The 63024-nt window shown below is 34.7% G+C and overlaps 1 protein-coding gene across 8 annotated transcripts; it reads left to right on the top strand.

Annotated features, from left to right (window-relative positions):
- Positions 2426-31192, top strand: LOC109840263. 8 transcript variants are annotated; one of them, XR_002246839.1, is made up of 4 exons: positions 2427-2771; positions 2849-2927; positions 26603-26738; positions 31031-31192. XR_002246839.1 is itself a non-coding variant. In XM_020408839.1 (3 exons), the coding sequence occupies exons 1-3, from the start codon at positions 2736-2738 to the stop codon at positions 30301-30303; spliced, it is 306 nt and encodes a 101-aa protein (XP_020264428.1). In that variant the 5' UTR covers positions 2426-2735; the 3' UTR covers positions 30304-30385. The 8 variants fall into 8 exon arrangements, 1 of the variants encoding a protein (XP_020264428.1); XR_002246841.1 differs by having other exon boundaries at positions 31109-31173; XR_002246838.1 differs by having other exon boundaries at positions 31044-31167.

Here is a 63024-nt window from a genome sequence, read left to right as displayed (position 1 = left end):
TCCAGCAGGCCACATGAGAGCATTTCTCCTATAAATAGGAGAGGTAGTGAGGTAGAAAATGAGTGGGTTGTGTGGAGCTTTTGAGAGAAAAGAAAGAGTGAGTTGAGAGAGAACTTGTAATAGTTTGGTATTCTCCTCATAGTAAAAACCCCCTCCTGTAGACGTAGGTAAGTTTGCCGAACCACGCAAATCTCGTGTCTGTATTGTCTTAACTGTGAGTTGTCATTGCTTGTAGGTTTCCTCGACATTTCAGTCCTAGAACTGATGAGAGGAAGAGTGTATATTTCACTTTGTTGAAATATTTCACTTTCGATTCTTGTTTCCTTTGAGAAATAAGAATTTTACTATCTATTCTAATTTCCTTTGAGAAACAAGAATATAGAGGTTGACTTGTGCTTTTGTGATAACAAAAGCCAGGGCTATCTCTCAGGTGATATCGCTTCCGCGGCGGTGGACGTGACTCTGCGCCCAACAGATAGTTGGAATGAGAGACATGAAACATTCTTCAAATATTCATAAGACAACAATGGATACCGGGTCATTTCACAATGTTGATGATGATTTCCTCCTTGACAGTTTCAATCTAGATCCATTCCATGTGCCAGCTACTCTTAAAAATAGAATATCAAATGCAGTTGAGAAAGATAAAATCTTCCCTTCTGCTAATGTTTCTGACAGCTAGCGATGACCAGTATAGGATAGCTCAAGGTAAGTCTATGGAGCATGTCCTAAGACGACGAGATACTCTCAGCCAAGCCAAACTACGGCACTCAAGGGCTACATGCTGCGAGGGGCCTTGGTCGAACAAGAGTTGTTTGCTCGGTCATGAAGGGGTCAATCAGTAAGAAGTCATCTTAAATCAGCAAGCTTCAGGAAGAACTCAGTCATCTCGAGCACAAGCTTTGTGAGCGGGATGACGCGATAAGGTACCTAAAGGAAGAGACCGAGGTCAAGAGGTGGGAGAGCATTGATTCTTTTGAAACGGGCTCAACTAGCTCGTCAAAACGCTGAGGCCTTACAGAACTGACTAAAGAAGGAGAAGGTTGCACATGAGAGGTTAAGGAAGGAGATAACCCCAATTGAGAGACAATGAGAGTCATCTCTCGCCGAGATACAACATGAGAGGTTAAGGAAGGAGATAACCCCAATTGAGAGACAATGAGAGTCATCTCTCGCCGAGATACAGGTGCTGTAGAGTCGCCTCAACCACTTTAGAGTCCAAGGCCTCCCAATTGAGGTTGTTGAAAATTACCGTAACGACACTCTCTGGAAGACCGAGGTAGCCCTGTCCTACAAGGCTGGCTTCGACTACCTCATGATACAGCTGCCGGCCGAGCTTAAGATCGATCCTGGATAGTTCTATTATTCCTCACGAGTCGCCAATTGCTTTGAAGCTTTGCGGGAGATAGAGAAGAGAAGAGGATGGCTGGTCCTAGATGTCAATAATGGAGACAAGGAAGGTGAGGAATAGGCCCAAGGAACAAGTGAGGGCTCCGCCCAAGATAGTTGGGCTAGCTGTCCTGAAGAGGAGGACGATAAAGAGGTCAGGTCCGAGCCTCGGTCGTCTCCTCTGCTGACTTCTACTGCTGCTGCTTCTCTAGCCGCCTTCTTGTGGGCTCCTGCGTCTTCCACATCCATGTGCCCTCCAAACTTTCCAATTTCCTTTAGCATTAGCAAGATACAGATTTATGTATTAGCATTAGCACAATTTGTAAGTTACAAACGATAAGGGTGTGCATTGGCATAACAAGCAAAAGATTTCCTTAATTTGTCACGTTATTATGCATATTTCAATATGGAGTCATGAATGATTCATGCGAATGTATATAAATACTTTTCTTGTTAGAATTATATGGAATTACGGAAGCATTGTTGGATTAACTTTCTATTATCGCTTTCAATTGTTTACATTTTAAAAAAATTTTACTGTATATAGAAATTTTTTTTTGAAAAACTTTTTCTCAATTTTTAAAAAAACTGATTGTAGTGGAGAACAAGGAGATAACATATATTTGAAAAGTAGAAATTCTCATTAATTTTTGATTACTTAAGTAATGGACTTTTTGATATGCATTCCAGAAAGAGCAGCTATTTTAGTTTTACTCTGATTCATAACTCTTAATTTCTACCATTTTCTTGCATGTCTATCACATAAATATATAAGATGCCAGTCAAGTGCACTTTACTATTGCAAATACTATTGCAAATACTCTTAATCTCAATAGCTTTGATTATAATAGTGCGCTTTCCTATTGCAAATACGTGGGCCCACGTATCAGTGGGCATAAACTTTGACAGCCGGCAATCACGTCCAAATATAGTTAGGTTTAACTTAAGACTTAATCGAGAAGAAAATTACCCTAATTATGACCGTTACTTAGCTTAATCTTGACGCCGACTTAAACCGGCTTAAATGGATTAGCGGGGCCTTCGTATCTCTCGTCTTCCCCCAAAACCGAAACCCTAAGCGAGCCTCTCCTCTCCCTTTTCTTCTTCCAAATTCTTCCCAAGAAAAAAAAAACTCTAGCTTTTCGGTGCCCCTATCTTCTCAATTCTCGCGGAGATCCAGGGTTTTCTGCCCTAAATCGTTAAAGATTCGACGATCCAAGGCGGAAGAGGAGCCTATCTCAAGCAGAGGGTTTTCTGCCCTAAATCGTCAAAGATTCGACGATCCATGGCGGAAGAGGAGCCTATCGAGGGTTTTCTGCCCTAAATCGTCAAAGATTCGACGATCCATGGTGAGAGAGGAGCTGATCTCAAGCGATTTCAAGGTAACGATCTTATTTTTTTACTATTTATGTGTACATTGGAAATTTCTGCGGCTTACATCCTTGATCGATCAATGCAGGTAAATTCTCCCATCCTCAAGTTCCCATCGCTGGATCCATGGTGGGGAAGTACTTCGAAGAAAATCAAAGTTGGGAAAGGTAACATCTTGACCCTTTAATTGAAGATAACTTTTTTATTTTTGTTCAGTTCTGTTGAAATCATGTTCTGATGTTGATAGCTAGAAACATACTGTCATCAAATTTCTTGAACTTGTCATCTTTAGATGTAAAAACCTTCCTTGGCAATGTATTTAATTAACTCGCTTATTCTTTCTGATGCAAACTTGTTAATTGTTTGTTGGTTTTCTTAGCAAGCGTAATTAGTGCAACTTAAGTAAAATCTTGGATGGTTGTTTTGCTTGAGATTAAAAAACTTTGGTTAGCCATCACATTGTGCTGCTTCTGTGAGCACGTCATTGTGGCCTTATGGGTTATGTATTTTAATTTAATAACCTATTCTTTATGATGCAAAGTTGATAACTGCTTGTTGGCTTTTTTAGCACACATAATTAGTGCAGCTATAGTAAAATCTTAGGGTAGCTGTTTTGCTTAAGATTAAAATATTTTTTTACAAATTTGTAAACTACATTTTTTTCAAAATGCAAAATTTTGACTTTTCAAACCTTTTAAAAAGTTTTTTCAAACGATTCGCCTTAATGACATTTTAGCGTTGGTGACATCTTACCTTTTTATGTTTTTACTTTTCATTTTTTTTCAAAGTTTTCAATAGTTTTAAGAATTAAACTAACTTTTTAGCAATTTCCAATACCATTTTACGTACTTACATTTTTTTTTTCAAATTTCCAATTTCTTAAACTCTTTACACTTTCACATATTTTCAATTTGTTCATGCTTTCTAATTTCAAACTATTTTCAAGTTTTCATATTTCGTAGAGAAAGTTTTAATCTTCTAAAGTTTTCAACGATTTAAATGTTATAAAAAGTAGGTTTGATAGATATTTACATTCCAAACTTTCCAATTTCTCAAACTATTTCCATTTTTACATATATTCAAAAAATTTAAACTATCCTATTTTCAAACTTTTTCAAGTTTACTTTAAAAGTTTTCTCAAACTTTGTTTTTTAAATTTCCAAACATCAAATTTCTCAGAACTCTTTTGACATTTGACTATAATTTTCAAACTTTTTAATTTCTTAAACAATTTTCATGTTTTCATGTTTTTTTGAAAAGTCTTAATCTTTTCTAAGTTTTCAATGGGGTTTCAATAATTAAACTAACTTTCCGTATTTTTAAATGCCATTTTTACATATTTACATTTTTGCGAACTTTCCAATTTCTCAAACTCTTTCCATTTTCAAACTTTCAAATTTGTCAAAGTCTTTCCATTTTCACTTTCTTCAAACTTTATGATTCTTCACTTTTTTTTCAAGATTTTACTTTAATTTTTAACTTTCCAATTTCTCAAACTCTTTCCATTTTCAAACTTTCAAATTTGTCAAAGTCTTTCCATTTTCACTTTCTTCAAACTTTATGATTCTTCACTTTTTTTTCAAGATTTTACTTTAATTTTTAACTTTCCAATTTCTTCAACTTTTTTCAAGTTTTCATAAATTTTTTTTTCACTTTAACATAGTTGACTTGTTTTGCATTTCATTTAGCTTTCAATTGTTCCAATTTCTCATACTTTTCAAACATTCCAAGTTCTTATGATTTAGCTTTAAACTTTCCAAAATTTCAAACTATTTTCAAATTTTGTATTTTATAGAAAAAGTATTAATCTTGAAAAAGTTTTCATCATTTTAAACTATAAAATAGGCTTTTCTGCATTTTCAAATGTCATTTTTAGATATTTATATTTCAAACCTTCCAATTTCTCTAACTCTTTCCACTTTTACATATTTTCAAAATTTTTAACTTTTCTATTTCGCAATTTCTTTTCCATTTTTATATAATTAGATTTTTTGAGCTTTCCATAATTGAAACTTCTTGATTTTTTTTATTTTTTGAATATTCAAACTTTTTCAAGTTTTCATGACTTTACATGTTGCTATAAACTTTTTTTTAAACTTTCCAATCTTCCATTTTCTCAAGCTCCTTTGTCATTTCGCTATAATTTCCTAACTTCCAATTCGTGAAACACTTTTCATGTTTCATATTTCTTAATGAAGTCTTAAATCTTTTCCATGTTTTCGATGGTTAAAATAAATAAATTAACCTTTCCATATTTTCAAATACCATTTTACTTATTTACATTTTCTTTCACATTTTATAACTTCTCAAACTATTTTCAAAATTTCACAATATCTTTTGAAAAAGTCTTAATCTTTCCTAAGTTTTTAAACTTTCCAACTTGTCAAACTTTGTTCATTTTCACATATTTTAACTTTGTTCACATTTTTCTGATGTTTCGACCTTTTTTTGACATTTCACTTTTCAATTTCATAATTTTTTAAGTTTTCAAAACTTTATAAGGTTTTCAAATACCTTTTTTCCACTTTAACATAATTCACTTGTTTTGCATTTCACATAGCTTTCAAACGTTCCAGTTTCTATACTTGTCAAACGTTCCAGTTCTCAATAGTTCAATTTTGAAACTTTCCAAATTTTCAAATTGCTTTTAATTTTTCTTAGTTTATTGAGAAAAGTTTTAATCTTTTTCAATGGTTTAAATTATAAAACTAGGTTTTCCACGTTTTTAGACGCCCTTTTTAGATATTTGCATTTTAAACTTTCCAATTTCTCAAACTCTTTCCATCTTTACATATTTTCAAATTTTTTTAACTTTCCAAAATTCCAATTTCTACAAACTCTGTTGACATTTCGCAATAATTTTCAAACATTCCAATTTTTCAAAACACTTCTCATGTTTTAATTTTTTAAAAATAAAAGTGTTAACCCTTTCTATGTTTCCAATTCCATATTTTCAAATACTATTTTTGCATATTTACATTTTTTTGTTCAAATGTTCCAATTTCTCAAACTCTTTCCATTTTTCAAAGTCTCCAATTTGTAAAATCTTTCTGGTTTGTTTTTTACATTTTGCTTGCTCTCAAATGTACAATTTCTCATACTTTTGAAAGCATTCCAATTTCTTATACTTTAACTTTCCAAATTTTCAAACCATTTTCAAGTTTTCATATTTTTATAGAAAAATTTTTAATCTTTGATGGGTTTAAATTATGAAAATAGGGGTTTTCACATTTTCAAATTCCATTTTTATGTATTTACATTTTTTTGAACTTCTCAATTTCTAAAACTTTTTGACATTTAATTTTTTTTAACTTTCAAACTTTTTCAAGTTTCATAACTTTACAAGTTTGTCTTTTCTAACTTTTTCTAGTTTTCATATATTTTTTTGAAGTCTTAAGTCTTTTCTAACTTTTTAATTGTTTCTTAATCTTTTCTAACTTTTACATATTTCAAATACCACTTTTACTTACTTACATTTTCAGATGTCATTTTTAGTTATTTGATGCTTTTAGAGTGTTTTCTAGAAGTGCGTAAGAATAATCATGTAGATTGTTATGTGTAGAAGGAGGAGGTTATGGAAGCACCTCATGGTGTCTGTAAATACCCCATGAGGAAGTGCTTGTAATGAAGTTGTACGGGATTGAAGTAGTAGAGAAATTAAGTTGAGTAAAACCAAGCTATAGAGAATCAAATTGTAGAAACAACTTCTCTTGGATACAAAAGGGCTTTTCTTTATACTACTTTCACTACTACTACATAATTTTGTCCTCTTTACAAAATACTTAGTCCAACCTAATATAGCCTCTTTGAAAATTTCAAACACCATCTTCACATATTTTTAGTTTCTTCAAACTTTATGATTTCTCAACTTTTTTTCTGCATCTTACTTTAATTTTCAAAATTTCCAATTTCTTTAACATTTATAGTTTTCATAACTTTATAAGGTTTCTTTAGCATAATTGACTTGGTTTGCATTTCACTTAGCTTTCAAATGTTCAAATTTCTCATACTTTTTAAATGTACCGATTTCTTATACTTTAGTTATCAAACTTTACAAATTTTCATACTGTTTACAAGTGCATATTTTATAGAAAATGAATTAATCTTCAAAGGTATTCATCAGTTTAAACTATAAAAATAGGTTCCCCACATTTTCAAATGACATTTTTAGATAGTTCATTTCAAGCATTTCAATTTCTTAACTCTTTCTATTTTTACGTACTTCAAAATATTTCAAACTTACAAATATCATAAACTCTTTTTTTAATATATTTACATTAACTTTCCGAATATCTAGAACTTTTTAACATTTTTAGCTTTTTAAAATTTTTAATTTTCAAACTTTTCAAGTCTTCATAACTTTACAAGTTGTCTCAAACTTTCTTTAAACTTTCATAACTTTCAATTTCTTTCAATGTTTTCAATGGTTTAAAATAAATAAACTAGCTATTCTATATTATTAAATACCGTTTTACTTGTTTACATTTTCTTTACGATTTTCTTACTTCTCAAACTATTTTCAAGTTTTCGTAATAATTTTTGAAAGTCATAATACTTTCTAAGTTTTCGAACTTTCCAATTTAACAAACTCTTTCCATTTTCACATATGTTGACTTTTTTCAAACTTTCTAATTTCTCAACTTTGTTCCACACTTCATCCAATATCTTTTTTTATTGGCAAAGTTTTCAGAACCTTGTAAGGTTTTCAAATACCTTGCTTTTTCACTTTAACATAGTTGCCTTTTTTTGCATTTCACTTAGCTTTCAAATATTCCAATTTCTCATGCATTTCAAACTTTCCAATTTCTCATAGTTAATTTTCAAGCTTTCCAAATTTTCAAACTAGTTTTAAGTTTTCATATTTTATAGAAAAAAGTTTTAATCTTCAAAAGATTTCAAAGGATTAAATTATATAAGTAGGTTCCCCACTTTTTCAAAGGCTCTTTTTAGATATTTATATTTCAAAATTTCCAATTTCTCAAATTCATTCCATTTTCACATATTTTAAAAAAATTTAACTATCCGATTTTCCAACTTCTTTTCCATTTTTGCATGTTTACATTTTTGGCAAATTTTTTAATTTTTAAAACTTTTTGACAATTTTAGTTTTTTCAAATTTTAAATTTTAAACTTTTACACGTTTTCATGACTTTAAAAGTTTTCTCTGACTTTCTTTTCACGTTTCTGAATTTCCAATTTTTGAAACTCTTTTGACATTTCACAGTAATTTTCAACTTTCAATTTCTCAAATGCTTTTCATATTCTCATTTTTTGTATCAATGTCGTAAACGTTTTTAAGTTTTCAAAATTTTGAATAATTAAACTGACTTTTTTGTATTTTCAAATATTATTTTTACATGTTCATATAAATTTTCAAGCTTTCCAATTTCTCAAGCTCTTTCCATCCTTCTAACTTTCCAATCTGTTAAACTCTTTCCATTTGCACATATTTTCACTTCAAACTTTCTGATTTCGCAACTATTTTTGACATTTCACTTTAAATTTATAACTTTCTAAGTTCTTCTACTTTTTTCAATTTTCATAACTCTATAAGGTTGTCAAATATCTTTTTTTTTTCTCTTTAATATACTTGAGCCTTCTTTGCATTTTACTTGGCTTTCAAATGTTCCAATTTCTCAATGCTTTTGAAACGTTCCAATTTCTCAAAGCTTTTGAAACGTTCCAATTTCTCATACTTTAATTTTCAAACTTTTCAAATTTTCAAACCGTTTTCCTGTTTTTATATTTTATAAAAAGTTTTAATCTTAAAAGTTTTAGACGGTTTAAATTAAAAAATAGGTTTCACACGATTTCAGTTTCCATTTTTATAGATATTTCCTTTTTTTTCATATTTTCAAATTTTGTGAGCTTTCTAATTTCCGAAATCTTTACATTTGACCTTTTTCAAATTTTCAAACTTTCGAACTTCCCAAAGTTTTTTTCCATTTTTACATATATGCATATTTTTAAACTTTTCAATTTTTGAAAATTTTGGGCAATATTTATTTTCAAATCGTTTTCAAGATTTCATTTAGCTTATATTTCAAAATGTTCCAATTTCTCAATACTTTAATTTTTTAAACATTCTAAAATTTAAACTTTTTGATATTTCACTTTTATTTTCAAGTTTTGAAACTTCTCATCTTAACTTTGCTAAGTTTTCAAACTTTCCAATTTATCAAACTCTTTTCATTTTCACATATTTTTACTTTCTTCAAACTTTCCTTTTCCTTAGATTTTTTTTTTTGACATTTCACTTTAATTTTCAAACTTTTCAATTTCTTAAACGTTTTTCAAGTTGTCATAACTCTATAAGGTTCTTAAACTTTTTCAAGTATTCATAACTCTATTAATATCTTTTTCTTGACTTTAATATATTTTCAAAATTTGCAAACTTCTCAATTTTGCATACTCTTTTCCATTTTTATATAGTTACATTTTTCGGACTTAGTATATCTGAAGCTTTTTGACATTTTTGGCTTTTTGAAATTTTTGAAATTTCCAACTTTTTCAAGCTATCATAACTTCACAAGTTGTCAAGTTGTCTCAAACTTTTTTTTTTTGAAGTTTCCAAATTTACAATTTCTCAAGCATCTTTGATATTTCGCTATAATTTCCAAACTTCCAATTTCTTAAACATTTGTCATGTTTCATATTTCTTAAAAAAGTCTCAATTTTTTCTATGTTTTCAATTGTCTAAATTAATAAACAAACTTTTCTATATTTTTAAATGCCATTTTACTTGTTTACATTTTAAGATTTTCTAATTTATCAAACTATTTTCAAGTTATCGTAATATTTTTTGAAAAAGTCAGAATCTTTTCTAAGTTTTCAAACTTTCCAATATGTCAAACTCTTTCCATTTTTAAAAAATTTCACTTTCCCATTTCTTAATTAAAAAAAGTTTTCAAAACCTTATATGGTTTTCAAATACCTTGTTTTCGCTTTAACATAGTTGATTTTTTCTGCTTTTTGCTTAGCTTTCAAATGTTCCAATTTCCCATACTTTTTAGACTATCCAATTTCTCATAATTTAATTTTCACACTTTCCAAATTTTCAAACAGTTTTTAAGTTTTCTTATTTTATAAAAAAAAGTTTTAATCTTCAAAAGATTTCAACGGTTTAAATTATATAAGTAGATTTTCGACTTTTTCAAATGACTCTTTTAAGATGTTTTCATTTCAAATTTTCCAATATTTTAAACTCTTTCCATTATTACATATTTTCAAAAATTTTAAACTTTCCAATTTCCCAAACTCTGTTCCATTTTTACATGTATACATTTTTTTCATACTTTTTTATTTTTGAAACTTTTTGAAAATTTTGAAAATTTAAAATTTTAAATTCCATACAAGTTTTAATAACTTTAAAATTATCTTAACTTTTTCTTTCAAGTTTCCGAACTTCCAATTTCTACAACGCTTTTGACATTTATAATATTTTTCAAACTTTTTTGGCATTTTGCTTAGCTCTCGAATGTTCCAATTTCTTGTACTTTTAGAATGTTCTAATGTCTGATATTGTAATTTTAAAACTTTCCTAATTTTTAAGCTGTTTTCAACTTTTTATATTTTATAGAAAAAGTTTTAATTTTCAAAAGTTTTAGATGGTTTAAATTATAAAAATAGGTTTCTCACGATTTCAAATTCCATTTTAATAACTATATTTCAATTTTTCATATTTTCAATTTTTGAAACTTTCCAATTTCTCAAATTCTCTACTTTTTACCTATTTTCATTTTTCAAACTTTCAAATTTCCCAGACTCTTATTTGTTTTTATGTATATATGTATTTTGAAACTTTCCAATTTTTGGAAAATTTTGACATTTTTTAATTTCAAACCATTTTCAAGTTTTCATTTCTCGTATCTTTCAAATGTTCCAATTTTTCATACTTCAATTTTTAGATGTTGCAATTTTCAAACTTCTTTGACCTTTCCCTTTTATCTTCAAGGTTTACAACTTCTCAAACCCTGTTCAAGTTTTCATATTTTTTTAAATTTCTTAATCTTTTCTATTCAAGGTTTACAACTTCTCAAACCCTGTTCAAGTTTTCATATTTTTTTAAATTTCTTAATCTTTTCTAAGTTTTTAAACTTTTCGATATATCAAACTCTTTTTTATTTTCACATATTTTCACTTTGTTCAAACTTTCTGTTTTCTTACTTTTCGATATATCAAACTCTTTTTTATTTTCACATATTTTCACTTTGTTCAAACTTTCTGTTTTCTTGTATATTTTTGACATTTTATTTTAATTTTTAAACTTTGCAATTTCTTAAACTTATATCAAGTTTTCATGACTATAAGGTTCTTAAATATCTTGTTTTTCACTTCAACATAGATAACTTGTTTTGCATTTCGCTTAGTTTCCATATGTTCCAATTTCTCTTACTTTCCAGGCGTTTTAATTTCTTATGTTTTAGTTCTCAAACTTTCCTAATTTTCAAACTGTTTTCAAGTTTCATACTTTATAGAAAAAGAATTAACCTTGAAAATTTTCATCAGTTTAAACTATAAAAATAGGTTTCCATGCATTTCAATTATCATTTTTAGATATTTACGTTTCACACCTTTCAATTTCTTTAACTCTTTCCATTTTTACATATTTTCAAAATTTTCAAACTTTCTAATTTCACAAACTCTTTTCCATTTTTATATAAATTACAATTTTCGAGCTTTGTAATATCTAAAACTTTTTGACATTTTTAGCTTTTTAAAATTTTGAATTTTTTAAGTATTTTGAGTTTTCATAACTTTACAAGTTGCGTTAATTTTTTTTAAGTTTCCAAACTTCCAATTTCTTGAACTCCTTTGGCATTTCGGCATTTCGCTATAATTTCTGAACTTCCAATTGCTGAAACACTTTTCATGTTTCATATTTCTTAATAAACTCTTAATTTTTTTCAATGTTTTGAATGGTTGAAATAAATAAACTAACTTTTTTTGCATTGTTGAAACACTTTTCAAATACAAGTTTCATTTCCAATTTCTTAACTTTTTTTTCAATGTTTCATTTTCTTTTAGATTTTTAACTTGTCAAACTATGTTAAAGTTTTCATGATTTTTTTTAAAACCTCTTAATCATTTCTAAAATTTTGAACTTTCCAATTTATCAAACTCTTTCCATTTTCGCATATTTTCACTTTAAATTTTAAAAATAGGTTTCTCACAAGTTTGAATTCCTTTTTAAGATATTTTCTTTTTTCATATTTTTAGTTTTTTCGAACTTTCAAATTTATCAAACTCTCTACCTTCTACCTATATTTTTTTTTCTCCAAACTTTTAAATTTCCCGAACTCTTTTTCATTTTTACGTATGTACATATTTTGAAACTTTCTGACATTTTTTAATTTCAAACTATTTTCAACTTTTCATTTCGCTTAGCTTTCAAGCGTTCCCATTTTTCATACTTTAATTTTTAAACGTTCCAAAATTTTAAACTTTTTTGATATTTCACTTCTATTTTCAAGCTTTCACTTTCAAAAACCTTTTTCAAGTTTTCATAATATCTTTAAAATTTCTTAATCTTTTCTAAGTTTTTCAAACATTCTAAGTTATCAAACTCTTTTCATTTCTACATATTTTCACTCTCTTCGAACTTTTTGTTTTCTTATATATTTTTGGCATTCTACTTTAATTTTCAGACTTTCTAATTTCTTAAACTTTTTTCAATTTTTTGTTACTCTAAGGTTCTTAATTATAACTTTTTTTTTCACTTTAACGTAGTTAACTTGTTTTGCGTTTTGCTTAGCTTTCAAATGTTTCAATTTCTCATACTTTGCAAACGTTCCAATCTTTCCCTTTTGCTTAGCTTTGGTTTTCGAACTTTCCAAAATTTTAAATAGTTTTCAAGTTTCATATTTTGTAGAAAAAGGATTAATCTTCAAAAGTTTTCATCTGTTTAAGCTATAAAATTAGATTCGTATGCATTTTTAAATGCCATTTTTAGATATTTACATTTCAAACCTTTCAATTTTTCTAACTCTTTCCGTTTTTGCATATTTTTAAAATTTTCAAACTCTTTTGAATTTTTATTTAATTATATTTTTTTAAACTTCCCAATATCTAAAACTTTTTGACGTTTACAACTTTTTAAGTTTTTTAATTTTCAAACTTTTCAAGTTTTCATAACTTTGCAAGATTTTCCTTTTTGCATATTTTTAAAAATTTCAAACTCTTGCATTTTTATTTAATTACATTTTTTAAACTTCCCAATATCTAAAACTTTTTGACGTTTACAACTTTTTAAGTTTTTTAATTTTCAAACTTTTCAAGTTTTTTTCATAACTTTGCAAGATTTTTATAAACTTTTTTTTTAAAGTTTTCAAACATCCAAGTCCTAAACTCCTTTGACATTTCATTATTCTTTCCAACTTCCAATCCCTTAAACACTTTTCATGTTTCATATTTCTTAAAAATAGTCTTAATCTTTTCTGTGTTTTCAAATATCATTTTGCTTATTTACATTTTCTTTCAAATTTTCTAACTTCTCAAACTTTTTTTCAAACTTCTAGTTTCTAGTCTTTTCATTTTCCAAATCCAATTTGTTAAACTCTTTCCATTTTCACATATTTTCACTTTCTTCAAACTTTCTAATTTCTCGTCTTCTTTCAACATTTACTTTCCAATTTCTTATTATATTTTCCGTTTTCAAATTTTATAAGATTTTCAAATACCTTTTTTTTACTTTAGCATAGTTGACTTGTTTTGCCTTTCAGCTTTTAAATGTTCCAATTTCCCATACTTTTTAAACATTCCAATTTTTCATAGTTTAACTTTAAAACTTCCTAATTTCAAACTGTTTTTAATTTTTCTTATTTTGTAGTAAAAAATTTTAATCTTTAAAAGATTTCAATGGTTTAAATTATACAAGTACGTTTCCCAATTTTTCAAAGGCTATTTTAAATTCTTTAAAAGATTTCAATGGTTTAAATTATACAAGTACGTTTCCCAATTTTTCAAAGGCTATTTTAAATATTTACATTTCAAACTTTCCAATTTCTGAAACTCTTTCCATTTTACATATTTTCAAATATTTTAAACATTTCCTTTTCCCAAGCGCTCTTGCATTTTTACAATTTTTCAAACATTTTAATTTTTGATAACTTTTTGATATTTTAAACTTTTTAAATTCAAACTTTTGCAAGTTTTCACAACTTTGGTTTTCTCTAACTTCTTTTCAAGTTCCTAATCCAATTTTTTCAAACTCTTTTGACATTTCCTAATAATTTTCAAACTTTTACATTTCTGAACGTTTTTTTCATGTTTTTGTACTTTTTATACATGTCCTAATCTTTTCTATGTTTTCAATCAAATTTACTTTTTCGTATTTTAAATAACTTGGTGTGTTGGGGATCATCCACAATATCGCTCAATCATGTGATTTTTGAGGCGTCAAGGAGGAAATCCCCTCCTATGACAAGGATACCCATTAATTTTTAAAATTCTAGTTTCTAGTCTTTTCATTTTCCAAATCCAATTTGTTAAACTCTTTCCATTTTCACATATTTTCACCTCAAACTTTCTGATTTCACAACTACTTTCATAAGTCTATAAGTCTGTCAAATATCTGTTTTTTTCTCTTTAACATACTTTGAAACATTCTAGTTTCGCATACTTTGATTTTCAAGTTCTCACATACTTTTGAAACATTCTAGTTTCTCATACTTTGATTTTCAAAATTTCTAAATTTTTGAGTCGTTTTCTAGTTTATATATTTTTAAGAAAAAGTTTTAAATCTTCAAAAGTTTTCGACGCTTAAAATTGTAAAAATAGGTTTCTCATGATTTCAAATTCTATTTTTAGATATTTTCATTTTTTTTCAAATTTTTCAAACTTTCCATTTTAGCAAACTCTCTACATTTTGTTGATTTTCAATTTTTTCAAACTTTTGAATTTCCCAAAACTTCCATTTTTACGTATATAAATATTTTGAAACTTTCCAGTTTCTGAAACTTGACATTTTTAAATTTCAAACCATTTTCAAGCTTTCATTTCGCTTAGCTTGCAAATGCTTCCAATTTTCGTATTTTAATTTTTAAATGTTCTAAATTTACTTTAATTTTTAATCATTCTAAAATTTCATACTTTTTTGTCATTTCACTTTTAAATTCAAGCTTTCACTTTGTCAAACCCTTCTCATGTTTTCGTAATATCTTTAAAATTTCTTAATCTTTTCTTAGTTTTCAAACTTTACAATTTATGAAACTCTTTTCATATTTCACATATTTTCGCTCTGTTCAAACTTTTTTTTTTGCATTCTACTTTAATTTTTAAAATTTCCAACTTAATTTTTTTTACTTTTCATAACCAATAAGGTTTTTAAATATATTTTTTAACCACTTTAACATAGCTAATTTGTTTAGCATTTAGCTTAGCTTTTAAATGTTCTGATTTCTCTAATTTTTCGAACGTTCCTATTTCTTACGCTTTAGTTCTCATACTTTACAAAGTTTCAAATTGTTTTCAAGTTTCATGTTTTATAGAAAAATAATTAATCTTGAAAAGTTTTCATCGATTTAAACAATAAAAATGGGTTTCCATACATTTTTAAAATGACATTTTTAGATATTTACGTTTCAAACCTTTTAATTTCTCTAATTTTTACCTTTTTACATTTTTTTAAAACTTTCAAACTTCCCATTTTCAAAAGTCATTTACATTTTTATATAATTACTTTTTTTTTCAAAATTTCCAATATCTATAGCTTTTTGATATTTTCAACTTTATAATTTTTGAATTTTCAAACTTTTGCAAGTGTTCTTAACTTTTTGCATGTTGTCGCAAAACTTTTATTTAAAAGTTTTGAAGCATCCATTTTTTCAAACTCCTTTAACATTTCCTTATACTTTCCAAACTTCCAATTCCTTAATTACTTTTCATGTTTCATATTTCTTCAAAAAAGTCTTAATTTGTTGTGTATTTTCAAATACCATTTTATTTAGTTACATTTTCTTTCAGATTTTCTAACTTCTCATAATATTTTGGAAAAAGTCTTAAACTTTTCTAAGTTTTCAAACATTCTAATTTGTCAAATTCTTTCCATTTTCACATATTTTCACTTTGTTCAAACTTTCTGATTTCTCAACTTTTTTCAACATTTCACCTTTTAATTTCTCAAGTTTCTTTAGAGTTCTCAAAATTTTATGAGGTTTTCAAATACCTTTTTCTTTCACATGAACATAGTAGTCTTGTTTCGCATTTTCACTTAGCTCTCAAAGGTTCCAATTTCCCATACTTTTCAAACTTTCCCATTTCTCATGGTTTAATTTTCGAACTTTCCAAAATTTCAAACTGTTTTTAGGTTTTATTATTTTATAGAAAAAAGTTTTAATATTCAAATGATTTCAACAGTTGAAATTATACAAGTAGGTTTCCCACTTTTTCATAGGCTATTTTAGATATTTACATTTCAAACTTTTCAATTTCTCAAACTCTTTCCATTTTTACATATTTCAAATATTTTAAACATCCATTTTTCCAAACTCTTTTCTGTTTTTTTATTACATATTTACATTTTTTCAAACTTTTTAATTTTTGAAGCCTTTTGACATTTTTAAATTTTTACATTTCAAGATTTTTCAAGTTTTCACAATTTTAAATGTTTTCTCTAACTTCTTTCCAAAGTTTCTCAAACCCTTTTTAAGTTTTCGTAATATCTTTAAAATTACTTAGTATTTTCTAAGCTTTCGAACTTTCTAATTTGTCAAATTCTTTTCATTTTCACATGTTTTCACTTTCTTCATTGACATTCTACTTTAATTTTCCAACTTTCCAATTTCTTGAACTTTTTTCTTGTTTTCATAATTCTATAAGGGTCCTCAATATATTCTTTTCCCCACTTTAACATAGTTAACTTGTTTTGCATTTAGCTTACCTTTCAAACATTCCAATTTCTCATACTTTTCAAACGTTCCTATTTCTTTTGCTTTAGTTTTCAAACTTTCCAAATTTTCAAACTGTTTTCAAGTTTCATGTTTTATAGAAAATGAATTAATCTTGAAAAGTTTTCATCGGTTTAAAATATAAAACTTCTTTTCAACTTTCTAAACTTCCAATTTCGCAAACTCTTTTGACATTTCACAATAATTTTCAAATTTTTTCAATTTTTTTCTCTAACTTCTTGCGATAGAGGCTTTGTTGTTGTTGCTACTGCTATTGTTGTATTTCGTTTTCAATTTTATGTAGTTGACTTGTTAAACATTTCGCTTAGCTTTTAAATTTTCCACTTTCTCATACAAACGTTCCAATTTCTCATACTTTTCAAATGTTCCGATTTATCATACTTTAATTTTTAAAGTTTTTCACTATTTTGACATATCACTTTAATTTTTAAACTTTCCAATTTCTTAAACGTTTTTCAAGTTTTCATAAGGTTATAAGGTTTGCAAATATCTTTTTCTTTTTTTACTTTAACATAGTTGACTTGTTTTACATTGCTCTTAGTTTTCAATCGTTCTGATTTCTTATACTTTCCGAATGTTCTAATTTCTCATAGTTTAACTTTTAAACTTTCCGATCTGTTAAACTTTTTTATCTTCTCTTTAATTTTCAAACTTAGTTGACTTGTTTTACATGTTGCCAAGCTCTCAAAGGTTCCAATTTCTCATACTTTTCAAACATTCCAATTTCACATACTTTAATTTTCAAAATTTCCAAATTTTCAAACTTTTTTGACATTTCACTTTAATTTTAAAGCTTTACAAATTCTCAAGATCTTTTTCACATTTCTGTAATTTTTTAAAAATTCTTAATCTTTTATCCATATTCAAACTTTCCAATATGTCGAACTCTTTCCAACTTTACATAGTTTTACTTTCTTCAAACTTTCTAATTTCTCAACATTTTCAACATTTCACTTTAATTTTCAAACTTACCACAATTTTAAACGTTTTATAAATTTTCAAAACCTAAAAGGTTTTCAAATACCTTTTTTTCACTTTAATATAGTTGACTTGTTATGCATTTCTCGTAGCTTTCAAATGTTTCAGATGTTCAAATTTATCATACTTTAATTTTCAAACTTTGCGAACTTTAAAACTATTTTCTAGTTTTCATATTTTAGAGAAATAGTGTTAATCTTCATAAGGTTTTATCGGTTTAAATAATCAAAACAGGTTCGCCACATTTTCAATAACCATTTTTAGTTTTACGTTGCAAACTTTCCAACGTTTTTTTTCGATGTTTCCAAACTTCAATATACACAAATTCTTTTTACATTTCTGTAAAACTTTTAAACTTTCTAGTTTCTGGTGCTTTCATATTTTTTTAAAAAAAGTCTTAAGTCTTTTCTAAGTTTTCAATAGTTTTAACTAATTAAACGATTTTTTCCATTTTTTTCATATACCATTTTTACATATTTATATTTTTTCCAAACTTTACAATATCTCCAACTCTTTCCATTTTCACATATTTTCTTTTTCTTCATTCTTTCTAATTTCTCAAGCTTTTTGGACATTTCACTTTAATTTTCAATTTTTTTCAATTTCTTACACCTTTTTTAGATTTTCATGACTTTGTAAGGTTTTCAAATATCTTTTTTTCACTTTAACATAGTCGGCTTGTTTTACAATTCATTTAGCTTTCGAACATTCCAATTTCGTACACTTTAATTCTCTTAACTTTCCACATTTCCAATTTTTCAATTTCTTGAACCATTTTAAAGTTTTCATAACTATTTAAGTTTTTCAAGTATCTTTTTTTCACTTTAATATTGTTGACTTGTTTTATATTTCGCTTGGAGCATGCAAACGTTCCAATTTATTAGACGTTTCAAAATCTCCAATATCTCGCACTTTAATTTTCAAAACTTTTTGAATTTTCAAACCTTTGTTGAGATTTCAGAGCTTTTGTTGGATCTATGGAATTGCATCACCATGCCCTTTCTCCAGGGCAGAGAAAGGGTGAACAACTGACTTGGAATAAATGAAAGATGTGAAGTTGGGCTTAGATCAGCTTAGAAGGAATGATACTCAAGTGAAAAGTGAGGCTTCGGGTCACACTTTTTCATGAACGGTTCTTCTATTTCGCAGGATTGAGCTAAAGTAAGGGATAAAAAAACAGCCGTATAGGCACTGTAATTTTCAAGCTTTACAACTTCACAGACTCACATTTTTGTACTTTTTTGAACTTTTTAAAGGTTTTCATAACTTTTTAAGTTTTTCAATCATGCTTATTTAAAAAAATTTCTTAATCTTTTCTAAGTTTTCGTACTTTCTAAGTTGTAAAACATTGTCCATTTCACATATTTTCACTTTCTTTAAACTTTTTGATTTCTCAACTTTTTAAAGCTTTCCTGTTTTTGAAGAATTTTTTTCACTTTAATGTTTTCAAAATTTGAGACTATAATAACATTTAACTATACTATCAATTATTTTAATTTCCAATGGTTATTGCCATAGCTCTTAAAACTTCGCATTAGTTTTCAAATGATTTCAAACTTTACAATTTCCTAAAGTTTTCAAGTTTCATAGCTCAAGTTTTTCAGAATTTTCAAGTTTTCAAGCTCAATAGCTTTCAAATATATTTCACTTTATTATTTTGCTTAGTTTTCGTACTCTAAAAGTATTAATCTTAAAATCTTCTTAATTATTTTATGTTTTAAAATAACTTTTACATAACTGCAATCACTATTTTTACATGTTTTTATTTTCATTTTATTAGCCTTGGATTCTATAGATATTTATTTTTGAAGGCATTTTACTATAATTTTATACTTTTAACCTTTTAAGAAAAAATTTCAAACAATTCGCCTTAATGATGCTTTTGCTTTGTTGACATTTTACGATATTTTGTACAATTTACCCTATTGTCACACCCCGGAAGTGTGAGCTTGTTGGTACGATGCTAAGTTGCACCGATATGGATGTAGGTACGGGTGCGGGTATGAGACAACAAATTTGTGAATGGTGGGGTACGGGAACATGACTGAAACTCATAGGATATAATCATAGTCCTGAGCTATATAAACGACCCTTTTACATTGCAGTTCTTGAGGCTGAAACGAACTCAAGTTTTATCCAAAAGTTAAAAAAATGGATGTGAAGTGTAGGATATATATCCAAAAAGTTTATGACGAGCGTCTTAAATTAAACATGCGTTGTATAATTGAGTGGTGTGAATAAACATGTGCATATATTTAAGGAGTGTACACGAAGTGTTGAGTACAGGTGCGGGTACGACACACGTCCCGTATGGGTACTGATCCAGCTCCATTTTAGCAATACCTAGGTAACTTAGGCGCGATATAAGCCGTGGATCCCACTGAGTCAACACATGGTTTGGCTTAATCCACTACTAAAATTGACTAGTTATGTTGCACTTAATCCATTGCCGTTCAAATTTTCGCGACATGATACATCCTAGTATCACCACCATGTAGAGTGGACTCTAGAGATTGCTCCTATGGGCGGCTCTAGATGTGGTTTTAACCGTACTCACACGATGTAGCACTTAGCCCGACATAGCACTTAGCTCCACACTTTTGACTAGCTAACTGCTTTGATACTGTTTGTCAAGCAATGGGCTTGCGAGCTAGTTAGCGCGATGTAAGTCGTGGCGCCTACTAATGCAAAATATAGTTTGGCTCAATCCACATCCATAATTGGCTAGTCAATGTTGCACTTATAAACCATTCAATCTCTCAATCAATATCCGATGCGGGACTATGTTTTGTAGTATAACATATATATTTGAATATTTGATCCCTAATTGGTAATTTACTATGGTTTTTAAAATGTTAATTAATAACAAATGGGGTTCTATATGTTACTTTTCACTTTAATTTTCAAACTGTTTGGTTTCTTAATCTTTTCAAATTTTCATAACTCAAGCTTTTCAGACTCTTTCACGATTTTAAAGCTTTCAAGTTTTCAAAGATCTTTTTTTTTTCATTTCAAGTTTTCAGACCTTAATGACATTTTACTATATATTTGATTGTTTTAATCTTAAATGGTTCGATTACAGTAGTTTTTAAAATTTGGCTTTTATTTTCAAATAAATTTCAATCCTTTCCAGTTTTCAACACCCAAGTTTGTTAGAGCTTTCAGGTTTTTTCAAGCTTTCAAGTTTTCAACTCTATTTTTCACTTTTAACACTATTTTGCTTAGTTCACATATTCTAAAAGTCTTAATCTTGAAAATTCTCGAACGATGTTAAGTTTTGAAATAACTTGTACATAATTTCAAACCTCATTTTCACATGTTTTCATTACATTTTATTAGCCTTGGATTCTATAAATATTTATTTTGGGTGACATTTTACTATATTTTGGTACTTTTCAAATCTTTTGAAAAATAATTTTGAACAATTCGCCATAGTGAGATTTTTGCCTTAGTGGCGTTTTACTGTATTACTTGCAAGTAAAATGCTATTTATTTCAATATTTTCATCTCAAATCGGTAATTTACTATGGTTTTCAAAATTTTAATATCAAATGGTTTTATAATTTACATATTACTTCAATTTCAAAAAAAATTCAAACTTTCTAATTTCTTAACCTTTTCAACATTTCATAACTCGGTTTTTCAGACTTATAAACTTCCATTCCACTTTTAAGTTTTTCAAACCTTAATGACATTTTACCATATTTTCGATTATTTTAATATCAAATGGTTGTTTTACCATAGTTTTTAAATTTCGCTTTTAATTCAAGTTAACTTGATTTTTCAGGGTTTCAAGCTTTCACCTTTCAAATCTATTTTTCTCTTTAAAATATTTTTTTAGTTCCAAATTCTAAAGTCTTAATCTTGAATATTTAAAACGAGTTTTACATTTTGAAATAATTTTTACGTGCTTTTTAACACCATTTTCACATGTTTTTATTTTTATTTAATTATCCTTGGATTCTACTATATTAATGTTTATTTTCGAAAAAAATTTACTATATTTATGTAATTTTCAAACCTTTTAAGAAGTTTTTTCAAATAATTCGCGTTAATGACGTTATTAATTTAGGTTACGTTTTGCTATATATTTGAATGTTTTCATCTCAAATCGGTATTAACTTACGTTTCACTTCCAATTTCTTTAACTTTTCAAAATTTCAGAACTCAAGTTTATCAAACTGTTTCACAGTTTTAAAGCTTTTAAGTTTTCAAAGATCTTTTTTCACTTTCAAGTTTTCTGACCTTAATGACATTTCGTATAATTTTTGATTATTTTAATCTAAAATTGTTCATTTACCATAGTTTTAAAAATTCGCTTTAATTTTCAAATGATTTTCAACCTTTTCAAATTCTCTAACTTTTCAAAGTTTTTATAACTCTAGTTTCTTTGAGTTTTCAGCTTTTCATGCTTTCAAGTTTTCAAATCTATTTTTCACTTTAACTGTATTATGCTTTGTTCTCATATTCTAAAAGTCTTAATCTTTTAAAGTTCTCAATAGTTCTAAGTTTTAAATATTATTTACAAGTATTCAAACACCATTTCACATATTTTTATTTTGATTTTATTAGCCTTGGATTTTATAAATATTAGTTTTGGAAGATTTTTTACTGTAATTTTGTACTTTTCAACCCTTTAAAGAAAAATTCAAACGATTCGCCTTACCTCAGAGTGTTATTTTATGATATTTTTTTACCGATTACTATATATTTAAAAATTTTCATTTCAAATCGGTAAGTTACTATTTTTTTTAACATTTTAATATCAATTAGTTCTATAAATTACATTTCACTTTAATTTTTAATTTCAAACTTTCCCATTTCTTATCTTTTAAAAAATTTATAACTCAAGTTTTTCACATGTTTTCATGTTTGTAAAGCTTTCAAGTATTCAAAGATATTTTTTTCTTCATTTTCAAAATTTCAGATCTTCATTACATTTTACTATATTTTCGATTTTCTAATCTCAAATGGTTCCTTTACCATGATTTTTAAAATTTTGCTTTAATATTCAAATGATTTTCGAACTTCCCAATTTCTAAAACTTCTCAAGTTTTTATAACTCGAGTTTTTCAAACATGTCGTATTGAGACATTTATGCTTTGGAAATGCTGTAATTTGATTTTGTTTTGTTTTGTTTTGTTTATTTCTACTTAGTTGCTTCTTATGCTCTGGGCTTTGTTCATGTGAACTTAGTGCCATGACTGTACTTACTTTTCAAATATATTTTTCATTTTGACACTATTTTATCATATTCCTAAAGTCTTAATCTTGAGAACTTTTCAATGGTTTGAAGTTTTAAAGTAAGTTCTACATAATTTCAAACATCATTATAACATGGTTTCATTTTTTATTTTATGACCCTTGTGTTCGACAAATATTTATATTGGAAAGGTAATATTACCATCCATCTTTTGTATTTTGACTGATTACCTTTCCATATATGAAATACTTATTCCGGGAGAATTTTAATCTCATTTCAAAATAGTTCCGGGTTATTCCCAGGATAATTTTAATCTTGTTTCAATATTATTATCCATTTCCTTTGCACCTATTGGCAGTGTATATTGACTGATTATTTTTCCAATAAAAGGTTCATATGAGATATTTCTTCTGTTTCACCAGCCATCTCTTTAGGCTTGTTGAGATCAGTTTTAATCTTGGTTACATATTACCATCCATCTTTTGTATATTGACTGATTACCTTTTTTAAATATGAGGTACTTATTCAGTATCACCAGCTATCTCTTTATGTTTGTTGAGATCGTATATTATCAACCAATATCTTGAACTGAGAAGCTTGGTACAAATTCTTAACTGTGTAAAATGTTTTGGGCTATTTGCAGGACAATTTTAATCTTTGATTCAATATTACCATCAATCTCCTTTGCACCTATTTGCTGTGTATATTAACTGATTATATTTCTGATTTTCATTGATGACCTTCCGTGAATTTGATGCGTTCATATAAGATGTTTATTCTGTCTCACCGGCTATCTCTTTAGGCTTGTTGAGATCAATTTTAATCTTCATTCAAAATTACCATCCATCTCTTTGTCTCTATGTACTGATTACCTCTCCAAATTTATGCTCATGAACCTTTCCAATTTTTGGTTCACTTATGACCTTTACTAATTTGATGCATGCATATGAGATATTTATTCAGTGTCACGACCCATCGAAACTGTCATCTCATCTCATCGCCCCAATGTATCTTTTTAGGCTTGTTGAGATTGTGTCCATTATCGACTAATATTTTGAACTTAACAGAAAAGTATGTTCCGTACGTATCATTTCTTAACAAAACCTGTTTGTTGATCTTCATTAAATCTTCTATCTCGAATAGATGACCTGCATTTTATGTACCTCTAAATTTATCAATTTCCTTCTATAGGCCAACTGGGAGAAGTGTATTGGTTACTTAGTAATAATTATAAGAAAGCTTGATACAAGTGACTTTTCCAATACTACTGTCCTATGACATCTTGTATAACATCCTTTGGCTTATAAAATTTTGCCATTGATAGATTCTTTTATATTGCCAATCCTTCTATGGGCCTGCTGGGAGAAGTGTATTGGTTACTTGTTACTAATTATAATAAAGCTTGATACAAGTTGACTTTTCCAATCCCCCATCCTATGACATCTTGTATGACATCCTTTGGCTTATAAAATTTTGCCATTAATAGATTCTTTTAAATTGCCTTGTAGAATTTCATCTTTTTCTCAAGATTTTTTTTTCTCAAAAAGAAAAAAAGTGTCCTTTAACATTTCAGATTTGTAAATTACATCTGATTTTCCCTTTAAATGTTTCAAAATTTGTATTTCCAGTCATTTACTCATTTATTCATTTATGATCGATATAACTTTTTTTTAAATCCCCAAGTTCTTGAATTTGAAATTATTTAATTGTTTTTAATACTCTTTTGATCTTTGGTTCCCCAAGTTCTTGAATTTGAAATTATTTAATTGTTTTTAATACTCTTTTGATCTTTGGTATTTCTTTTCCTACTACCTGTTATTTTCTGCAACCATATCGAACTTATAAAATAGTTTGTGTTACCATTATCAAATAGTTTCAAATTTTTTAGGAAATAGTATCAATGTTCCTGACTTGTTTTGTGAGTTTTGAAATTTTGAAATTTAATCTGAGGTTTGTATATGTTTTATTTACTTTCAAATAAATGTAATATTTTTGACAAATTTTGAATTGTTAAACTGGTTGGTGTATTGTCTTAGTTTTAACTTAACACTCTTTTTCCATACACACACACACACACGCACATACATAACTCAAAATTTGAAACTATAAATACCTGGTTTGTTTCATTTTTTATTTTTTTCTAGTAATAAATATACACTACACTTTATAAAAGGTTTCTAATTTTTTTGAATCAAAGTACCCATATGGTTTTCTCAAATTTTCAAAATAGTAAAATCTTTATGAGAATTTTAAAACTCTATATTATTTGGTGTATCATTTTGTTTTAAGGTTCCTCGTAGGCCTTTTATGTTATTGCTTCAAGCACTACCTTAACGTTTTCGAAGTTCCAAAAAAATTCTGTGAAAGAACAGTCATCTCTTAAAATTTCAATTGAAGTCTTGTCTTTTTAATTTTTGAAAGTAATTTTTTTCATTTATTAATTTTTTTTAGAATTTTTTAAAACCTGTTGATCTATGAAATTTCCAATTGATTTCAATAATTTTGAAAAACTGGAACAAAATATGGTGTTTTTATCTTGTTCCTTTTAATTATGGAGTTCGTTTTTAACTTGGTTTTTGACTTGTTTTTAACTTGGTTTTTGACTTGTTCCTTTTATTTCTGAGAAAGGTCTTCTATAATTACGTTCTAAATAATGTATTTCTTTAAAGCATCAAAATTGACTTGTATATTACATACTTCTCATTAATCATCATAACTTGCATCAACTCAAGTTGTCACATGTTATCGGTTTCCCAAGTTATGTGAACTGATATCAAGTGCTTCATTAATTCTACCCTCGGGTGATCTCACACATTTGAGAAGTCAGTCCTCAATAATATTAGTCTCGTTAGGCATGTTGATACATTCTGTTGCCCTATTCATACTCACCGGAAACTTGCAAATGTGTTTCATCTATTTATCGTTTTATGAATGTTTAAAATACAGCTTAACGTGATCCAACATCAGATCATTTCTTATAGATTTCCAGATAGTCTATAGTGCCTACTTTCAGTTACTAACTGAAACTGATGCCAATTCTAGAGTCTCACAGATATTTATCCGCGACCTAGTTGTTGATCCGGAGACTTGTAGAGGGCTTTCATAATTTTATTCATGCCCCAATTTTTGCACGCACTTCAATATTGATCTAGATCCTGTAGCCCCATCTAAGCCCTTAAGGTTATTGAGATTATATATTTCCTGCTTATCATTACCCACCAAAATTTGATACTAAGGGTTTCACTACATAAGTTTCCTCTCAGTTATTCTAAGTTATATTATGAGATTATATATTTCCATCTTATCACTATCATAAGATATTTTCTGAACCTCATTATGGAGCATATTCAATTGCTTAGACTTGGCGACAGTATATTTTACTTATCTTACTCATTGAAATTTGTCGAATCGATTTGCGATCAAGCTTAATTAGCCACCACTAACTACTTAACTAACTGTGGATCTCCTTAATTGACTAATTGATACCTTGTGCCACATTAATTTTACTATCATTACCCGTTAGTGATTCACATGCACTTTAGATGCTTACCTTGTGTGAGCTCCTCTTTTCTGGGCTTGTTACTCTACAGTCTTTTGGGTGACATCTTACATCCAGTTGGACTTACTTAGAGGTACGCTTAATCTGAATTTGATACAATGGGCACATCAATTCTACTCTCATTTATGCATCTCGTGCACTCTAAATATTAATTTCTTATCATAATGTGCACTTTTTGGGTTATCCTTATTGCAGTTTGTTCAGTGTAAGCATATATTGAGGTTGTATATGTTCACTTATTGGCACTCCCTTGAGCTTGTACCAAGGGGCTTCCTTAACTCTTCCCTATAGCCTCGGGTTAGAACCGGATTGACTCTAATTTAATATTGAGGTATTGACATTTGAACTTGCCTATTCTCTTCGATAATATGAATCTGAAGTTTCTTCTCTGAATCTAAAAGTATGTGAAATTATTTTCTTGTGTCCTATGCTTATGAAAATGTGGGACCTATTAAATTACTCAGTAAAATTTTTTAATTTAATTTTTCATCTTGCCACAAAATTATAGCTAAACTTTTGAAACTATATATAATTATTTCGTTAACTGTTTTAATTAAATTTCCTAGTACTAAACTCTTTCTACACAACTTTTCCAAGAGCTTTCTGGAATTTTGAGAAGTTTGTGGGATTTTTTGAAGTCTAAGCTTTATTTTTAGTGTACTTTTTAAATTACAGTAATATGACATTTTTATCAAAAAGATTTTGATATCTTGGTTGAAATTTTCTCTAATGGATTAGAAAATTTTATAAACCAAATATAGTTTTTGCTCTTTGTTTTTCTTTCCAGTTTTGCAGTTCTGAATTTTATCAAAATACTTCCTAACTTTTTAATTCTCAAGTATCAAAATTTTTAATGTTATCCATATGCTTTTTATTCTCAACAAACTTATGTTCTGTAGGTTATAATTTATCAAACTTGTAAATAGATTGCCTATTTTTTTTTACTTTGTAGTATAATGTGATGTGTTCCTATTGAGGATAAAATGAGAGAGAATCGACTAAGGTAGTTTGGTCGTGTACAATGGAGAACTCTTAACGCATCGGTTACGAAAAATGATAATATTATAGTTAATGGGAAAAAAAATCTAGAGGTAGTCCTAAGGAAACTTGGATAGAAGCAATTAAAAGGGATAAAAGGATATGATAATAGTTAAATAGAGGAAATGTCCGAATATCGAAAAAACTGAAAGAATAGGATTCATGTAGCTGACCCTAAGCGTTAGGGATAAAAGGCTTTGTAGTTGTTGTATAATGTGATGTTTTTTAAAGATGGTCTATCATTTTTTTAAAATTTTCCTAGTAATGAAATCTTATCTCTATTTCAAGAAAACACAATTCAACCTTAGAGCTTTTTGGAATTTTAGAAATTTGTGGAATTTTGAATCCAAAACTATACCTTTTTTTTTCATTTTGCTTTTTAATTATAGTAATATTGTAGTTATAAAATATTTTTGTCATAGAGTTCAAAGATTGATTTGAAATTTCTTGAAAAACAAAAGTGATGTGCTCAGCTCGCTTTTCATTCCATTCTAATTATAGTTGCACATATTACCCCCTACATTAGTCTCGCAGGCACTTAATATTGTTGTTAAACGTTATTATCCAAAATTTTCCGTATCAACGACCATTTTCTGCCTTCATATTGTTTGTTATTTGAACTTGATATTGATGATTTTCTCTTAGGGGTGAACTCGATTTGGATATGACACTTATCATATCCATATCCAATTCCTAAAAAACAGACATGGATACAGATATAGGTATTCTTCGATAAGAAAAAGTCATCCGTTTCCACAATTGGAAACAGATATGGTTTGGATATTAGGGAAGTGGATGTGGATACCATCACATATGCAAATCAGATATTTGGAAAACGGATATGATTCGGATATCAATCGGATAACATAAAATATCATGTTAATTGGACAATAAAAGTTATCAGTTAAACAATTTGTTTTGGACAGTAAGATCTCATGAAATTTCAACCACACTAACCTAAGCAAACCTCACAAAACTAAGAATTGCAAGCAATTGATTAGAAAAAAGTACGAGACAAGAATTACAACATAAAGTGCTGCAAATTTTTCTTCTAGGCCTCCCATTTTATTATATCCACTGATAAAAAAATAAATTAAATTATAGTATAACTTAAAATTGACTATAAATAAGTTTAAAATGTATAATTGTTACCTCTGTAAAAGCATGATCTAGTAAACCAAAAACATATGACGACATTTTAAATCGCATGCAATTGATATCAAGATAATAAAAAATTTAATAATATTCATATCTGTAACCGGGTCGGTGTCCGAATTCATATCTAAATCTATATCTAATCCATATCTGAATTTAAATAGTCGGACCGTATCCGAAAATTGAATCGATATTTGTATCCAACCAAAAATGTGAAACCATATTCGCATTTGTTTTGGGTTACTATTGTAGATCAGATCGGATATATACGGGCTATTTTGCACTTTACTTCCCCCTATTCGACCTCTGCATTTATCTATCTTGGCTTGTTAATCGTGTGTCTAATAGTTTTTACACATCAACTTTTATTTCTCGAACTTCATCCATCGTTGTCCATCGCTTCTGCACTAAATATTTACTATGTAGTTCTGTATTAACCGGTACCGTCATCCATTCTTTCTGCATTCATTCGCAGTGTGTAACACCATTTTATCAGTATGCAGTAGCACTTAATACTAAGTTGCATCGTGAGGGCATGCACTTTAGATATCTTCATATCATCAGCATCACCTTAAGCTTATTATCATTGGATATCACTCACTGCTTTTGTCATGTAAAATTTAACACTAGTTCTACCAGTTATGCTTATTTCTGTTATAAAATTATGTCATGTGGAGTACTAGATTTTGTTCAACTTCATTAGTTCTAGGGCCCGTACAAATTTTCATTTGACTTTTCAGCTATTTTTGCTTCTTATGGAGATTATTGTTTTTTTAAACAGTGTCATTTTGTTGTAATCTTTGAACTAGAAATTTCTTGTTCTAATTCTTTTTGCTTTAATTTTCGTAGACTTTGACTCTTAATATAGAACAGTTTTAGAATTTGGAAATTTCTAAATATGTTTCTTGAGAAACACAAAAATGATATGTAAAACAGGAATATTTGATTACATTGGTGCTTTGTATTTTTTTTTGTTCCAGTAATGTTACATACCGTGCTACTTTTATCTGGAAGATTTGAAAAAAAAAAATTTGGGTTGTAAGATTCACTTATAGATTTTGAAGATTTAAGAAAGCATGAAACCATGTTCTCTACTAATCTTTTAGAAGAAAATAAAGTGGTGCTTTGATTGTATCCTTGAAGTTTTTGAATTTCTTGAAATACTCTATAATTATTTATTTTATTTTCCTTTCTTTTGAATTTCTTGATTTTGTAGATATCTTTCTTGATGTTGTAGTATTGATAAAAGAAAAAGTTCACTTAAATTCTTGAATACTTGTATAGTTCCTCGTATAGTCATCCTAGACCTTCAAAATATTTTTGTAACCTTTGAATTAATAATAACTATAAGATCATATTTGGTGTACTTTTTATAAGAAGTTCTACTTTTTCTAGGTCTATAATTACCATATCCATATTTTTTCCTACTCATATTAATTATGGAGTTCTAATCACTCAAAACTTCATTTATTTGAATCCCAAGTCTGATAGTTTCTTGTGTTGTCCTTTTAGACTTTGAAGAACAACGAGATGCTATGTTATCTGAGTACTTCTATATGGAGTTGTACCAGTACCTGATATGTGTCGTACTCATTTACGCGAAACTTCTTGGACACTCTTTTCATATATGCATATATTTATTCAGACATGTACTCAATTATGTATTGACATGTACTCAATTATACAATGCATATTTAATTTAAAACACTCGTCATACATTTCTTGCATATGTATCCTACAATTCACATCCATCTTAGTAAGTTGTTGGATAAGGGTGTAGTTCATTTCAGCCTTAAAAACTATGATTTAAAGGATCGTTTACATATAACTCAGAACTATGACCATACCATACCATACGTAACTATCTGATGCAAATCACTCGATTCCCTATCAATATTTGAAATTATTGGTCATGTTTATAATCCATATTCATTGGTGATCATTTGATTGGCAGAGTTTGATTTCCATATTCTTTAAGTTGCCTTAATTGCTCTTATCACCTTTCTTCTTGTTTTTTGTGTATGGGTGGATGGGTGGGTGGGGTGGATGGCTGTGTGAAATGCTCTTGAGCAAAGACCATAGCCTGATCTTGAAGTCCGTCTTTTTTGTGTGAAATGCTCTTGAGCAAAGAACATAGCCTGATATTGACATCCTTCATCTTTTTCGAGTTTGTGTAACTGTGTGTGTGCGCGCGCGCGCGTGCGTATGTGAATGTGTGTGTGAAATGCTCTTTAGCAAAGACCAGTGAATTATCTTGGTTCCTTCATCTTTTTTTAGCATGGTCATGCTGTAAATATAGTAGTGTATCCTGTGTGCAGGCTATAATTTCGTAGTCCTACTGACTGATAGTCAATCTTTATGAACTACTAATAAGTTAAGATCTTTTCCATCTTATATGTGTCATGTTTTGAAATAAAAACACATCTATAGTTATATTACACAGGACAAAATATGCACAAGCTCAATTCTGTGGACTGTGACTTTCACCTGAAATTCATCATACTGCAGAGTTTGGAGTCTCTGATTCAATACTGATTGTGAAAAGAGGACGGATGAATCGAGAACCTAACCTCCATATGGATGCACTTAGTGATTCACCATTGAGTTAAGAAAGACCAGCAGAGAAGCAAATACTTTCAGGTTTGAACTTATTATTCTGATGGTAAGAATAGGAGATGGTGTAGTTCAAGCAAGAGCACCGCTGGTGTTAATTATACTGGGATTGACAATCCTTTAAGAAAGATAGCAAATATAACCAACATATCAAAACGAATGGACTCTAGAATCAATGAGCATCAGCTTAGAATCTCAGTGAGGCAGCAGAGTTAATTTAAGTCAAGTATGGAAGTCCGAATAATAAGGTGATCTCTTGCAAGATTATTGGCTTGGTATTTGATGCCAAGATCCTATAGAAAGGAGGCCCAAAGTCAAATTTGAAGGTTGTGATTCAATGGAATTGTAGGTTTTCAGTTTGCATCTTGACTCTCAGGTACTCCAACCTGGCATCTCATAATATTATGTCAACCTAATTTTGAAAATGCAGGAGAGTGCAGACATCTGGCTGAAGCAAAACAGGGTATGTTCATATAAGATACACACACAAAAAAAAGGACCTGACGGTGACACCTTCTAGATGCAACACGCGAGAGAGATAATCATTAATGTTGTAAAAGGGCCTAGGAATCCACTTAGGTGTCAGCTTAACCAATCTAGTATTCAACACATTTCAGCTATGTGATTGCCGCAGCAGACGTAGGAAGCCTAGATGCTAGGTGCTTTTCTTCATGCCTAGAACAGCATAGCATTTTCTTTTGACATATTGCTTTATATAGTAGATAGTATATGAAGGATTGATCGATAGCTTATGCAAATATTAGTGTTAGAGAACTTTTTAATTTGTATATATTTGAGTCTAGTAGTTTGTATCATATTAGAGTTTCAAGCTCTTTTTTCCCCCACTTTTAGATGTTAGTTAAAAGTGTTATTGTTCAATTCTTTGCTATATAATGTTTCATGTTGATCTGTCTTAGGTTGAAAACTTAGATTTTGGAATACCCACAACTTCAATTTTTCACAAAGCATATGCACAAGTTTCTCCTCTTTCATCTCTATGTATATAACCCTTTCTTCTCCAAATCTGAAGAGCACAAATCGTATTTTTCAAGAGACATGAGAGCAGACATGGTGTCTTTGGTTAAGGGATGACCTTGGGAGTCTGTTCTTAGATCACAGAGAGGGATATCATTTAGCTATAGGCTGTATTAATTTTGTAATGATTTCTAGCGCTTCTTGTATCAGTTCTAGAATTACTTCTGAATCTAGACTAGAAGAAATCAAGTTCACATATGAGTTTGGTTCTCTAGTTTAGTTAGGTATTTTTACTGGACTGCATTTAGAGGAAAAAGTTAAAAACCTTAAGAACCAGAGTCGAGGATGCTGAAACTAAAAACAGAGAGACTCGTTGGAATTCCGGGAGTTTAATAGTGATAACTTATTTGATATTTGATAAGAGAAATTAATCGCCTATCTTTCTGATTATTTAAGTGTAGCTCTTGCATGTAGTCTTAACATATCTTGTCATCATGCAATTTGTTATGCTCTTAACTGTGCCATACAACAAGAATAAGTAAGCAATTAATGCAAGTTTGTCACTTACTCTTGATATTATCCTGTTAATATGCATTATGACTTGCTGTACAATGTTTATGTTGGACTTTGAACCTTATTGTTGTGCACTTCTGCTGTGTATGTCTGTTGTGGTCCGCATTAGTAGATTTGGTCTGCATTAATTTTTTTAAGAACAAGGATGGGGTCTCAGTGTAAGACCCCACCCTACACTACCTTCTGCATTAACACCCGTATGACTCAGTAAACATCCCCATCCATATGATGAAAACTGAACAACAGAGTATTCTGTTATAATGGTGTTTATATTAGGTTATGCTACTTTGGATATTGTTGAGTTTTTTCCTGTACTTTATATTCGATATAAATCTTCAGAATATAGCTAGCTATATTTTTAATACTCATTTTGTACACCCGTGGAGATTTGTTTATCACTTTTCTTATCTTCTATAAGTTTTGTTATGCTGATGTTCTTTTTATAGTTATCTTTATACTGTGTTGTGACTGACAATATGGCACGGGTAGTCTTCTAACCAAAAATGGATTCTCTGATGATTCGTCTTGGTCCTCTTGGATATAAGTTAATATATCTCAAACATGTATGTAGCATATTCAAATTGGTTTCTTTTGATCTTACAAACTGATTGAATTGAAAACTTTACATGTCTAATGCACTAGGCATACTTATTGACTTCAATTTTCTGTTGTTTGCATTATAAACTTATGTTATCCAATCTATTTATTGCGAGAAGGAGAGGGTTGCATTTTGCTTCATAGTACTTTATGATGGTATTTTTGCTTTCATCTATTCAAACTAGTGGTCACATACTCTTGGTGGTATCCTGTTAATCTGTATTATGACTTATTCTACAATGTCACTTACTCCGGATTGTATTCTGTTGATGTGTACTGTGACTTATTGTACAATGCCTTTGTTGGAGTTTGAGCCTTATTATTGTTGTGAACTTTTGTGCTCTGCATTAGTATATTTGGTTCTGCACCTGTTATAGGAGAGTGCTCTCGCGTGCATGCATGTGTTTAATAGAGTAAGGATGGGGTCTCAGGGTTAGATCCCAGCCCTCTTTTTTGCATTAACCCTCAAAATGGTTGGTTATATAGACTCAGTTAACATCCCCAACCTTAGATGAACTGAACAACAGTGTATTCAGTTATAATTGTGTTTATATTGGGTTTTGCTACTTTGCATATTATTGAGTTTTTTCTATACTCTATATTCGATATGGATCTTCAACATGCAGCTTGCTATATTGTTAATATTCATCATTGTACATCTCTGGAAGTTTGTTTATCATGCTTCTTATCTTCTATAAAGTGTAAACTTTGTTATGTTGATGAAGTCTGCTGTAATCCATCCCCATACTGTTTTAACTGACAGTATGACATTGTCAGTCTTCTAATAAATGTGTATTTTTTGATAATAGTCTTGGATATAGTTCAAAATATGTTGAACTTACGAAGAAAATTTTTACATGTGTATGCACTAGGAATCCTTGTTAACTTACAATTCCTGTTATTTGAATTATTAATTTATGTTATCCAATATATTTATTGCTTGAAAAGTAGGGCTGTATATTGCGTCATAGTACCCTATAGTGGTATTGCTTAATGTATTGAAACTAGTTGAATGCTTCTTGTCAATTTTGCATTGGAAAACATTAGACTGAATTTAGATGTTTATTTGGGAAAAAGATTGTCTATACTTAATTGCTCATTATGATGGCTTAAGTTGTACAGTAAATATGTACTTTTTGATAACAGTCTTGGATATAGTTCAAAATATGTAACATATTCTTGAACTTACGAAGAAAATTTTTACATGTGTATGCACTAGGAATCCTTGTTAACTTACAATTCCTGTTATTTGAATTATTAATTTATGTTATCCAATATATTTATTGCTTGAAAAGTAGGGTTGTATATTGCGTCATAGTACCCTAAAGTGGTATTGCTTTATGTATTGAAACTAGTTGAATGCTTCTTGTCAATTTTGCATTGGAAAATATTAGACTGAATTTAGATGTTTATTTGGGAAAAAGAAATTAGTTTGCTTTGTGTATACTTAATTGCTCATTATGATGGCTTAAGTTGTACAGTAATGGATGTGGCTTGTGTAGCACAGTTTGTATGAAATTTACAAGTAGGTTTGTGCATCAGCATTAGCAGCCATAACTTTTAACTTTCCTTCGAACTAGCACGTTATCATGCCTAAATTTTCCTCAAAACTATCACGCATTATTAGCATCTTACAGTGTGAAGCCATGAAAGCGTTCGCCTCAAAGATGTGCATTATATTTTGTAGAAATATATTTTGAGAATTTTGTGTGATGAATAATAAGAGGGTACAGAATTAGAACGTAATAGCAAATGTCAAAAATACTCTACCCGCCATCCAAGTATTTACCGAGTTAAGTAGTACTTTTAGTGCCCTTATGAAATCAACAATGAATTTAGTTTTAAGTTCCTTGCCCCATGAAAAAAGTAATAATCAAGATACTACTTCGACAGTACGTAAAAAAGTATTTTCAGATTGTTTTTAAAAGCAACCCCCCTTCCCCCACCCCAACTGCCCCCTTGCAGAAACCCAAAAAAACCAACATAGAAGTTGTTTTAAGAAGCATGTTAAATAATATTTTACTAAACACCAATACTAACTATTTTTTTAATAATAAGTAGAAGCACTCTCAAAAAGCAATATCAAACTAGGCCTATGTAATCCTCTCCTATTTCATTTTAATGTGTTATGTAGTTCCATGTGATAGCCACTAAATTTTAAACTAAACAATTCACTATTTATTTTAAAGGATAAATGGGTATTAACTCAAAAAAAAATCCCATCCCAACATACCAAATATGTATTACTCAATGGCGTTCTTTGTCTTATTAATTATAATGACATACCTAATGCAATCGGCCACCATTCTTTTTCTACATGCACATATATGATATACCGTAATATATAATATACTACTAATATATAGTATAGGAGGAATATGCGGCTATGCGGCTTGCGTACCGCCAAGCACCAAAAAATGTGTGGCTTGGGTAAGTCCCGAGGCTGGGCAGCACCATTTAAATCCTCACTCATCTGGCAAATGGCGCGGGACCGCGCACATTCCACAATGGGTTCTAACATGTGGCTTCCCTAATTCGAATGAGTGGAATGGGCAATTGCAGACACATCACTACGCAAGCACAAAATCTGGTGGCTTGGTACCAAGTACTACTCAATCTCTTTCTCATATATATATATTTTACGTATAGTACTATATATATATACCTACTAACTATCAGGACGAGAGAGAGACCGCGAGCCCAGGAGAGAGAGAATACTGGGTATCGGGCTTGGTACCCAAGGGCAATAAATTTCCTGTGGCTGCGTGGCTAGTTATTGTGTCACACTCTGGCACCCCAGCGATCAGCGTACCCCATGGGCGTGAACTGTGGTCCGGCGGGGAGCAAAATTTGAAATTGAGCCTGGCGACGGGCGCGGTGTGATAGCCTTCACTACCAACATAAGCTTTTTTTGTGGCTTGTTATCCCAAGCATACCCATATTTCTCATATATGCTATATATAATACTATCATATATATATATATATATGAATAAATATATTGATTATCCTGGAATGTACAAAGCTATAAATTACAACTATCTATATTTATATATGTATATATTAATATCTGTATATATCCTAGAGTGTACGAAACAGATGTGTGACGGTACCTCTCAAAATTAGTATGAAACTTAAATATAAAATAATATAAGTGGACAAAAATCATACCATTATAAAATTTGAGGGTAATCTATAAAAGCCCGATAGTAATTTCTTCTTCATCATTCAATTTGTGGCTTTTCATAAAATTTCTTAAATTTGAAATTGCAAATTAGAAATATAAAAATATAAAAATTTCTAATAAATAAAACTTTATTAAAATATTTTTAATCTTTCCTTTATCCAATATTTTGGGTAGTACAATACATTCTAGATTTAAATATTAAATCAAGACTTTGTTCAAAACACTATTTTAATGGGCAAAATGGTCAGATTGATAAATTTTGTAGTGGCTTGGTGACATATTGGTATTTTTTTTTTTAGTTTTGTCAGATTGGTATATTTCGTCGACTCCGGCGTCATATAGGCCTTAAGTTTGGCCGGAGTTACTGTTCCGACCAGAGCTGACGGGATTTCTTGCCTAAAACATCCTCATTAAAATCCCATCATTAAAACCCCATCATGCTCCTAACCCCCTCCTACTACTCCCCCTTTCCCTCCTCCCCATCCTCTTCAACCTCCCCCTCTTCCTCCTTATTAGACTCTTCCTCCTCTTTGCCAACCGCACTCCAATTCTCAAATGCCCTTTCAGCTTTTCCACCAAAATTGCCCCTAAAACCTTCCAACTTGCCCTCTTGAACCAACCCCAATCCTCCTAATTACTCAATTCAGCAAAGGGGGCTTCAATTGAGCCTTGGATGGGATGCAAGACATCGGATTGCAGTTGGCATTGTGAAAGGGTTGAGGTATTTGCACTTTGAGTGTAGCCCAAGGATCTTGCATCATAGGTCGAAGCTAGGGAATATGATTTTGGATATGGGCTTTGAACCGAGATTGGGGGATTGTGGATTGGGGGGTTGCTTCTTGCTCGAGTCGACGCTTTGGGCTGTGAGTGTTATGTTGCTCCAGAGTGCTTGCAGAGTTGCAGGTAAAAACTTCAAATGTTATTAGCGTTCTTCATCATCAAGCTTGTGATCCCAGCCCAAATTTAATGAGGAGGAAGAGGGGGAGGTTGAAGAGGAGGGAGAGGGGGAGGTTGAAGAGGATGAGGAGGAGGGGGTTAGGAGCATGATGGGGTTTTAGTGGGGTTTTAGTGAGGGGGTTTTATGTAAGAAATCCCGTCAGCACTGGCCGGAACAGTAACTCCGGCCAAACTTAAGGTCTATATGACGCCGGAGTCGATAAAATATACCAATTTGACAAAACTAAAAAATAATATGCCAACATGTCACCAAGCTTTTACAAAATATACCAATCTGGCCATTTTACCCTATTTTAATGTATCTGTGAGCTTATTATATTTTAATACAAAATTTATAAAGTAGTTTCAAAGAATGGGCTTGCATTTTAAGATATTAGCTCTTTGAGATACATGTATTCATTTAGATAATTAAATTGAAAAAAAATTTAAATACCTTTGCAATAAGCACTTCAATATAAATTTAATATTTTAGCTTATTTACTCCTCTATGGGTGAAGTAGAACCTAAGGCCTTACTGTTCATGTTACAGTAAATTCTTAGCATGAACAGTAAATCAAATCTGGTCTCTCTTGAAGTTACTGTTCATGCTATAGTAAATCAAACCTGCTCCTCTGTACTTGAAGTTACTATTTATGATACAGTATATTATTGTATCATAGATAGTAAAGAAAATCAAATCTATTAAAACTTGGAGTGCTTAAGTATTGTATCATAGATAGTAAAGAATATCTACTCCTTCATTCTTTAAGTATAGAGGAGTAGATATGATTTCTAAATCAAATGTATTAAATTTTGGATTATTTTTTAAGTATGAAGGAGTAGATATTATTTTTAATTTTAAGCATACAATAATTAAATCAAATGTATTAAAATTTAGAGGGAGGCGAGTGTAAAATGCAGTTCTTAAAAAAAAGTGGGTCGTGTTTTGCACGGGTTGCACACTAATTTAGAATGTGTGTTGTTGGCCGACGGGCGAGCGGTGACGGCCAACCACCATTCGGGAGCTTTTTTCAATACCTATAATTCCATTTTTTTATAAAAAAAATCTAATATGCCACCACCATCATGAAACAATGATGAATAATTGTTACGGATTATAAGAACATGACATATTAATATGATAACTTCATCAATTACATGATTGATAATGATCTAATTTATCTTCATTTTGTATAGGTTTCAGTCATTCCATTCACAAGTATGAATTAGAGACCATGAAATCATCAAAAAAGTGGGGTGGTGAGCGAAGATACGTTGCGCCAATTTAATTTCGTTGTAGGGGTTCAGCGGTGCGACAAGGACCTTCTTCTCATCTAAGTGTTGGAAGAGGTAGTTAGCCCAGGTGCTGTGGCTGAGGGACATGCCTTTCATCTCTGTACGGCCCTCGATGCTCAGACAAATGTGGTAATGGAACATCAACTCCTAAAACGTTTTAACAACCTGGGGATGGCTCCTCTTCAGGTCTACTATCTCTAGCGGCAGCCCTAAGTCTTCTACTATCTCATGGAGCGCTATTCCCAGCTCTCCATCAAAGGTGAAGAACGTACGTGTGTTAGGATTATAGAACTCTAACACACTGAAGAACTGTTGATCGTTGTTCTTCAACCCAAACTGAGTGGCTCTAATCGGCGCAAGAAGACCTTAGTCTTGCAGGTCAAAACATGCGACTCGCATCCCCCTAACAAAAGAAGGCCCCCCCCATTTATAGGATGGTCCGGCTGTCGTTATCCCTGGAAACCCCTAAGGGAAAGTCATGATCCCATCAAATTCCAGGGAACAAAGCTTCGACGCATGGAGCTCTCACCAACAAGAAGCCCCTATCACAAGAGTTGTCTGGGCCTCCTCCTGTTGAGCACTATCCTCCAAAAGCTCAATCAGCTAGACTCTGGCCATATAGCGTAACTAACGGTGGACAAGCAAGATCAGTTGAAAATTGTCATGTCCACTGTTGACCTGCAAGGATCTCAGTAAAAACTCCAAGCAGGTCCTTAGCTGATGAAATGGAAAATATGCCAACAACTCAACGACGCCCAAAGCCAAACAGCTCACTCTCGGGAGGAAGAGCAATCACTGATTCCGGGCGCTCTTTAGTTTGGCAACAAAGACAGGCAATGAAGCAACAGCTCGTTCTCATCAAGGCAGGAATGTTCACAGGTGAAAAGAAACAGCCAAGGAAGCTCCGCCTCGGTGACCCTGTCTCCGGCAAAAGTCATCTTCAAAAGGCATTTGGGGAAGAAACACGAATTCGATGCGGCTCGATGGAATAAATGTGAATGAGTTGTACTCTATCATGTGTAAATTCCAATAAGCAATGGAAATGTCAAAAATAAAAAGAAAGACATCAAAGACCCAGTCAGCTGGCCACTCGGCTAAGTCGATAAAAGTCCTTGGTACCTCCTCAGGGTAAAACCAAGGCACAATCCTTTTTACTGATTCCTACAGTCGACTCTCGGCCCTAGGGGAAAATGCAAGTCATCGGTTCCTAATCTGGGTAAGCCCGAGGCGCAAAGACTCCTCAGTCGGTCACAAGACCTAGTGCCGCCTCAGGACAGGCCTAAGGTGCCATGACTTCTCAGTCGGTCACAAGGCCCTAGTGCCGCCTCAGGACAGGCCTAAGGCGCAATGACTCCTTAGTCAGCATAAAATCCTCGGCTCCTAATCTGGGTAAGCCCGAGACGCAACGACTTCTCAGTCGGTCACAAGACCTTGGTGCCGCCTCAGGACAAGCCTAAGGTGTCACGACTCCTCAGTCGGTCACAAGGCCCTGATGCTGCCTCACGATAGGCCCAAGGCACACCGACTCCTTAGTCGGCATAAAATCCTTGGCTCCTAATCTGGATAAGCCCGAGGCGTAACGACTCCTTAGTCGGTCACAAGACCTTGGTGCCGCCTCAGGACAGGCCCAAGGTGCCACGACTCCTCAGTCGGTCACAATGCCCTGGTACCGTCTCACGACAAGCCCAAGGAGCAACGACTCCTTAGTCGGTATAAAGTCCTCGGCTCCTAATCTGGATAAGCCTGAGGCGCAACGACTCCTTATTCGATCACAAGACCCTGGTGCCGCCTCAGGACAGGCCCAAGGTGCCACGACTCCTCAGTCGGTTACAAGGCTCTGGTGTTGCCTCAGGACAGGCCCAAGGCGCAACGACTTCTTAGTCGGCATAAAGTCATCGGTTCCTAATCTGGGTAAGCTTGAGGCGCAACGACTCCTTAGTCGACATAAAGTCCTCGGCCCCTAATCTGGGTAAGCCCGAGACGCAACGACTACTTAGTCAACATAAAGTCCTCGACCCCTAATCTGGGTAAGCCCAAGGCGTAACGACTCCTTAGTCGGTATAAAGTCCTCAGCCCCTAATCTGAGTAAGCCTGAGGCGCAACGACTTCTCAGTCGGGACAAAACCCTTGGTTCTTCCTAAAGAATAAGTCCAAGGCAAAACGACTTCTCAGTTGGCTCAAAGCCTTTGGTACCTAATCTGGGTAAAACCAATGCAAAACGACTTCTCAGTCGGAATAAAGCCCTTAGCTCTTCTTAAAGGTAAGCCCAAGGCACAACATATGGTTCGATTCCTTCTGCTCTTATCGTCCATAATGATCAAGACCTTGGTACCTTCTCAGGATAAAACTAATGCACAATGACTCCTTAGTCGGAACAAAGCTCTTGGCTCTTCTTAAAGTTAATCCCAATGCACAACATATGGTTCGATTTTGCCTGCTCTCATCGACCATAGCGGCTCAAAGCCCTTGGTAACTAATCTGGGTAAAACCAAGGCAAAACGACTTCCCAGTCGGAACAAAGCCCGGCTCAAAGCCCTTGGTAACTAATCTGGGTAAAACCAAGGCAAAACGACTTCCCAGTCGGAACAAAGCCCTTGGCTCTTCCTAAAGAACAAGTCTAAGGTAAAACCAAGGCAAAACGACTTCCCAGTCGGAACAAAGCCCTTGGCTCTTCCTAAAGAACAAGTCTAAGGTAAAACGACTTCTCAGTCAGCACCAAGACCTAGTCACCTAGGCACAATGACTTCTCAGTCGGTTCAAAGCCCTTGGTATCTAATCTGGGTAAAACCAATGCAAAACGATTTCTCTGTCGGAACAAAGCCCTTGGCTCTTCCTAAAGAACAAGTCCAAGGAAAAACGACTTCTCAGTCGGGACAAAACCCTTGGCTCTTCCTAAAGAATAAGTCCAAGGCAAAACGACTTCTCAGTCGGAACAAAGCCCTTGGCTCTTCCTCGCCAGGAACTATTTATAAGTCTCCAAAGGCGCATGCAGAAGAATTCAAGAGGCACCATCCTGGAGCAATTAAGGAAGATCGATTTTGGAGATCGGAAACGAATCGCTCAGGAAAACCAACCGCCACTTGTAACTCACCAATCAATTGGCGAGTATGGTGCCTTTCACTCTACCCATGACGTCTTGTTTCCTTCAAAAAAGTGGTTCCCGATATCGATCATCAGCTTACAGAGATTGGCGGTTAGCTATGCCTACGTCACGTCTCCATCCACGATCAACTAGCTAAGAAATCCCTAAGATATGGAGCAAGCTTTTATCTATTTCACTCGGACTCGACTAAAGCCAACTCCGAATGAAAGGGGCCAACTGCTATGGTAATTTACCATCCAAAGATAGAGGTGTCGGGAGAATGTCTGCATAAGCCCAAGAAAGCTATGATCCAAACAAACTTAGAGGCTCATAAGCTCAGCCAAGGTCAAGTCTCTCGACCAGACGAGCGGACAAGCCATATTTCGATCAAGGGTCATCATGACCGACTCGAAGTGTGGGATCGGTCGTCCCCTCGCAATTAAGGCGACTCCTCGAGCAGACGACTCGACTATACACCCGACCCGAAGCTCACTCGACTATCGGGTCGCCAAACCATAATGATGGCTCGCGGATCAACCCGTCTTGACTAAAGGGATAAGAGCCGACCAAGTTCACTTCAGATGTCAATCGGAAATAGTGTTGATTAGTCCCATCAAGATCTCCGTTCTGACAAACCTCGTGCCCAAGCCGCTTATTTTGCTCACAAGTCATTTCCCAGAAGTTTGCCATGATGCTTCCCTGTGCACGAATGACTTCTCCAATCACCAGCACCACCTGGAGAGAGAAGGACGGTCACACAGCTAACCTATCATACGTCCTACCTCTTCTATCAAATCCAGGATACAGATAAGCCGTTTCTCTCCTGTATTCGAATGACTTCCCTTCCAGTCGTCAGTCGACATCTGGAAGGAGAATGATGACTCTGCACCTCTATTGCTCACCTCTCAGCCGCCTCCTGTGTATGACCAAAGTCGAGGGACAACACACTCAGAGGCAAGGGACTATAAAAGGAGGAGAAAAGAGGAACGCAGGGGGTAAGTGATTCTTTGGCTTGGCTACTTCTTCTTCATAAAAACTAGGGACCTACCTTGGTTAAAAAAGAACTAGAAAACTCTCAAAAGAGTACGCTCCGAGGACCTCAATGGCCCAAGGATCTTCCCCCAAACCACACTCAACTCCACATCTGACTTGACCGTCGGAGGTACCATGGGGAAAACTAGCCCCGTACTCCTGCGATTCTTGCATGTGCATGAAGGGATAGATCAATAGCTTATGCAAATATTAGTGTTAGAGAACTTTTTAATTTGTATATATTTGAGTCTAGTAGTTTGTATCATATTAGAGTTTCAAGCTCTTTTCTCCCCCACTTTTAGATGATAGTTAAAAGTGTTATTGTTCAATTCTTTGCTATATAATGTTTCATGTTGATTTGTCTTAGGTTGAAAACTTAGATTTTGGAATACCCACAACTTCAATTTTTCACAAAGCATATGCACAAGTTTCTCCTTTCTTTCATCTCTATGTATATAACCCTTTCTTCTCCAAATTTGAAAGCCCAAATCGTATTTTTCAAGAGACATAAGAGCAGACATGGTGTCTTTGGTTAAGGGATGACCTTGGGAGTCTGTTCTTAGATCACAGAGACGGATATCATATAGCCTATAGGCTGTATAATTTTGTAATGATTTCTAGCGCTTCTTGTATCAGTTCTAGAATTACTTCTGAATCTAGACTAGAAGAAATCAAGTTCACATATGAGTTTGGTTCTCTAGTTTAGTTAGGTATTTTTACTGGACTGCATTTAGAGGAAAAAGTTAAAAACCTTAAGAACCAGAGTCGAGGATGCTGAAACTAAAAACAGAGATATTCGTTGGAATTCCGGGAGTTTGATAGTGATAACTTATTTGATATTTGATAAGAGAAATTAATCGCCTATCTTTCTGATTATTTAAGTGTAGCTCTTGCATGTAGTCTTAAGATATCTTGCCATCATGCAATTTGTTATGCTCTTAACTGTGCCATACAACAAGAATAAGTAAGCAATTAATGCAAGTTTGTCACTTACTCTTGATATTATCCTGTTAATATGCATTATGACTTGCTGTACAATGTTTATGTTGGAGTTTGAACCTTATTGTTGTGCACTTCTGCTGTGTATGTCTGTTGTGGTCCGCATTAGTACATTTGGTCTGCATTAATTTTTTTAAGAACAATGATGGGGTCTCAGTGTAAGACCCCACCTTACCCTACCTTCTGCATTAACACCCGTATGACTCAGTAAACATCCCCATCCATATGATGAAAACTGAACAACAGAGTATTCTGTTATAATGGTGTTTATATTAGGTTATGCTACTTTGGATATTGTTGAGTTTTTTCCTGTACTTTATATTCGATATAAATCTTCAGAATATAGCTAGCTATATTTTTAATACTCATTTTGTACACCCGTGGAGATTTGTTTATCACTTTTCTTATCTTCTATAAGTTTTGTTATGCTGATGTTCTTTTTATAGTTATCTTTATACTGTGTCGTGACTGACAATATGGCACGGGTAGTCTTCTAACCCAAAATGGATTCTCTGATGATTTGTCTTGGATATAAGTTAATATATCTCAAACATGTATGTAGCATATTCAAATTGGTTTCTTTTGATCTTACGAACTGATTGAATTGAAAACTTTACATGTCTAATGCACTAGGCATACTTATTGACTTCAATTTTCTGTTGTTTGTATTATAAACTTATGTTATCCAATCTATTTATTGCGAGAAGGAGAGGGTTGCATTTTGCTTCATAGTACTTTATGATGGTATTTTTGCTTTCGTCTATTCAAACTAGTGGTCACATACTCTTGGCAATTCTGGTGGCTTTTATCATCATCTGCCATCGTATAGGAGTCCAACCAAGCTTGAGAGTGCTTGGGCATTTAATCAGTGTGGGTCAGCTAAGAAAGACCCACATTACTCTTTCCACTATCGTGGAGAGTTCCAGCTTGTTTCCGACTCTTTGGAGTTAGATGAGGACTGGAGGAAGCGATTCGTGTTGGTCTATGGCAGAGACAGCGTCTTCGCTTGCTCGGACTGGCCGGAGGTGAATGAAGACATTTTGATGCCAGTTACCCTTAGTGACTCCGAGATGATGGATCTGGAAATGACCCGTTCTTATGCCAGCCCCCGAGAGAGCGATGCTCTATTTGTTGATGTGTTCTCCCGGACGGCGAGCATGTCCATGATTTTATCTTCCACTAACTTCGAGGTAAGGACGAGCTATGTTCCTCTGTTAGCGGAAAATCGCAAGAGGAACACTGGGACCGAGGGGGTGAACCCCACTGCTAGGCCCTATAAGAAGCCTGGAGGGTCTTCTTTTAGTGCAGAGGAGGTGGCTGTCTTGATGCCTCAAGCAACTAACATTGCCTCTGAATTAAGGAGAGGGGCAAGGGTTAAGAGGCGGCACCTAGTTAGACCAGTTGGGACGGGTCCGCTGATAACTCAGCTTAACCGCTTGGAAAATGTGGGGTTGATAGACGAGTCTTCTCCTGGCAGGGAGACTACGGCCCAGTGGTCGAGGAGGATGTTGTCGGCCCTAGTACTAATCCTGAGACATCTCGTCGCCCTGGCAAGAAACCAATTGGGGCGAACGACATCGTCGAGGGAAGGGCTGGAACTCCGTCAGAACAGATGGAGAATGATGCTGACGGGAGGATTTTGGATGATATGCCAAGTGTTGGCATACTCCAAGCTCTTCAAGCTTGTCTAGCTCAGGGGACTTCGCTGAGACACGCCTTGTTCAATCGACTTGAGCGTTCCCAAGAAGGCCAAGCAGAGCTGGCTAAGGAGAAGTCGGCCAAGGAAGAGACAGAAAAGAGAGTCGTTGTCTTGGATGCTGAATTGACTCATAATGAAGGCGTTTGGCGTCGGAGTTTAGATGAGAAGGAAGAGCTCCTTAAGAGCTTTCGAATCCAGTTCTCCAAGCAGACGGGGACCATCGAGGACCTTCAAAGGGAGATGATTCACCTACAGGTGGAGGCCGAGTCCGAGAAGCGTCATAGGACGATGGCTGAGGCAGAGGCTCGAACAAATTGCCTATCTCTTGAAAAGATGAGGGGGAACTTTGAAGAGCTACAATCAAAGCTGCAGGCATCCATAGTCATTGCCGATAAACTGAAGGATCAACTTGCTCGTCTGGACTCAGAGCAGCATAGAAAGAAGGCGGTTGACGACTAGCGTCACGGCCCTATAGGGAAGGCTGAAGTAGCCTTAGCTTGTAAAGCTGGAGTTGATTACTTCGCCTCCTTGGTGCCTCGCGACTCTCATCCGATTCCAGATCGCTTCTATCCTTCATGCGTCTCTTGTTGTCTCGACTTGCTGAAAGATGTCGAGAAAATTGGAGGCGGGTTGGATTTGTCAGCGAATGTTGATGAGGTCGAGCCTGTTGCTTGGGCCTTTGGGGAATCTTCTACCCTTACTGCTACCAGGAGTCCGCCAAGTCCAACTCCCGAGTCTAGTCGAGGGCTTTGAAGATCTGTATCTTTCAATTTTTTCTTTTCTCTTTTTTGTTGTAAAAGAGTTTGTAATGAAGTTTACTCTTATTGAATGAAAATTAACTTTTGTCTTCATTCTTGAGCTTGCCTTCATTGTTTACATTCTTTTAGCTTTGTAGCTTCGTTCTCATTTGAGATATTGGCCGAAGTGAGTTAGTTGTAATGTGTCGACCCGTACTGGGGACTTATGACAACTAGTTCACTTGATGCCTTATTTTGGCACGTTTAACTGACCAGAACTTGACAGATGACTGCTTAAGTTTTTAACCATACGCTTAATATTCGTACCTTAGGTTTATGAATACCTTTTTGGCAGAATAGCAACTCTGAGGTTGGATGCTTAGGTCTTTATAATCCCCGTAAGGTCGAGTAGTGACTGTGAGGGTCGACCATAGGGTTGGGCCTTAGGCTTGCCTTGATAAAGAGTCAAGGGCTTGATATTCGACTGAGGAGTCATCGTGCCTTGGGCTTATCTTGATAAAGAGCCAAGGACTTGATATTCGACTGAGGAGTCGTTGTGCCTTGGGTTTATCTTGATAAAGAGCTAAGAACTTGATATTCGACTTAAGAGTCGAAATGCCTAGAACTCTTGAGAGTTGACTAGATCTTTTTTTCCCTAAGACCGAGAGATGACTATAGGAGTCGGCCGAAGGGTTGTGCCTTGGATTTATTCCTGATAAGGTACCAAGGGCTTGTCCATGATGATCGATGAGGGCCGGAGGAATCGACCATAACTTGTGCCTTGGGCTTACCTTGATAAAGAACTAATGGCTTAATATTCGACTGAGAAGTTGTTGTGCCTTGAGCTTATCTTGATAAGGAGAAAAGGGCTTGATATTCGGCATGATGGTCGAGTCGCACTATGAGGATCTGACCATCTGTTGACCCTTGGGCTTATCTTGATAAAGAGCTAAGAGCTTGATTGGGGTGCCTAGGTCTTGTATGACGCCTAGATCTTTGGCCATTGTGAAGCCTTGGTCCTTGCGAGATCAGAGTAAATTCTTACTGAATAACATTTTATCAGTTCTGTATTTTACATTGTCATGAAAAAATACCCTTTGCAGGCATCTGATGCCTGAATAACATTTTATCAGTTCTGTATTTTACATTGTCATGAAAAAATACCCTTTGCAGGCATCTGATGCTCAAAAGGGGGTTGAACCACTTGTGATCTTACATTGTCATGAAAAAATACCCTTTGCAGGCATCTGATGCTCAAAAGGGGGTTGAACCACTTGTGATCTTTCTCTGATTCTGCTTCAAGGGTAATTTTGTAAAGAGAGGGGCCGATAGTACAAAACCTCTTTTAGTTGGATTTTGCTTGCTTTTATAGTAGACAACTTGTCGGTGTGATGAAGATGAGTCGAAACTCTATTTGCCATCACATCAGCCGAGGTTCCTTCTGAGTCTAAATCTCCAGTAAGGTTTTGAAGGCAGATGGTTGGCACGTCGGCTTTTGGTAAAAGGAACTGTCCATACGTCATGAATTATATCAAATAGCGTTTTCCATGTGAGGGTTGAGGGCATGACCAAAAGCTACACGGTACCTTTTGTGGTGGAACCTCTCTTAGGGAGGGAATCCACCTGTCGGTATTGTACTCCCTGAAAATGACAAACTATGGTGGCTTTCTTGAAGGAGCTTAAGGAGTACTGGGGGATTGGACCATGCTGTGGATGGAGAACTCTCTCTTATGGGGATCATGCGAGTGCATGCTTTGACCACCAGAGCTTAGGCAACTTGAGTGGTGAAGGCGTCGGTTGAAGGGCTAAGATCATTCTTCCCGAGAACAATCAGCTGCCAGACCCTAAGCTTTTCCCCTCATCTCATCCCTGATATCCTGGGAGTTCTCCGAATGAAAGTCCATCTGGTCCAAGGTGCCTACCACACTTAATCACTGCTCCTATACTCATATAAGCTATTGTTAGTGGGAGCTTCAGTGATATTGGATCTGCTCATAACCCTTGGAGGAGGTAGGGTTCTACTTTGTGATCCAACTCCAGGTTTCTTAGTTGTCCAGAGGTCCAAGGTGCCTACCACAGACTTAATCACTGCTCCTGTACTCATAAGAGCTATTGTCAGTATGAGCTTCGGTGATATTGGATCTACTCATAACCCTTGGAGGAGGTAGGGTTCTGCTTTGTGATCCAACTCCAGGTTCTTGGTTATCCAGAAGATGGAGTTTGTCTGGAGTTCGTCTGTGGCAGCGATAAGAAGCATGTGTTGTATATCCAAGCCAGACAATCACAATAATGGTGTGTCTTTTCCAGGAGGGCTTTCGGGGTTCTGGTAGCGGTCTCATCATTTGGTGAAGGACCCGCCCGGCAGATGCTCCCTAGAAAGCCATAGGGGCCTTTGAGGGCTACGCCTATAGTGGCTCCTCATAGCCATAGGCTAATCCTCATTAGCTTATGATGCAACTCCTGACTTCATTTAGCTTGAATGGTGCAATTTCGGTGTTGTTCTTTAGGGTGACTAAAATCATACATTTGTTCAGAACTTGGCATGTCTTCCTGAAAAAGAAGAAAGGCCCTACGGTGGGCGACAAACTATTGATGCTCGATATCAAACAGCCAATTAATCCAGAAGAGGATTATTGTGGGGTAGTGAAGGCTGATGGATGGTCCGTTCTCTTCTCCAGATTTACGCCTAGTTCTTGAATGAGGGTTTGATGTCTGCGCTGCACAGACAGAAATAACTCGTGAGAGGGCGAGGACCGGTTCCCCGTGGTTCCTCCGACGATTAAGTCAGTTGATAAACATGAGCTGGAGTGGAGTTTAAAACTATGCGTTCTTATCCTATATGCATTAGAGATTATCATCTCTTAGATTGGATGGACTAGAAGAGTTAGATTGTTATTTGTTTTCTTGCCTCGATTTTCATGAGGGGCTCTCTCCTTTCTCTTGATGGTAAACAATATCCATATATAGCATGGATATCCGTGGTAGATTGGTCATTTCGGCCATGCTGAATGGCAGTGATAAAGTGTGTGTTGGAAGATGAGTCATCCCTCTCTTTACAAGTGTTGGTTGACGACTGGAAGGGAAGTCATTTCAGCATAGGAGATGGCGTTTCCGTGATATCCGGGAAGTGACTTGTAAGCATGGCAGAAGGCACGCAGGCATGCTGAGTAGTCCCTTGCTTTACAGGTGTTGACTGGTGACTGGAGGGGAAGTCACTCCATTATGGGAGAATATATCTCCACATTTTTTGGGAAGTGATTAGGCTGATGAGTCATGGAGACTTTGTTAGGCTAATATCTGGATAAGACTTGTTCGAGGTGGACTGAGATGTCGACATTTGCTCGGGGGGAGAGGCTTGAGACCAGGGTTGAGTCCTCAACTTAGCCGATAGCAGGGAACGTCCTTTAAATCATTTCTGAGAAATACCCAGTGAGTGGTCGAGTACCTTAAATAGGGTCGTCCTTGATAAAAGGGTCGACCGGCACCATCTTTCGTGTCGACTTAGATGTGTCGGCCTGTCCGACTGAGTGAGACGTCATCTTAACTCAGCTTAATAACCGCCTTTTGGGTCGATATAAAGATGTTGACTCGTCTGGCATGTCAGGATCTCTCGTATCGGCTAGTATCGCCTCTTGTATCGACACCAGGGTGCCGACTTGACGAGTCAGTGGAGCCAAAATCTCTGTAATTGTGCCTTTGGGTTTATACTTTGGTAAGGTACCAAGGTCTTGCAATCTGGCCATGATGGTCGAGTTGTACTGGAGGATTCGACCATATGTGGTGCCTTGGGCTTACCTTAATAAAAAAACCAAGGGCTTGATGCTCGACTGAGGAGTCGTTGTGCCTTGGGCTTATCTTAATAAAGAGCCAAGGTCTTGATATTCGACTGAGGAATCGAAATATCTAGAACTCCTAGGAGTTGACTAGCACTCTCATCGTATCATTTTGTGAATATTGTATCTTGGGTGAGCGAACACCATAACAATAACTAATTAGGGTTTACACATGGGTTAAACCTAATTAACAAGTTAAAAACAAAATTAACATTAACCCTAATGATCATGATCATGTTTCTAACATCAACAACAAGGATTAAGCTTCACATCTAGCACTGGTTCATGATTTATCATCAAAATCTACCTTTTATCACATCGGGTTAAGAATAAACATGTAAAACATAGATTAAACACATTAAATCATTTATTTACTAAGGGTGCAGGTTTGGATAAAAATGATCTTGCCTCAATTGTTGTACTGAAGTCCTGAACACACGTGCAAGATTCCTTCTTCATCAAAAGCCCACGATCTCTCCTTATGCTCGATATCACGTCTCAAAACGCCTCGAGAAAATACCAAAAATGATATCTAGGGTTTAAGGAGAGAGGGTGGCTGTGTTCTCACGTGAAAGAGGGTAAAAAGAGCTTTAAAACGAGTATATATACGCATATATACAATTAGGTTCGAAACCCATAAGAAATCTGGAAACAACCCGACTAGTCGACTAATACTACTATTAGTCGACTAATAGCCTTACTAGTCGACTACTAATCTTAGTAGACGACTACTAACAACACAGATTCAAATTTTGCATGTTTTGTGCATGATTCTCTTCTATACTCGTATATATACATTGGATTAATCTCAAATCAATCCTTAGCATACTCAAACATCAATATATGTTATTTATCATCATATAACATATTTATTATTATTTATCACAATATAATCAAATTTACGGGGTTACAACCCTAAAACAGGATCGCTAGACTCATTATTACTAGACCCTAAATCAGACGACAAGTAAGCAAAGTCAAAATCTTTATTCAGGACAAACTCACCGGCTTCATCAGCGTCGACTACATCGAGGCCTTCACAGCCGATTACAATAGATTCAATATCACCCTCGTTGTACTAAGACTCACTGTCAGCCTCATTGCCGCTCTCAGATTCCTTGCCCCGGGGTTTCGGTTCTGATTCAAAGTCCTGGTAAAGCAAGGAGTCGGTAAAATAGTTCTCAACTCCTTTGAAGAGTCGCTTATCTGTGAACACCATCTTCACCTAACCATAATCAACCGCATACTTCATGCACTGATGTAATGTGGACGGGACAATACGATTGCTATGGATCCATGGCCGACCCAATAGCATATTATAGGAGGGTTCTTGTAAAGCCCCGTAAAATTTGAATATTATGTGAAAAATAATAATAAATATGTTATATGGTGATAATTAATATATTTTGATGTTTGAGCATTCTAGTGATTGATTTGAGATCAATCCAATGTATATATATGAATATAGGAGGGAAATCATGCTCGACATGTACGAGCTTGAATCTGAAAAAACTACCAGTTAAAAGTTTTTATATTTTACAGGAAATCATGCTCGACATGTACGAGCTTGAATCTGAAAAAACTACCAGTTAAAAGTTTTTATATTTTACACATTGATACAATAAGAATTTGGAAATATGAATCTGAAAAAACTACCAGTTAAAAGTTTTTATATTTTACACATTGATACAATAAGAATTTGGAAATACTCAAAAGATAAAAGTTGTAGTACTTTTCAATAGATTTATAACAAATCTTAGATCATCTCATTCTGAGGTCGTATGAGAAAGTTATAGCCAAAATACCGAAGGTTGTTTTCCTAGTCAGACTAAGTTTCCTAGTTCGGGTCAAACGGGTTTTTTTCGGGTTTACCTCTATAAATACATGTGTTTTTCGTGAAAATTCTCTCTTTTTATCAAATCTCTGAACCCTACTAGCTACTCTCTCCCCTCAAAAACTCTAGATCACTTTTTGGTGAATTTTAAGAGCTTTGTGAAAAAAATACCGAGAAGAGGGTGAGTTTGTCGGTTTTTGGCGAGGGAGAACTTGTTTTCTTGCATCGTTGAGTTTTTAGAGCAGCGTTGAGGCAAGATAATCTTCCTCCAAACCCTTCCCTTAGTGAAGATTAAGTTTTTATTAATTATAATGATGAATCTCATGTTGAAGTTTAACCCCATGCTTTAAAAACATGGTTTTTGATGTTAAATCTTAATCTAATGATAGATATAAAGTTTATTTCTTGTTGTTTATGTTAGTAACATGATCATGATCATTAGGGTTACTTTTAATTTTGTTTTTAACTTGTTAATCATGTTCTAAACATGTTTAAACCCTAGATTTATTATTAATTGAGTTTTCATGTAAAATAGAGATGTTTAAACCCTAGGTTTATGATCCCTAAGTTCTGTAAACATGTTTAAATATTTTTTTTTCATCTCTGTTAATTATGTAGAATTTATCATAATCAGTTAATCTTGTGGACAAATTTCATGTTTTGTTCGAGAAATTGATTAATTAGGATGTTAACCCTAATTAGATTAAATCAAAAGTTTAATTTTTATGGAGGTGATCTTCTGTTATTTAATGTTCAAGTTTTAATATTGTTATATGTATCATGATGCTAAAAATAAGTGTTTAAATATAGTTGCAAATTATGCAAACCTGAAAACCTAAGAATTAGACTTTGCTCTGGTCGGTCGACCGGCGCCCTAGAGGTGGTCGACCGGTAAAGTCATGTGTGTGCACGTAGTGCACAATGTTCTGTTCGATCGACCGACACCCTAGGGGTGGTCGATCAGTAAAGTCGTGTGTGCACGTTGTGCACAATGCTCTGTTCAGTCGACCGACGCGGTCGACCGACCTGAGATATTTTTGACATGTAGTTTTGTTTCTTGCATTTTTTTAATGCGATCGCGGGGATCGAGCCGCACGATGATACATGTACAGTCATGGGTACACCTAAATAATGTCGTAGCACACTACAAATCTCTCGAAAGGGGATTATGACGAATTTTGTTTTGATTACACTTGAGATAAATGTTGATTACACATTTATATACATGTTGGATATCGTTGATGAGCATCGCTCAGTACTACATGGAGTAGTACGTCGATATACCATTAGTACAGGCCATTGAGTCGGGTTTATGATGCTTTATCTAGCAGTCTGTCTCGTACTAGGGTGCGATGAGGCTTGTGAGCCGTATTTTTAGGATGCTAACTTGGTAGTCCGTCTCGCACTCGTGTTACGTACAGAGATGTGATGAGAGTAATGAGCCGTTTACACTGTTAGGATATCGACGGGGTAGTCCGTCACGCATGATGATGCGATGAATCAGAATCTTGCAAGGATTTGCATTGAAACGATTGTTGATAGCCTGAGTCTTTGGCGGATGCCAGTTATGTATATGACTCATTGCTGAGATATATGACTGAGGTACTTTGCCCTTGAAAGTTCGCGGTGTTATATGCTGATATTTATCTTAAATCTTCCCAGTGATAGTGGAAGATATTATAAATATGATATTATGAATGTCTTTACTTTTCGTATTGCTTTATTTTATTCTTAGGTTGGGATCAATGATTAGCGATTCACAATTTGAGATATATGGTATATACATGAGGGTTTTCTTGTTTGGATTATTTCGCTCGACGTACCAGTCTCATGTTGTGGGTTTCTAATTATTGATTTTATTTAGATTGTTTATTTCTAGTTCGGTGTTAATGTTTAGGCGTCTACAATTTAGGACATATGGTATATACACGAGGGTTTCTTTATTTGGATTATTTCGCTCGACGTACTACGTCTCGTCTTGTAGGTGTCTAAATATTAACTCCATTAGATATGGGAAAAATGATCTAGGTAGACTATGCTTAATAGGTAGAGCCTCCACTTTATCTAGCAGCCCTTCCCCTGGGGGCGGATGGATGTGATCTTGCTCTAGCGCTCTGATGCTCTTGTTGTTCTTTTTGTTTTAAAATTTCTTTTCAGGCAGCTCAAAGTTTCGGAGAGAAGCGGGATGACAGAGTTCTTGCATAGTCACCATCGCATGAGTTATCAGTAGAGGCTCCACAGTAGATTTATGTTTCCATTCAGTTATTTGAGTTGTATTTCATTTTGTAAAGGCTATGAGCCTTAGTTACATTTCTAGTTGATTCATGTTGAGATATTTTACATTATTTCAGAGATCAGGTGTTTACAGTTTTATTCGTTTGAGACATGGTTTCATTTATGAGATTTTATCCTTCTATACCATGTTTATTGTATTTATTTACCTTATTTTTCCTGTTTTGTACCTACATTTCTTTTTTATTTCACTAGAGGATATTACTGTGATTGGTGAAACGTGTTATTGCACAGTGTGGGTGCATGGTAGGTTTGACATATCTAGATTCACCTTGGACTGCAGCCATGTGTGAAAACAGGGGCATCACAGTTCTGCATCAAACGACATTTGAGGCTAATCTTTCCCAACAGTCGAGTACCAATTGCGTTAAAGCCAAAGATGGTGGTGCTTGTTGTAGATAAATGCCTCTGAGGTATCCCCAGGTGCTGAATGAGCTTTCGGGGAACAATGCTCAATGCAGACCTCAGATCCACTTGGATTCTGTCCACTTTGGAGGAACCGACGTACCCAGTGAAGTATAAGGCCGGTCGCGAGTTGTACTCTTGATAAGCATATCACCAGGAGTGAAGGTTATGTAGAGGATCTGTTGTTTGGATGTCAAGCAGCATTAAGAACACCTCTTTTCTGTATCCTCTTCGGGAGCAGGCAGAAAATGTGTCGCAAAAGCTTTAGAGTCAGCTAGTGCTTCTTGTAGAGCTTCTCGGGTAGACCGACAACCGCAGGAGCTCGTATAAAGTGATTCTGGTTGGGATATTAGCCAGTTGTGCGAGCACATCAAATTGGAAAAGTTGGCTACTTGAGCTTGCGGGAGTCTCCTTCATCAGTTCCTTGTTGTATCACGGCTCTGCTGTTGGCTTCGTTAGATTTTTTGCCGTTTGGGGGGTAATGCTTAGCAAAGTCCTTCCCCGCCCTGGTTGCCAATATAGTTGTCTCGTTGTCTGAATTGGTGAGGGTCATTGCTTCAATTTTTTCGTCGCCCGGAATCACAGACACGACGTTGCAGAGCTTTGCCTTTAGAGGTCCATTGTTCGTCATTGCGGAGGTCAGGATGGACCCGCATCGTTTGCTCTGACGACAAGGTCTGTGGTACCACGTCTTTCCCTTGTTGATTGTGAGGATCAGCGTTGACAAATATTAATTCCACCTTTGGAATATGTACGACACCTGCCGGCGCATGAATTTATGGGAGGTCTGTCCCGAATTTCAAAGTGACCATTTTCGTAGTCACTTTCTTATGCGTCTTTTCTTTCTTTAGGACCTCAGCGTCGTAAAGGGCCTGGATTTTGTCCTTGAGGACATAACACTTAGAGGTAGGATGATGAATCATCATATGGTACACACGGTAGTTGGGATCATCCATCGTGTTTAGGTCCTCGGTCCTCCTTACCTTGGGGAGCTTTATTCTGTTGCCCTTGACCAGGGTGTCGAGGGTAGTAGCAACTTGATCTTCTCGGAAGTCGTATTGCTTTTGAGAGCGTAGCTTAGAAGAGGTAGATTTTTTCCTCTGAGCCGACTTGGGAGGTGGGGTATTCTTGACAGCCATGATCTCCTTCCCCTTTGACCGAGAAGGATTTCTGGATGAACTCTGCTCCGGAGCTCCTCTTTTATGTTGGGGGTCTTCGGCTTCCAACCTTTTGATCATGTTTTCTACTTGTTCGCCTTGGCAAACAAGCTCTTTCCAAGTTCAGGTTTCCACCGCTCCAACCTTGGACAAAATGTGGATCGATAGATTGTTGCGACACATCTCGATCAACGTGCTTTCGGAAACCTGATCACGACAATGTAGTTACCGATTCCTGAATCTTTTTTACGAAGTCATTGACCGATTACCCCTTTCTCTGCTTTTCAGTTAGCAGAGTAAACATTAACACTTCCGTGTCATCATCAAAGAAATGGGCCAGAAATAACTTCTCCATGTCAGCCCACGATTTGATGGAACCTGGTTCCAACTTGCGGAACCATTCGAAGCCCACCCTTTTAGGGTTCCAATGAACAGCCAAGTGAGGATGCGATCGTTTCCCGTGAGGAATCCTGTTTGAGCCAGGAAATAGTAGATATGATGTGAGGGAGATCCATTGTCATCAAACTATACCAAGCTCATGGGCTTAAACTTTGGTGGATAAGAAATTATGTCCCACTCGATTGGATATGGCCTGACCACCCCCAGCTCGTTCATGTTCTTTTGGAGCTTCAAGGCGTCGAGTTGACTTTGGAACTCATCCAGCCTCTTAACCCTTGAATGGTGGCTAGAGGATGATGCCCCTCCTGATGACTCGGATGACGAATCAGAGGACGACCTGGGGTTATCTTTTCCTTCTGTCGTTTGAGGAGGAGTAGATTCCCGCCCTTTATTCTTGGCTGAGGATTTTGGGGGAGCCCATGATGTCCTCTTCTTCTCCTCCTCCTCCTTTTCTAGGAGCTTTTCCAACATTTCCCTCATGGTGTTAATCGTTGCTTGTTGGGTGGCAATCGCAGCTTGTTGCTCTTCCAGCCTTTTGGTTATATCATCATGGATTTCGGCCATGTGCACTTTTGCATGCTCGCTTTGGATTGAGCTCGACGCCTGAGATGTTGCTACTGCTGAGCAACCATCATCATCGTCAATAGACACAAATGCTAGTTGCCTGTAGTTGAGTGGAATGGCAACCCCCTTCTTAACCCGGGTATGCTGGTAGACACCCTCAAGTTCAATAGAGATTCCTTTTAGTCCCGACAAAAATTCAGTGTCGGAAGAGTCTGAGTTCTTCACCTTGGACTTCCTTGTTACATTAACAGTTGCAGCAGGGAGATTCAAGTCATTGAAAGCTCGTCTCCTTTAATGATTGCGTCTTCGGACGAGAGGTCTTATCTCTGGTGATTGTTGAGAGAGTCTCTCGAACACCGATGGTTTCGGCGTTCTGGCACACCGACAGTTAGCGAGCATTGCTGTAATGAGCCTCTCGCAGTGGTACTGAGGAGTTGCATCGTGAATAGTGCGTTTACGAGTCAAGCGCCCTCTAAGATTCCCCATAGGTTGATGGTGACAACCCCCAGCGTCAAAAGGACCAGTTGAGCACTTATGCGAATAAGGCTCAAGTGAACACTTTGAAGAACACTTGGAAAAATCTCCAAGTGTTGATTTTCGGCGAGCTCGCCTTGACAAGCTAGGTTGCCTTGTCTGGCAAGGTTCGCCTGTTGAGTGAACTTGCGTCTGCTAGTGAGGTTCAGCTCTTTGCTCTTTCAGGCGAGGTTCGCCTATTTGGCGAACTTGCGCCTTACCTTTCTGGCGAAGGTCTGCTAGCAAGCTGGTTTGAATGGCCAAGCGAGCTTGGCGAGGTTCACCAATTGATTTAAGTTCGCTTGAGCGAAGAAGTCCGCCTGGACTGTGAATCTCGCCTGAATGATGATCTTCGCTAGTAAAGCAGAGTTCGCCTGAACTGCTGAGTTCGCCAGATTTGGGAACTTGGTGTAGTTCGCCAGAATTGAGAATTCTGTGTTCGTTATTGGCTCTTTTCATGCCTAAATAGTAATTTACGTCATCATAGGAGATAAGGGCATGTGCATTGTGATGAGCGCAGGCTTGTCGTGGCCTTTGCTTGACCCTCTTTGAGAGAGGAGCGTTCATGTCGACGGTGAAAGCTTGATCCGCATCGACACGAATTGTGGTCTCCTCGAGAACAGGAACTTGTGTGGGTTGCTTGACAACCCATCAAGCATTTTTGGCCTTTCGGCCGGCCTCAAACGGCTTGGGAGGGATGGAACCCAGAGCACTTGCTCGGATAGAGCTTTCAGGCATAGTAGCCTTAGTTGGTTGGGGCTGAGCCACACGCACAACCTTACAGCACTTACGTGATGCCTTGCCGCCAGAAGAAGCCAAAGACAAGTATTCTTCATACTTCGCTTGATCAAACTCTATGACGAGGGACTCAACAGTCATCCTTGCAGCGATCTCGTCAAATTGCGCCACCACCAATTCGTCGGATAGAACGGTTGCTCCTACTGTGGTCGCTATCTTATGTTTGTCGTAAAAACATGATCTCAAAATTTGTATTAATTGAATTGTTTGTTACAAACTAGAAATCACTTTTACACAGAAGTAGAGAGAATTAACTTGATCTCTCTTTATTTAACGTGGGCTCTACGGGGTGATAGGATGCCTCACTCGATGCTCGTGTCGAGTTTACCTCCCTTTGACGAATTGAACGATATTGCGAACAAACTTCAGCGCATGGTAGAAGTTTGATCAAATGAGTTCGAACACCCGAGCTTCAATATCAAGGCTGAATGCACAAGATGCTTAACTTCGGTTCTCTTGAATCTCAAGAATTCTGATTGCCCAAATTTTCCAAAAAAAAGCCCCTTCTCCATTGCCATTCGTGGCTTTTTATAGAGGAGAATAGTTGTAACCACCTCCTTAGAACATGAGAAGTGGGCATAACCACTCCTACAATTCGAGCAGACAGTTTTAACCGTTCAGGCAAACTAGGAGAGCTTGCAGGCGAGCTTTTAAGTGTGTAGGCGAAGTTGGCGAGCCAAATATGCAGGCGAGTTTAGCTAACTTACAGGCGAAGTTGGCGAGCTAAACATTCAGGTGAGCTTAACTAACTTGCAGACGAAGTTGGTGAGCCAAGTATGCAGACGAGCTTAGCTCCTTTTAGGCGAAGCTCGATGTTTAGGCGAGCTTCGCTTCACCTACGAAGTCAAACATTCAGGCGAACTTGACTTGGCCTTATTTGATTCAGGTGAACAAACAAAACAAGCTTTGTTCATGCGAGTTTGGATGCTCATGCGGGGTTCAGTATTTGATTCAGGTGAACAAACAAAACAAGCTTTGTTCATGCGAGTTTGGATGCTCATGCGGGGTTCAGTGATGAAGGCGAACCTTTAAGCTTCATCTCCTTTATTGGAAATAAAGGCAATTTTATTTGCCTACACGGCCGACCGACCAAAGACAAATTGTCATGTTCCTGTCAATTGTTTCGAGTAATATGTAGATTTGTTTCTAGCTCTTAGAAATTGATATAATTCAGATAAAACACAATATAAAATCTTGTTTAGTGTGATTAGGGTCAATTAACTACATGAAATTCAATTATTATATTTAGGTGAATTATGTGATTAGGGTCAATTAACTACATGAAACTCAATTATTATATTTAGGTGAATTATATAAACCCTAACATATTCATATTCGTCAGAAACATCATGAAAACCTATAAATCTCGACGAAAACTCATGTTAGATTTTATTTTAGAGCTTAAATCCAAATCAGAGAATTCGTTTATAACCTTTTAAAACGAAAAGATCGAATCTTTGTATCACATACTTTAAAAGAGTAATGTTTATACTTAAACTAGGTTTTAAGGTCCAATAAAACCAAATAATACTCAGTAAAAACTAATTAAAAACAGGGATGTGATTAGAGGAGATGAAACTCACTAAAAATGCTGCTGAAAAACCCAAGGGTGCAAGAAAACATGTCCTCCCTCGCCAAATACCGACAATCTCGCCCTCTTCTTGGTATTTGCTTCACAAAGCTCATAAAATTCACCAAAATATGCTCTAGGGTTTTTGAGGGGAGAGAGTGGTTGCTAGAGTTCAAATATGATGTAAAAGAGAGATTTTCGTGAATTATGTCCTTATATATACCAACAAACCCGAACCAATTCAAAAAGACCCGAAATCCGACTCAAACTGAAATTCTAGAATTGGCCCCGTCGGTCGACTGGCCACAAGGCATCGGTCGACCAATTAGGCATCATCGGTCGACCGATTAGGCATCATCGGTCGACCGATCATCTTGGGTCCGTCGACCGACCAGAACACAAAACTATTTACAGTTTTGTGCATGTGTGTGCATGTTTTCACTCGTTTACTCTTATATACGCATTTAATCGATCTCAAATCGATTACTAACATGCTCATTTATCAATAAATGATATTTATCATAATAAAAACCCTTTTAATGTTATTTTTCATAATATTTTAAAATTTATGGGGTTTACATTCACCCCCCCTCCCCTCCCACCCCCCAAAAGAATTTCGTCCTTGAAATTCCGCAATCGTATCTTAAAGATTAATAATACGAGAAGAGCACGTTGAGGGAATAATCCAGACAAGGAAACCCTCACGTACACATCTCATACCATTAATCCCAAGATATGAAACATAAACGATATTTATACTTAACAATCTAAAATGCGAATACTCTCACTTAACCCCTAATTAAACGGAACTAGTACGTTGGGCAAAAAATCCAAACAAGGGATCTCCCATGTATATATCATTTGTTCTGAATGATTAGGAGTTAAGTGTTAATATCCTCATTCCAACGTTAAATATAAATGTGGCTATACAAATAATCATGAACACAAAAAATCATAGTTTACATTTTACCTGCTCAAACAGGTGTGGATAGTCGCGATACATATCTTCATCGTGCTCCTAAGAAGCCTCCTCATCTCCTTTCCGGTTTCATTAAACCTTCACTAAAGGGATCATCTTATTTCTAAGCTTCTTGTCCTCTTTAGCAAGAATGCGAACTGGGATCTCAATGGTAGACAAATCAGACTGAAGCTCAGTCTCTGGCGCGTCTAGCACTTTTTGCTGCTCATCGTCGCATAAACGCTTCTTGAGCATCAAAACATGAAATACATCGTGTATACTCGACATCAATGCTAGAAGATCTAGTCGATACGAAACGGCTACAACATGGTCCACAATCCAGAACGGACCAATATATCTCGGGCAAGTTTTCCCCGTCTACGAAATCGCTGAACTACCTTCATAGGTGACACCTTCAACAAGACAAAATCTCTAACCTGGAACTCCAAAGGTCGTTATCTCTGGTCTCTATAGCTCTTTTGCCGACTTTGGGCCAAGTAGTAAGCTGTCCTCACGAGCTCCGTGCCAAGTAGTAAGCTGTCCTCCGACTCTGCCCAACAAATAGGAGATCTACAATACCTCCCATACAATGCTTCATAAGGAGCCATGCCTATCGTTGATTTGATAACTGTTGTTATATGAAAATTCAACCAATGGAATATGGTCCTCCCAACTGCCCTAGAAATCAATAACACATGCCCGCAACATATCCTTCAACACTTGATTAACTCTCACTGTTTGGCCATCTGTTTACTGATGGAAAACACTACTATACGATAGCTGACTGACGAAAGAATTCTGGAAACTCTTCAAGAAATGCGAAATGAAAACTGAGCCTAGATCCGAAACAATCATCTTCGGAACTCCATGCAATCGAACTATCTCCCGCATGAAAATTCTTGCATAAGTCTCCGTCGTGTATGACGTCTTAACTGGCAAGAAGTGCGTCGACTTTGTCAACCGATCAACTATCACCCAAATAGAATCATTCCCCTTGTTGGACCTCGGCAATCCTACAATAAAATCCATCGAAATATCTACCCACTTCCACTTTGGAATGGGTAAAGGCTGTAGGGTTCCTGGGGGGGTCTCTGATGTTCTGCATTCATTTGCTGACAGGTAAAGCACTTAGCTACATACTCTGTATCCCTACACATGTCACTCCACCAAAAATGCCTCTTCATGTCTTTGTACATTTTGGTTGTGCCTGGATGCACTGTGTACTTGGTGCAATGTGTCTCGTCAAATAAATCCTTCTTCAACTGTAGATTATCCGGCACCACTAGTCGGTCTTTCATTCGAAGACCTTCATCTTCTCCAATGGTTCAATCAGCTTTGGGCTTTTTGGAAATCTCTCATTTTTGGGTTTGAATCTAATAGTCTCCTAACTAGGCGTTGATCACCCTATCAGTCCATGATAGCTGCACGGCTAAAGCTCCAAAAAATACACTGTTTCCGCCAATCTCTAGCCTAAAATCATACTGGCTGAGGGTGAGAAGATCTCGATACAACAAATACCTCAAAGCTGCAAGCCCGTGACGACGCTTCCTACTCAACGCGTCCACTATGACGTTTGCCTTCTTGGGATGGTACTGAAGCGCGAATTCGTAATCTTTAATGAACTCTACCCATCGTCGTTGCCTCTGGTTGAGTTTTTTTTGGGAGAAAAGATACTTCAGACTCTGATGATCAGTGAATAACTCGAACTGGACCTTATAAAGATAGTTTCTCAATGTCTTCAGTGCGAAGACCATTGCTGCTAACTCCAAGTCATGTGTGAGATAGTTCTGCTCGAGTCATCAACTGCCATGAGATGTAAACCACTACTCTCCGGGTCTGCATCAAAACGCCTCCTAAACCTGATAAAGATGCATCCGTATAGACAACAAACATCTTATCATTGTTCGGAATGATCAACACCGGTGTTGTAGTCAACTTGGTCTCCAAAGTCTCAAAGGCCTTCTGGCACTCCAGGCTCCAAACAAACTGTCGGTGTTGTAGTCAACTTGGTCTCCAAAGTCTCAAAGGCCTTCTGGCACTCCAGGCTCCAAACAAACTGAACGCCCTTCTTCGTAAGGTGTATCAGCGGTCTCAAAGGCCTTCTGGCACTCCAGGCTCCAAACAAACTGAACGCCCTTCTTCGTAAGGTGTATCAGCGGGGTAGCAATCTTCGAGAAGTTTTGGATGAACTTCCTATAATAGCCGGCCAAACCTAAGAAGCTACGAATCTTTGTAACGGTCTTCGGCGGCTCCCAGTTAAGTACTGTCTCCACCTTGGTTGGATCAACTGCAATACCCTCCTTGTTGATAACATAGCCCAAAAATCTAACTTCTGATAGCCAAAACTCATATTTGTTGAATTTAGCATACAACTGG

Source organism: Asparagus officinalis, chromosome 5, assembly GCF_001876935.1.
Source record: "Asparagus officinalis chromosome 5, Aspof.V1, whole genome shotgun sequence".
In the NCBI taxonomy this organism is placed as follows: Eukaryota; Viridiplantae; Streptophyta; class Magnoliopsida; order Asparagales; family Asparagaceae; genus Asparagus; species Asparagus officinalis.
This window is presented reverse-complemented; position numbering and strand designations above follow the sequence as displayed.

Coding starts and splice junctions, on each gene's coding strand:
- LOC109840263 (XM_020408839.1), top strand. CDS start 2,736: ATGGTGAGAGAGGAGCTGATCTCAAGCGATTTCAAG. Junction 2,772..2,848: donor TGATCTCAAGCGATTTCAAG/GTAACGATCTTA, acceptor CGATCAATGCAG/GTAAATTCTCCCATCCTCAA. Junction 2,928..30,112: donor GAAAATCAAAGTTGGGAAAG/GTAACATCTTGA, acceptor TTGTCCTTTTAG/ACTTTGAAGAACAACGAGAT.